The sequence below is a fragment of the Trachurus trachurus genome (assembly GCF_905171665.1).
Source record: "Trachurus trachurus genome assembly, chromosome: 1".
NCBI classification, from domain to species: domain Eukaryota; kingdom Metazoa; phylum Chordata; class Actinopteri; order Carangiformes; family Carangidae; genus Trachurus; species Trachurus trachurus.
In genome coordinates, this window is record NC_139891.1 from 36154415 (window position 1) to 36209840 (window position 55426).

General features: G+C 45.3%; 3 protein-coding genes across 3 annotated transcripts; all 3 read left to right on the top strand.

The window, feature by feature from the left end:
- Window positions 1-14520: 14520 nt before the first annotated feature.
- Window positions 14521-16426, top strand: LOC310985088 (E3 ubiquitin-protein ligase TRIM21-like; the record flags this gene model as incomplete). Its single annotated transcript, XM_083970540.1, has 1 exon — window positions 14521-16426. One exon carries the CDS (start codon window positions 14521-14523, stop codon window positions 16204-16206), a length of 1686 nt encoding a protein of 561 aa, XP_083826666.1. The 3' UTR covers window positions 16207-16426.
- A 5912-nt stretch (window positions 16427-22338) lies between these two features.
- LOC310990514 (E3 ubiquitin-protein ligase TRIM21-like) lies at window positions 22339-24027 on the top strand (the record flags this gene model as incomplete). The annotated part of the gene is made up of 1 exon (XM_083977915.1): window positions 22339-24027. One exon carries the CDS (start codon window positions 22339-22341, stop codon window positions 24025-24027), a length of 1689 nt encoding a protein of 562 aa, XP_083834041.1.
- Window positions 24028-41004: 16977 nt separating this feature from the next.
- Window positions 41005-45485, top strand: LOC310990523 (E3 ubiquitin-protein ligase TRIM39-like; the record flags this gene model as incomplete). Its single annotated transcript, XM_083977925.1, has 2 exons — window positions 41005-42079; window positions 44896-45485. The coding sequence occupies 2 exons, from the start codon at window positions 41005-41007 to the stop codon at window positions 45483-45485; spliced, it is 1665 nt and encodes a 554-aa protein (XP_083834051.1).
- Between the last annotated feature and the right edge of the window lie 9941 nt (window positions 45486-55426).

The following is a 55426-nucleotide window of genomic DNA, read 5'->3' on the forward strand; positions in this document are numbered from 1 at the left end:
AATAATAACCCACTATCACATAGAGACTGTGAAGACCAGGGAAAGAACGTTTTTTTAAATGAGACTTAAAAACAGGCAGTGTGATGTCAACTACTTCTCATACAAACACAACAGCTTAAAGACAAGAATATAGAGATATAGGACACAAGATACCCCATGATTGGTGTAACTGTTGGAGACAGTATTTCATGAAGTTAATGAAGTGTTTAAAAAGATTAATAAATAGACATATAAATTCATGATAATAAGAGAGTTAAAAAGAGCTTACGTTTATAAATAAGTTGATAAAAATGATCTCAGTTGTGATATTTAAAAACCTTCCTGTGAGGACATTTTATTTTGAAAGTGTGTGGTCACATGACCCCTGGTCTTTTGTGAGGGTGAACTGTGGGATTGTGGGTCAGAAGTAAAATGCGGGACCACAGAGAATGGAGGCAGGAAGTAATGCCACTGAACACTCAGAGATAAATACACTGCGTTCAAGAGGCGCAAACGGTAATTATGGTTTGGTTTCATATGTATTTTATTTGTGGTTTTGTACAAAATGCTTTGAGCATACAGTGGACACTTCATGTGTTTGTTTACGTTGAGTTAGCATTTAGCTACAATGGACTCATATGGACTCTCTGCTTCTATTTGTAGTTTTCACGGTGTTCTATGATTTTACCAACGTCGGTGGAGAAGGAGAATAAAAGAATGAAAATCAAGACATCAGTATGAAGCGTGGCCTTTTGTTGAACCGGTGTAGCTACAGTGTCAGTTATCCAATCAGAAGAAGGAACAGAAATGACATCATGTTCTCACATCAGATCAGAGTGAGACACGATTCGATAGATCAGTGATCAATATTCACTTGTTTGTTAATCAATGACTCACCTTCACATTAAAAACACTGATGCTGATTATTGATCACTGAAGAACACGACCCCACAGAGGTCAGAGCTCTGAGCCCTGAGTCTGCTCGCTCCACAGACCAGATCCTGGTCCAGATCCAGATCCAGTTCGGACCCTGAAGCCGTTCACTGAGCATCAACTGATCCTCTACACTACAGTCATTGGACCATTAGAGAGTAAGTAGAATGACAGTGACATCACCGGGCCACCAGGTGTCAGCAGTTCTATCTATCTATCTCCTGCCAGGATGTCCGAAAAACTCTCTAAAGAGTCTCCAGCTGGTCCAGAATGCCGCAGCGAGGGTTTTGACAGGAGTTAGGAAGAGAGAGCACATCTCTCCCACTTTAGCTTCTCTCCACTGGCTTCCTGTAGGATTTAGAATAGACTTCAAAATCCTTCTGCTGACTTATAAGGCTCTTAATGATAAAGGTCCATCCTATCTGAAAGAACTAATCATTCCTTACTGTCCTACCAGAGCACTCCGCTCCCAGAACGCAGGTCTGTTAGTGACTCCCAGTATCTCTAAAAACAGACTGGGAGGTAGAGCCTTCAGTTACCGGGCTCCTTTACTGTGTAACCAGCTCTCTCCATGGGTCAAAGAGGCAGACACTCTAACTACATTTAAGTCTAGGCTTAAGACCTTCCTTTATGACAGAATTGCTTATAGTTGATAATAATCAAAACACACAGATCCACAGAACTGTGGGTTCTTTGTTAACCGAACAGAGGATGGATAAGGTTTCTGGTCTGAGATCCAGACCTGTGGGGACCATCACTCACCGTGAGGCCCGTTACTCACCGTTAACGTCCTTTTACACCGAAAGCGCAGGCGGGCGGCGGCAAACTCATTCATTGTGGATGTGCTAGGGATGCATGAAGTGAGTACCAACTCTCCCTAACAGGCTGTTAAACTGCTCCCTGCTCAGCCTGAAGCTAAAGTACACCTGGAAGCAGTCATCTTGTTGCTCCTGGTGAACATATACCCCCAAATCCTGTCTTGTTTGTTCGGTCACTGAGCAAATCGCGCCATATATGGGTGTGATGGGCGCGTGTGCCTGCGCCTGTCTGCGCCATAACGCGGTGGGCGCAACGCATACCGTGTTCAGTGTTGAAGCCCCTTTTCTCACCAGGAGGAACCACCACCTGGGGACCGTCACTCACCGCGGGGACCATCAATCACCATGGGGACCATCAATCACCATGGGCTCCATCAATCACCGTGGGGACCATCAATCACCATGGGCTCCATCAATCACCGTGGGGACCATCAATCACCATGGGCTCCATCAATCACCATGGGGACCATCAATCACCATGGGGACCGTCACTCACCGTGCGTGGGGACCATCAATCACCGTGGGGACCATCACTCACAATGGGGACCATCACTCACCCTGGGGACCATCAATCACCATGGGGACCATCACTCACCCTGGGGACCATCAATCACCGTGGGGACCATCACTCACCATGGGGACCATCACTCACCATGGGGACCATCACTCACCATGGGGACCATCACTCACCATGGGGACCGTCACTCACATCACAGTAGTGTATCTAGAACACATAGGCCTATTTCTAAAATGGTGAAGTATATACATATAAAACAGGTAACAAACGGACAGGAAAGGAGAGAGAGAGAGAGAGAGAAAAAAAATAATAATACAAGTAAGGCACCTGTTGAGATAGATCTGGTAAATCTACTACTTAGATTAAGAAAGCCAGTGAGTGGTGGTGGGGCTAAGCCATGAACAATTTTTTATACCAGATTTACGTAGTGAAATGTTACCACATTATCCCAACTTAAGAAGGAATGTTTGTCCAGGATACTGCAGTGATGATGTTGGAGGGGTTTCTTATCCACCACCTTCATAAATACCCAGAGAGAATCTGTTTTAATGTTGTCTTACAGGCCTGAGATCAGCTGGTGAGACAGTATGTGGAATGGGGCATTATCGTTACATTAAAATACAACTTTGCAGCTTCTGTGGTTAGACAGGGTCGTATATCTAAAATTTGCAAGGTTGTATTTCATTGTTTGCGTGACATTTTTTACTTTTTTTTGAGTCTAAGATGGTTCCAAGATACTTATATTCTGTCACAACTTGTAGCCTCTCACCTACCACATACATATCTGGTTCCTGTGTGTTTGATGCTCTTTTTGTAAAGAACATGCCTACTGTTTGATTTACATTTAAAAGTAGGCAAGAGTTGAGCCATTTGGATACCTGTACCACGGTTGCTGATGTTCTTACCATGAACATGGATTACAGTATTGTCTGCATACATTTGTATTTCGGACTTGGGCAGGTCATTAATAGGCTGAACAGTAGAGGCCCAATTCTGATCCCTGGGGCACCCCCACATCATATTTGAGGTCAGGTGATAACTCACTGAGCACTCTGACTGATTGGGTCCTACATTTAAGATACGAATGGATCCAATTTATGACATCAGAAGAAAAATGAATCAGATCATTTTGTGATAAGTACATCATGACTGATGGCATAAACGGCTTCTTAAGATCTAAGAACATGGCTCCAACTACCCCCTCTTTATCCATTTTTGATTTAACAGTTTCAATAAAGAAACTGGTGGCGGCTTCTGTAGCGTGATTGGCTCTAAATCCAAACTGCATAGGGTGTAGTTCTGTCAGGACCACTATGTCAAAATAATATTTATTTACTTGCACAGTTTAGTTTGGCGGTATGGTACTGTTCTGGGACCCCCTGCTCTTCCACACGCTTGCGTGGAAAGCCTGAGGCAGGAAGAGCACCTTCCTGCCCTTCACGAGCCATCATGAACGGCATAAGCAGGGAGCGCAGCAGCAAAGAAAACCCAGACAGAGCAGAGCAACCAACAAGATACAATGACAGGAGGAGCTGGGGTGGAGGTGGGTTGCAAAAAAGCCGGCAGAGGAAGCAGCAGCAGCAAGGGAGGTGATGTCGGGCTAGAGTAGTTTAAATAGCGCGCTCTGAATGCAGTTCCCCAATAGGAAGCAGCCACGGAGAGTCAGCTGAGCCATCAGCTGATCTGCACAGGTGAAGACAGTTAGGCTGTGCTGATTAAGAGCTTGACGTCATGGCCTGCCAGAACTAACGCTACGCTCAATTTCTGTCAGGACCACTATGTCAAAATAATATTTATTTACTTGCACAGTTTAGTTTGGCGGTATGGTACTGTTCTGGGACCCCCTGCTCTTCCACGCGCTTGCGTGGAAAGCCTGAGGCAGGAAGAGCACCTTCCTGCCCTTCACGAGCCATCATGAACGGCATAAGCAGGGAGCGCAGCAGCAAAGAAAACCCCCAAAACGACCACACCGGCAAATCCTGGAACCTCTGCTAAGAGATGCCAGGAAGCTATCTAGGATGGAATTAATTTTTGCCTATAAAATTTAATAGGGAATAAGCCACATGCTACCTCTTAATAATTATTATGAATAATAATAATAACAACAACATAGATGTAACCAATCACCATGAATGAATATTAAATCAATTTACAATGAGAGGCTTTTTGAGCATATAGAATGACTCTATTGCCGGGCGCAGTAGCAAAGAAAATCCCCCAAAACGACCACGCTGGCAAATCCCTGACCCTCTTGCAACAAGAGATGCCAGGCTATCTCGGGTGGAAATAATTTTTGTAAAATTTAAAATAGGGAATAAGCCACATACAATAATAATTATTATTAATAACAACAACAACAGACTATAGAATCATGCATATTATGAATGATGATCATGAATATTTATTAAGTCAATTATTTACAATGAGAGGCTCATGGCATGACCCCCTGCTCTTCCACGCGCTTGCGTGGAAAGCCTGAGGCAGGAAGAGCACCTCCCTGCCCTTCATGAGCCATCATGAACGGCATAAGCAGGGAGCGCAGCAAAGAAAACCCCCCAGAACAACCACACAGGCAAATCCCTGACCCTCTAACATAAGAGATGTCAGGAGGCCATTTAAGTTGGAAATAAATGTGGCCCCTTTAAAAGGGAAATAGACAAAGAACCCCCCAAAACCCACGAAGGGAGCTGTGTCGGTGAATAATTCCACGCAAAATATGATTCTGTATGATCGCTATGGAGGTCGAAACCCAGCGCAAATTAGGCAAGGCAAGGCAATTTTATTTGTATAGCCCGTTTTCACAAACAGTTTGTCTCAAAGGGCTCTACATGGCGTCGTAACAACATCCTCTGCCCTTAGACCCTCACATCGACTGAGGAAAAACTCCATGGAAAACCCTTTTAACAGGGAAAAATCGGAGAAACCTCAGGGTGAGCAACAGAGGAGGGATCCCTCACCCAGGACGGACAGACGTGCAATAGATGTTGATACAGACAACAGACAAATTAAGAATAAAGCAAACCGTTCCTTGTGTGACGCTCCGACCGCGTGGCAGCAACGCTGGCAAACAGAAACTCCACAGCCGTTGTCATCAATGGAACACCTGTGTGAGACGCCGTCCCCGCCTGCCAGGTGCAGCCCCGGCGGAGAGAAGGAGCCCCCCTCCCCCGCCGCCGCAGACGGCGTCCCCCGCCCCAGAGGTTCGCTGAAGCCCCACGACACGTCACCGGGCCAGCCGCCGCGGGTCCGCATCGCGAACGGGGGGAGACGACATCGGGAGCAGCGGGGCGAGCACGAACACGAGCGGCGATCCTTCCCTCATGCAGGAGCCCGTCTTGCAAAAAAGCCGGCAGAGGAAGCAGCAGCAGCAAGGGAGGTGATGTCGGGCTAGAGTAGTTTAAATAGCGCGCTCTGAATGCAGTTCCCCAATAGGAAGCAGCCACGGAGAGTCAGCTGAGCCATCAGCTGATCTGCACAGGTGAAGACAGTTAGGCTGTGCTGATTAAGAGCTTGACGTCATGGCCTGCCAGAACTAACGCTACGCTCAATTTTATATGGAAAACTGTTAAGATGGGCAATTAGTTGATCAGCTACAAATCTCTCAGCGATTTATGACACCACTGGGAGGATGCTGACAGGCCTGTAGTTGGAAACATCATTAGCATTTCCAGACCTAAAAATGGGTGTGACGGTAGGCTTCCAGGCGCTTAGGTACATAGCCTGTCTGAATCTATTAATGATCTATTAATAAGCCTATAATACATCCATATGTCAAATACTCATGAACTGAGCAGTGTGTGAGTCCAATCTGGATTCTACTTTCACTGGTCATTTAGTGAACAACAGCGACTTCTATTAATTATTAATCTGGTGATTATCACTGATGTTCCCTATAACAAATCAAGTAAAATCAGTTTATTAAAGGTCACTGAAACATTTGTAAATGGCCCAATGTATCCCTGAATGTGGTTCTTAATTTCGTTTAGTCCTATACATTTAATGTGTTATACAGACTGTAGAAAACACTCATAAAATAAATGTTTTTTCGTAATCATTTTATGTTTTAGCTTCAACGTTATATTCACAGAAAAAAACAATTTTCTTCTCTTCCTGATGAAAATATATTTCCACACTCTCTTCATCACAAAGTAAAATAACATCATTAATCACACAATAAATAAAAACACAATGTTTTTAACCAAAGTTGTTAATAATGTTGTAGTTGTTGCAATAATGATGAAATGTATTGCACCTCACATTAAAAAGCAAATCTCAAAATGCTACATAAAAAATAGTCAATAACTGTAATGTAAAAAGTAACAAGAAATTAGCTGTGATACCACACATTCACAAGTTTCAAAAAAGTTCTAGAAAAAAAACAAACCAAGCAACACAGAACCTGAGGTAATAAACAGTGACAGGAATTTGACTTGATTCCCACTTGGTGAACATCAACCTTTGCTCTATATTCACCAGATAAAACCTGCTGTTACAATAAAATCACAGACACACTGAGCTGCAGTGGGAGGAGCAGAAAACTGGAAACACTGGAACCAGAGAAACATTGAGCGTCAGCGTCCAGAAGTGAAAGTAAAGTGTGAGAGGAGGACGACTGAGCTGCAGCAGAGACGAGACAGAAAGTCAAAGTGAGTCCATCAGGTGTTTGTCAGCAACACAGCAGAGTCTCGACCAAACACTGGTGAGTACAGCTCATCATATTCACTGTGTGAGCAGCAGCTTTAACACTGAGCTTCATCTCTACTCACTCTCTTCATGTCACACTGACTCTAGTGAACTGGCTCACAACAGACCTGAGGCTGTTTGTCCACAGAGACACTATAGTCCACTTTAAACTGTCTCTGTGTCTCTGCTCAGGACTTTTACAACTCCTCACTCAGTCTCTGAGCTTCACTCTCTACTTCACCTCATTTCCTGCTTTCATGCTGTCAAGGTATCACTTCCTACTGCTGCCTTACTTCACACTTCCTGCAGCTCTTTCACAATAAAAGCCTCACACTTTTATTGTGAAGCAGCCAGAGGAAACACAGTGTCCTTGTCACTCAGCTCAGCTCTGTCAGAGGTTTTCTCTTTCAGTGACGTCATGAAAAGATTAAACATATGATTCAAAGTGACTACTAATATCATGTTAGAACAGTCTCCATATTTATTTATTTAATGATCTATTTATTTTATTATCTGATTTATGTATTATCTATTAATTATCAGAATGTTTTTCACTTCAAGCCTTCCATTCTAAAGAATCCATTGAACAGTGCCTGTGCTCTTAAACTCTTATTATAACCATAACTCCTGCACTTTATTTGTCTAATTTCTTGCACTTTTATATTTCAGTGTTTGGTTTGTTACTGTTCTCTATCAGTCTATATTCACTATGATGTGTGTTGCTGCCTTTCTTGGCCAGGTCACCCTTGTTAAAGTCCCAGTCTGTAACTTATTTGGCTTTTTATTATCAAAAATCAAATATTGCTTTCATAAATACGTATTTCACTATAGTCGAATCACACCCGCATACAAATGAAAGCTTTCTGGTACCTTAGAATGAGTTGTTACAAGTCGTTACAAATACATAAGTGGGCGATGCACCGAACCGAGGCGGCCATGTTGCATCGCCATTTTTTACGTTGAGTGGCAGCGTGACCGTAGGTAACCATGGAAACTGAGCGGAGCTGTGGGCTCGGCCTGTTAAAACTGTCACCACTGTGTAGTGTGAGGAAGGACGGAGGCAGTGATGTTGCATTCAGGTGCAGTCAGGCAGACGGCCGTCGGCAAACCAACCGGATGTCATTTTACTCCACCAGAGAAAGACGGTAAAACAATACCACATCACCATGACAACATTTTGTCACGCCTGTATTGTTTTGCCTCATGCTGGCGGACCACTGGTTTACATAGACGCTTGTTTATCCTGTTACATGCACATGTTGTCTGTCTGACGTCTGCCCGATTTCACGTGAATGCAACATCAAGAATACGTTCAGATATGCAACCGCACCGCTAGATGGGGTCATTCCTACACATTATACCTTTAAAGAGGTCTTGAGCTCAGTTGGGTCTTTTATCTGGTTAGATAAATAACCAATCAATTAAATATTTGTTTAGGTGTTCAGAAATGGCCGTATGTCCTGTTTGTCACGCCTCCTTCCACGAATTGCTACACAAGTTTACCCGAGTAAGGAAAAAGAAGGATATTCAGTGTTTGGGGCGGGACCGAGCTCGGTGTGTGTATATGTGTGTGTGTGTGTTCAGTGTGTTAGCGGGCTTGCTCGCAGGGTGTAGTGACGCGCCTAGTGCAGCATGCTAGAGAGACGTTTCATGTAGGGATGCATGTGACCCCCCTCCCTTAGTTCCTGCCGCTGACCAGTCCAGTCAGGATAAAGGAAGCCGAGTGCGTCAGTCTTCCGAGGTCAGTACATAGCCTCTCCTTCACCAAGACCCCTACCTTGCCTCCTCACGGCAACACACGGATACTGGAGCCTCACGGCCCCAGGCTAAAAGGTAGGGGATCGCAGGGCAGCAGTGGCCCTTGAACAACCTACCACTGCCCCACTGCCACGTGGGTAAACCCGGGAGGGTTCCTTGGCTAGGGGAGTAAACCCCAATGACAAATCTGCACCTGGGGGCAGGCACAGACGGTGTCCAACAGACCGGACTACCGACAACCCCCTGCAACTCCTGCCAGACGAAGGTCGTCATGGGTTTCTCATGCCACCGGAGTCCATCTGGCGGAGTGAAGATGGTGGGAGTGAGGACTGCGCACCCACACCCTCACCCTCACCCTAATCCCTACCTCGCGCTAGCTCCTTGCCCCCCACCCCCCTCCCCCCTCTCCCCTCCCCACAAAGTCCTGTGGCGATGTGGAATGGCGGCAGGCACAGGCCAAGGATGTGGCTGGGAGTGCCTAGCCAAACCATGCACACAGGCGGCGATGGAGTGATGGTCGTTGTGACTGCGGGATGGAGCAGCGCATCACCTCGGCAGCTTCCATCGCGACTGAGCAGCCCCACACTGCTCACCCCAGACAGGGGAAGGACCTAGAAAAGGTGGTTCAAAAATTGTCTGCTCCCCAACCTCCGGACGGTCAACCGCAACCATCGGAGCACCCCCCCCCCTGCGGTCGAAAAACAAAACACAGAAAAGCAAACTTATGCATCGCTACATGGAATGTCCGCACACTGCTGGACTCGGCCTTAACACCTGACAGACCCCACCGCAGGACAGCGCTTGTGGCCTTGGAGCTTGCCAGATATAATATCGACATCGCAGCACTCAGTGAGACCAGACTGCACGGAGAGGACTCCCTGACTGAAGTTGGTGCAGGTTACACCTTCTTCTGGAAAGGGGTCCCCGAAGGCACTCGCCGCATCCACGGAGTTGGTTTTGCTGTGAAGACCAAGCTGCTGCAGCGCATCCCAGAATCCCCTAGTGGCGTAAGTGAAAGAGTGATGACATGGCGCATTCCCCTTACAAAGGGACGTTTCGCCACCCTCATCAGTGCTTATGCACCAACCCTTGACGCCGAGAACAACATCAAAGAGGATTTCTACCGGATGCTTGACCACATCATTCAGAAAACTCCAACCACGAACAAGCTCATACTCATGGGAGACTTCAATGCTCGAGTGGGCACAGACCATCTTGTATGGAACCGGGTCATCGGTCAGCACGGAGTGGGGAAAATGAACTCCAACGGGCTACGGCTCCTCTCCCTCTGTGCAGAACATCACCTGGTCATCACTAACACCACTTTCCAGATGAAGAACTGGCTCAAAACCACCTGGCAGCACCCCCGCTCGAAGCATTGGCATCTCCTGGACTACGTGATTGTCCGCCAACAGGACAGACGGGATGTTACCATCACCCGAGCCATGCGTGGAGCAGAATGTTGGACCGATCACCTCATGGTCAGATCCAAGCTCCTCATGTATATCCAACCACGCTGTCCGAAGAAAGCCTCAATCAGAAAACTCAACTGTGCAGCCCTCAACAGCTCCACCACCAGAGACAACCTTCGACGGCTCCTTGCAGCAAACCTTGACCAGATCCCGGAGGCTTCCACTGACTGGCCATCTTTGCGTCATGCCATCTACAGCACGGCCTCAGTGGCAGTAGGTCCCTCAAGGAAACGTCACCAGGACTGGTTTGACTGCAACTCAGCCAAAATACAGTCACTTCTTCAGTCAAAACATCAAGCTCACAAAGCTCTCCTGTCCTGCCCTGGATCTGCCACTCTGAAAGCCTCCTTCACCACAGCAAGAGCCGAGGCCCAGCGTGAGCTTCGGGTCATGGAGGACACCTGGTGGGTGACGAAGGCCCAGGAGATCCAGACCCTGGCAGACCACAACAACACCCAGGGCTTCTACGACGCCATTAAATCGCTGTACGGCCCCAGAAAGCAGGCAATTGCCCCTGTCCGTTCTGCCGACGGATCCACTCTCCTCAAGGACCACCACGAGATCCTTGGCCGCTGGGCACAACACTTCAAGACCCTACTCAACAACACCAACCCCACCGACCCTCTCATCCTGGACAAACTCCCTGACCTGCCACCAGTCACGCACCTCGACTCCCCGCCACAATACCAAGAAATCCGCCAGGCCATTAGCAGCCTGAAAAACAACAAAAGTGCAGGACCCGACGGCATCCCACCTGAGATCTTCAAACACGGAGGATATCTCCTAACCCGCCGCCTACACCTCCTGATCCAGCACACCTGGGAACACGAGACCCTCCCACAGGACTGGAAGGACGCCAACATCGCTGTCATCTACAAGCGCAAAGGCGACAGAGCTGTCTGTGGGAACAGCCGTGGAATCTCCCTCCTCTCCATCGCAGGGAAAGTCCTAGCTAAGGCTATGCTCAACAGGCGAGAGGGGTCTGGCTGCAGACCTCCACTGTCAGGACGCTTCCTTGCAGACCTCCACTGTGAGGCCACCTCCACTGTGGGGACGGAAGTGATTTGAAGCTTTTCAAAATAAAAGCGAATAAACCAGAAGCATGTATTTGTGAAGTTTTTTTTTTTATTTAAACATGAAGAATAGGAAAAAGTGGTCAATAATGGCAGGGTTTCCTCTACATGTAATTGATCGTGGCCCACCGCCACGGCAAAATAAAAGCCGCCACACCTTCAGAATGATGATTTTTTTATTTTTTTTTTATGTTAAAACAATTTATAAAACGGAAAGGTGAAATCCGGCGATCTGATTGGTTGTTAGCCGTGGTATATTGAGCATATACCACGGCTACTATTCTAAAACCTTATCACAGCATAGGCTATCACTCATGCTATCACTCATGTATGTCATGTCATGTATCCATGACAACGGACTGTTGCAGTCCGTAGCAAAAGACAGCTGATGTTTTTACGATGTTAAAAAAATGGACTAAAGTAGTGTAATTCACATGTTTAAGGTTAACTTTCACCTGCGGGGAGGGTTAACAACGGTAGAGGGGACTGAGCAGTGACTTTCACCTGAAAAAATGCGGAGGAAAAGACGAGATGCAGAGCTAATTTGAAGCTAACGTCTGGAGAGGTGGGACTATTTTTTCACAGTGAGGCTATTTTATTGGATAATATGTATTTCTGGTTAAATAAAACTACATGAAATTGATTGCGTATCCCTCTTTTATATTGCCTTTATTCGTAACCGTTTTATAAAAGCAATATATCACTCCAGTCCGTGGTATATGCTCCACCACGGACTGGAGTGATATATTGCTTAAGTAAAGGAGGGTTTCCACAACCAGTTACCATTTCCTACTTTGCACCCCTTCCCACTACACAGTTACAACTTTCGACTCATGCTTTTAAATCACAGCTGAATTCTTTATTTCCTCCTCATTAAAAACGAAACTTATCAACGAGCGCATCCAGCGTTATATCATTAATTAACGACTCTGTGGAGGCCGGGGGACAAGCGCTTCGCCCCTCAGCTGTGTGTGTTCATCTCTCGCGCTCTGTTTAGATTAGCGAGTATACCAGCAGGGACCTATATATTTTTTCCCACATACTTTATGGGGCTTAATAATGTAAATATGATTTATGTGTTCAATCAACTTCCGTCCCCACAGTGGAGGTGGCCTCACAGTGGAGGTCTGCAAGGAAGCGTCCTGACAGTGGAGGTCTGCAGCCAGACCCTCTTGCAACAGGCTGGTGGAGCACATCTCAGAAACTGCTCTTCCGGAGACACAATGTGGCTTCCGGAAGACCAGATCCACCACCGATATGGTCTTCGTCCTGAGACAGCTAATGGAGAAGAGCAGAGAGCAGCGCAAAGACCTTTACATAGCCTTCATTGACCTCAGCAAAGCTTTTGATACCGTCGACCGTGAGCTGCTCTGGCAACTGCTTTCCAAATTTGGGGTACCACCCAAGTTCCTCTCCATCCTGCAGCAACTGCACAACGGGATGCATGCCAGAGTCCTCACCGGAACCTGGAGACAGTGTCAACCTAGAATACCGTCTGGACGGTAACCTCTTCAACATCCGACGCCTCCAGGCTCACACGAAGACCAAGACCAATAAAATCCACGAGCTGCAGTACGCTGACGACTGTGCAGTCCTAGCACACAGCCCAGAGACCATGCAGCAGGATCTCAACACCCTCTCCTCCCTGTACCAATCCTTTGGACTTCAGGTCAACACTCAAAAAACCGAAGTCATGACCCAACTCTCTACCCAACCTGCCTCCCCCCCGTGCTTTCATTTAAATGGAATCCCACTTAAAACTGTCGACCACTTCACCTATCTCGGCTCCACACTATCCCAACACTGCAGCCTTGACACCGAAATACACACCCGCATCAATAAAGCCTCATCAGCCTTTGGACGCCTGCGCAACAGAGTTTTTGAAAACCGGAACCTGAAGGTCAGCACCAAGGTCGCCGTCTACCACGCAGTCTGTGTTTCAACCCTACTCTATGGGGCAGAAACATGGACTCCATATAGACGGCACATCAAAAACCTGGAGGGCTTCCACATCCGCTGCCTTCAGAAGATCCTTGGTCTGTCGTGGGAAGACCGCACTCCCTACACTGAAATCCTGAACGGCACCAATTCCATCTGTATGGACGCAGCCGTTGCCAAAAGACACCTACGGTGGATAGGACACACCATCCGAATGCCTGACCACCGCCTGCCCCACCAAGTCCTCTATGGCCAACTAAGTGCTGCAAAGCGAGCCCCTGGCGGACAAAAGAGACGCTACAAGGACTACACAAAAGACCTGCTAAAGCGCAGCACCATCAACCCCACGCAGCTTAAATCTCTGGCACTTGATCGACCAGCCTGGCAGGCCGCCTGTGCCAGAGCAACCTCGTCCATACATGACGGCAACCAGCAGAGGAGGACCAAGAGACGAGCCCAGCGACACCAAAGGGCAGCCGGCATCCAACCTGCATCCGGGCTCCCCTGCCCAGATTGCGGACGGATGATCGGCTCACGGATCGGCCTCGTCAGCCACCTGAAGTGGCACCAGCAACAACATCGCTAACCCCCCTCCCCCACCACCCCTCCCCACCCCAAGAAGCAAGCGTCATCATCGTACACGATGGACAGCTAAGAGAAGTGTGTGTGCGAGTCTTATAATAGATCCATGGTGAGAGTGTGTTTAGCTAATGTAGCTAACTGTTAGCTAGTAGACTTGCGACATTATAGCTTGCTAACTTTGCTAGCTAGGCTAAGTGATGGAGCGCAGGGATCTGGAGGTGGAGAGTTTGTTTCGGTGGTGGTGGACGAGTCTCCTCGTTTTTCTCAGACGTTTGATTGACGGATCCTAATAGCCTATCACTGGTAGATGAATCATGAGCAAAGTGACGCATAATTTGTGCGCCTGCATTATCCAATGTGAAAAAAAACTACCACACTTTCATCCCGGATTTACTCTAAAATAGAATTTTGCACAAAGTTTGGGCTACATCGTCTGATAGATGAGTTATTACACTAATGTTAAGACCCACAGTGGGCTCGAATTCAATTTTCTTTTCTGACTATCTTTAAACTGTTTAAGCCAGAGTGTCTCAAACTTCCTCCACCACGCCCCCTACAGGTGGAAAAACTTCACAGTCCTTCAGCCAATATTTCTATCAGCATTAACAATGAAACCAGAAGAACTGATGAAGAAGGATCCATGTTGAACTTTATGGAAATAAACAGGTCAACAGAACGGCCCGCCCCCCAGGTAGAGAACCACAGTCTTAAAGACACAGAACAATATTTTAAATGAATGTTTGTTTTCTCTCCCTCAGTGTGTAGACATGTCTGCTGCCAGCAACCTGAGGTCTGAAGATCAGTTCCTGTGCTCCATTTGTCTGGATGTCTTCACTGATCCAGTCAGTACACCATGTGGACACAACTACTGTCAGAGCTGCATCACTCAGCACTGGGACGTTAATGTACCATGTCAGTGTCCAATGTGTAAAGAGGTTTTCTATTCAAGACCTCAGTTGAAGATCAACACTCTGCTCTCTGAGGTTGTTGCTCAGTTCAGACGTGAAGCTCAACAGAAAACCAGCAGCAGCAGCTCAGAGCAACAAGTTTCCAAACCAGGAGAAGTTCCCTGTGACGTCTGCACTGGAACCAAACTGAAGGCCCTGAAGTCCTGCCTGGTGTGTCTGACCTCCTACTGTGAGACTCACCTGGAGCCTCATCTGACACTGTCAGGTCTGAGGAGACATCAGCTGATGGAGCCTGTGGAGAACCTGGAGGACAGGATGTGTAGGAAGCACGATAAACCTCTGGAGCTGTTCTGTCAGACCGACCAGACATGTGTCTGCATGCTCTGCTCTGTTTTAGACCACAAGACTAAGGAGTTTGTTCCTCTGAGAGAAGAATATGAAGGAAAGAAGGCAGAGCTGCAGAAGACAGAGGCTGAAACTCAGCAGATGATCCAGAAGAGACGACTGAAGATTGAGGAGATGAAACAGTCAGTGAAGACCAGTAAAGCTGCTGCAGACAGAGAGAAAGCAGAAGGTGTTGAGGTCTTCACTGCTCTGAAGGAGTCTGTTGACAGAGGCCTGAAGCAGCTCATCAGGGAGATCGAAGAGAAACAGAAAAGCTCAGAGAAACAGGCTGAAGACTTCATCACAGAGCTGGAACAGGAAATCTCTGAGCTGGAGAAGAGAAGCACTGAGGTGGAGCAGCTCTCACTCTCTGAAGACCACCTCCACCTCCTCCAAAGCTTCCCATCCCTGAAAGCTGCTCCACCCACCAAGGACTGGACAGAGGTCAGAGTCCGTCCACCATCATATGAGGGGACTGTGGTGAGAGCTGTGTCTCAGCTGCAGGAGACGCTCCGTGGACAGATGAAGGAGGTGAAGGAGGCTGAGATGAAGAGGGTCCAGCAGTTTGCAGTAGATGTGACTCTGGATCCTGATACAGCAAATCCTGAACTCATCCTGTCTGATGATGGAAAACAAGTTCATCATGGTGATGTGAAGAAGAAACTCCCAGACAACCCAGAGAGATTTGATAAATGTGCCGGTGTTTTAGGAAAACAGAGTTTCTCTTCAGGCAGATTTTACTTTGAGGTTCAGGTTAAAGGAAAAACTGACTGGACAGTGGGAGTGGCCAGAGAGTCGATAAACAGGAAGGGACAAATCACACTCAGTCCTCAGAATGGTTACTGGTCAATATGGTTGAGAAATGTAAATAAGTACACAGCTCTTGATGACCCCAGAGTTGATCTCAATCTAAGGTATGGTCCTGAGAAGGTGGGGGTGTTTGTGGATTATGAGGAGGGTCTGGTCTCCTTTTATGACGTAGATGCTGCAGCTCTCATCTACTCCTTCACTGGCTGCTGCTTCACTGACAAACTACACCCACTCTTCAGTCCTGGTCTTAATGATGGAGGTAAAAACTCTGCCCCTCTGATCATCTGTCCTGTCAATCAAACTTCTCAGATCAAAACATCTGGTTCTTTGCAGAGGTTGGTTAATTTTTAATTCAGGGAACACATGTAAATATTTAGTGTCAATACTGAACAATGTAAATCTTTATGTTTTCTACTGAGTTAACCTTCATCAGATCATCATCACACAGGAAAGTTAACTGTGTGATAACTGCTGTTTAATCACTTGTTACTTTAGTCAATTTGATTAGATCAGTGGAAACACGTAAAATGGTTTACCACTGAAATGAATCTGTAAATTTACTGAGTCTGGTTTAGGGAGTTAGAAGCAGATGCAGGTGACTCTTGTGAATATGAACACATCTTTATCAGAGACGCTGTAACTGTTGACAAAAGTTGTATATTCATCCAGACAGATTTACCTGTGTAGAAGATTATGACACATTGAGATTGTTGTGTTTAAGAGAAAAAGAAAATCATGTGAAATGTAAGTAAAAGCACAATAAAGAAACAGAGATATCCAAATAAAACCTGATTATTCCCCTAAATACTATTTCTCTATGTAATCAATAATTACTTAAAAGTAATATTTTGGATATTAACACCCACTGCACAACTGCACATTATTTAATTGGTGCCCAGTGTGAGGTAGTGTAGTGTCAGATATATTAACAGACTCACACACACTCATCCTGATTTAAATCATTAATAATCTCTGTTAACAATTTCAATAAATTGATCAAAGGAAGGAGGAAAGGGAGGAAGGAAGGAAGGGAGAGAGAAAGAAAAGAATGAAGAAAGGGAGGGAGGAAGGAAGGAAGGGGGAGGGAGAGAGGAAGGAAAAAATGAAGGAAGGAAAGGAGGAAAGAATGAATGAAGGGAGGAAGGAAAGGGAGGGAGGGAAGAAAGGAGGAATGAAGGAAGGGAGGGAGGAATGAAGGAAGGAGGGAAGGAAGGGAGAGAGGAAGGAAAGAATGAAGGAAAGAAGGAAAGGATGAAGGAAGGGAGGGAGGGAGAGAGGAAGGAAAGAGTGAAGGACGGGAGAAAGGAAATGAGGAATGAATGAATGAAGCAAGGAAGGAAGCAGTGACAGAGGTTTATATCCACCAGGAGTGTTAGTTATCCAATCAGAAGAAGGAACAGAAATTACATCATATTCTCACATCTGATCAGAGTGAAATATGATTCAATAGATCAGTGATCAATATTCACCTGCTCGTTAATCAATGATTCACCTTCACATTAAAAACACTGATGTGGATTATTGATCACTGAAGAACACGACCCCACAGAGGTCAGAGCTCTGAGTCTGTTCGCTCCACAGACCAGATCCAGATCCTGGTTGGCCCCCTTACCACCCTTACCCCTGCCGTTGAACCGGCCTGCCCTTCCTTCCCATGAACCAGTCTGCCATCCAGTCCTCCCATTAAGATGGCCTGCTCTCCCTGCCTTTCCTCCCACCAGATGTGGTGAGGGATCCCTCCTCTGTTGCTCACCCTGAGGTTTCTCCAATTTTTCCCAGTTAAAAAGGTTTACTATGGAGTTTTCCTCAGTCGATGTGAGGGTCTAAGGACAGAGGATGTTGTTACGATGCCATGTAAAGCCCTTTGAGACAAACTTTTGTAAAAACGGGCTATACAAATAAAATTGCCTTGCCTTTTGTTGATAATAATCAAAACACACAGATCCACAAAACCGTGGGTTCTTTGTAAACCGAACAGAGGATGGACAAGGTTTCTGGTCTGAGATCCGGACCCGAGGGGACCATCACTCACCGTGGGGGCCATCAATCACCGTGGGGACCATCAATCACCGTGGGGACCATCAATCACCGTGGAGACCATCAATCACTGTGGAGACCATCAATCACCATGGGGACCATCACTCACCATGGGGACCATCAATCACCGTGGAGACCATCAATCACCGTGGGGACCATCACTCACCATGGGGACCATCACTCACCGCGGGGACCGTCACTCACCAGAAGGCAAGGCAAGGCAATTTTATTTGTATAGCCCGTTTTTTACAGTTTGTCTCAAAGGGCTTTACATGGCATCGTAACAACATCCTCTGTCCTTAGACCCTCACATCGACTGAGGAAAAACTCCATGGAAAACCCTTTTAACAGGGAAAAATCAGAGAAACCTCAGGGTGAGCAACAGAGGAGGGATCCCTCACCCAGGACGGACAGACGTGCAATAGATGTTGTTACAGACAAAATTGTTTACAGTTTATGACACAGAATGTGCGAAATATGGAAATGTTAGCAAGAGTTGATGAAGGCAGCCTCTGGTGGGGGGGGGGCAGGGAGAGCTGGCCAGCTCAATGGGAGGACTGGGTGGCAGACTGGTCCATGGAAAGGGAGGGCAGACCGGTCTAAGTGCAGGGGACAGGGCGGGAAGGGGACTGTCACTTACCGGAAAGTGACTGTCACTCACCGCGGGGACCGTCACTTACCATGGGGACCGTTACTCACCAGAAGGGGACGGTCACACACAAAGGTATTGTTTATTGTATTTTATTTCATCCAGGGACAGTGCACATGAATTGGTCTTAACTGAGGGGACCGTCACTCATCGAAAAGGGACCGTCACTCACCATGGGGACTGTCACTCACCGCGGGGACGTCACTTACCATGGGACCGTTACTTACCATGGGGACCATCACTCACCAGAAGGGGACGGTCACACACAAATGTATTGTTTATTTAATTCTAATTTATCCAGGGACAGTGCACATTAATTGGCATTTCTGTAAATGCACCAGTGTTAGCCAAGTGGCTAATTTTCAACTGTGCACGATGTTAACTGCCGGCCTATAAAAACAACACAGTAGTGTATCTAGAACACATAGGCCTATTTCTAAAATGGTGAAGTATATACATATAAAACAGGTAACAAATGGACAGGAAGGGAGAGAGAGAGAGAGAGAGAGAAATAATAATACAAGCAAGGCACCTGTTGAGACAGATCTGGTAAATCTACTACAAGCCAATTTTTTATACCAGATTTACGTAGTGAAATTTTACCACATTATCCCAACTTAAGAAGGAATGTTTGTCCAGGATACTGCAGTGATGATGTCGGAGGGGTTTCTTATCCTCCACCTTCATAGCTTGCTTATACCCAGAGAGAATCTGTGTTAATGTTGTCTTACAGGCCTGAGATCAGCTGGTGAGACAGTATGTGAAATGGGTCATTATCGTTGCATTAAAATACAACTTTGCAGCTTCTGTGGTTAGACATGGTCATATATATAAAATTTGCAAGGTTGCATTTGATTGTTTGCGTGACATTTTTTACTTGTTTTTTAAATGGCCCACTGTATCCCTGAATATGGTTCTTAATTTTGTTTATTCCTATAAATTTAAGGTGTGTTATACAGACTGTAGAAAAACACTCATTAATAAATGTATTTTTCGTAATCATTCTATCTTTTAGCTTCAATGTTATATTCACATAAAAAATGAATTTTCTTCTCTCCCTGATGAAAATTAAATTATATATTTCCACATTCTCTTCATCACAAAGTAAAATAACATCATTAATCACACAAGAAATATAAACACAATGTTTTAACCAAAGTTGTTGTTATAATAATGATGAATTTTATTTATAATGCATTTCAATTAATTCAAAAGCAAATCTCAAAATATTACATAAAAATGAGTCAATAACTGTACATATGTAAAAAGCAACAAGAGATTAGCTGTGATCACACATTCACAAGTTGCAGTAAAGATCTAGAAGAAAAACAACAAACCAAGCAACACAGAACCTGAGGTATTAAACAGTGACAGGAACTTGACACCTCCCACCTGTCAAATGCACCTCCACGGCTTCACCTTTTCCCCCTGTTTACAAGATAAACTCTGCTGTTTCACAATAAAAGCACAGACACATCTAGCTGCAGTGGGAGGAACCGGAAACTGGAAACAGGAACCAGAGGAACGTTGAGCGTCAGCGTCCAGAAGTGAAAGTAAAGAGTGAGAGGAGGACGACTGAGCTGCAGCAGAGACGAGACAGAAAGTCAAAGTGAGTCCATCAGGTGTTTGTCAGCAACACAGCAGAGTCTCTACCAAACACTGGTGAGTACAGCTCATCATATTCACTGTGTGAGCAGCAGCTTTAACACTGAGCTTCATCTCTACTCACTCTCTTCATGTCACACTGACTCTAGTGAACTGGCTCACAACAGACCTGAGGCTGTTCGTCCACAGAGACACTATAGTCCACTTTAAACTGTCTCTGTGTCTCTGCTCAGGACTTTTACAACTCCTCACTCAGTCTCGGAGCTTCACTCTCTACTTCACCTCATTTCCCGCTTTCATGCTGTCAAGTTATCACTTCCTACTGCTGTTTTACTTCCTGCAGCTCTTTCACAATAAAAGCCTCACACTGTTATTGTGAAGCAGCCAGAGGAAACACAGTGTCCTTGTCACTCAGCTCAGCCCTGTCAGAGGTTTTCTCTTTCAGTGACGTCATGAAAAGATTAAACATATGATTCAAAGTGACTGTAACTAATATCATGTTAGAACAGTCTTCATATTTATTTATTTAATGATCTATTTATTTTATTATCTGATTTATTTATTATCTATTAATTATCAGAATGTATTTCACTTCAAGCCTTCCACTCTAAAGAATCCATTGAACAGTGCCCGTGCACTTAATCTCTTATTATAAGCATAACTCCTGCACTTTATTTGTCTAATTTCTTGCACTTTTATATTTCAGTGTTTGGTTTGTTATTGTTCTCTATCAGTCTATATTCACTATGATGTGTGTTGCTGCCTTTCTTGGCCAGGTCACCCTTGTTAAAGTCCCAGTGTGTAACTTATTTGGCTTTTTATTATCAAAAATCAAATATTGCTTTCATAAATACGTATTTCACTATAGTCGAATAACAGCCGCATACAAATGAAAGCTTTCTGGTTCCTTAGAATGAGTTGTTACAAGTCGTTACAAATACATAAGTGGGCGACGCACCGAACCGAGGCGGCCATGTTGCATCGTGACCGTAGGTAACCACGGAAACTCAGCGGAGCTGTGGGCTCGGCCTGTTAAAACTGTCACCACTGTGTAGTGTGAGGAAGGACGGAGGCACTGGTGTTGCATTCAGGTGCAGTCAGGCAGACGGCCGTCGGCAAACCAACCGGATGTCATTTTACTCCACCAGAGAAAGACGGTAAAACAATACCACATCACCATGACAACATGTTGTCAGACCACTTGTTTACATAGACGCTTGTTTATGCTGTTACATGCAGCGTCTGTTGTCTGTCTGACGTCTGCCCCATTTCACGTGAATGCAACATCAAGAATACGTTCAGATATGCAACCGCACCGCTAGATGGGGGGAATTCCTACACATTATACCTTTAAAGAGGTATTGAGCTCAGTTCGGTCTTTTATCTGGTTAAATGAATAACTAATCAATTAAATATTTGTTTAGGTGTACAGAAATGGCCGTTTGTCCTGTTTGTCGCGCCTCCTTCCACGAGTTGCTGCACGAGTTTAACCGAGTAAGGAAAACAAATTTAATTGGTCGTTATCGAGCGGGCAGGATATTCAATGTTTGGGGCAGGACCGAGCTCGGTGTGTGTATGTCTGTGTGTGTGTGTGTGTGTGTGTGTGTGTGCGAGTCTTATAATAGATCCATGGTGAGAGTGTGTTTAGCTAATGTAGCTAACTGTTAGGTAGTAGACTTGTTACGTTATAGCTTGCTAACTTAGCTAGTGAGGCTAAGTGATGGAGCGCAGGGATCTGGAGGAGGAGAGTTTGTGTCGGTGGTGGTGGACGAGCCTCCTCGTTTTTCTCAGACGTTTGATTGACGGATGACGGATCCAATATCACTGGCAAATGAATCGTGAGCAACGTGATGCATAATTTGTGCGCCTACATTATCCAATGTGAAAAAAAACTACCCCACTTTCATCCCGGATTTACTCGAAAATAGAATTTTGCACAAAGTTTGGGCTACATCGTCTGATAGATGAGCGATTACACTAATGTTAAGACCCACAGTGGGCTCAAATTCAATTTTCTTTTCTGAATACTTTTAAACTGTTTAAACCAGAACTTCTCAGACGTCCTCCACCACGTCCCCTACAGGTGGAAAAGCTTCACAGTCCTTCAGCCAATATTTCTATCAGTCATTAACAATGAGACACAGAACATTATTTTAAATGAATGTTTGTTTTCTCTCCCTCAGTGTGTAGACATGTCTGCTGCCAGCAACCTGAGGTCTGAAGATCAGTTCCTGTGCTCCATCTGTCTGGATGTCTTCACTGATCCAGTCACTACACCATGTGGACACAACTTCTGTCAGAGCTGCATCACTCACCACTGGGACGTTAGTGACAGGTGTCAGTGTCCAATGTGTAAAGAGGTTTTCTACTCAAGACCTCAGCTGAAGATCAACACGTTCATCTCTGAGATGGTGGCTCAGTTCAGATGTGAAGCTCAACAGAAAACCAGCAGCAGCAGCTCAGAGCAACAAGTTTCCAAACCAGGAGAAGTTCCCTGTGATGTCTGCACTGGAACCAAACTGAAGGCCCTGAAGTCCTGCCTGGTGTGTCTGACCTCCTACTGTGAGACTCACCTGGAGCCTCATCTGACACTGTCAGGTCTGAGGAGACATCAGCTGATGGAGCCTGTGGAGAACCTGGAGGACTGGATGTGTAGGAAGCACGATCAACCTCTGGAGCTGTTCTGTCAGACCGACCAGACATGTGTCTGCGTGCTCTGCCCTGTTTTAGACCACAAGACTCATGAGTTTGTTCCTCTGAGAGAAGGATATGAAGGAAAGAAGGCAGAGCTGCAGAAGACAGAGGCTGAAACTCAGCAGATGATCCAGAAGAGACGACTGAAGATTGAGGAGATGAAACAGTCAGTGAAGATCAGTAAAGCTGCTGCAGACAGAGAGAAAGCAGAAGGTGTTGAGGTCTTCACTGCTCTGAAGGAGTCTGTTGACAGAGGCCTGAAGCAGCTCATCAAGGAGATTGAAGAGAAACAGAAAAGCTCAGAGAAACAGGCTGAAGACTTCATCACAGAGCTGGAACAGGAAATCTCTGAGCTGGAGAAGAGAAGCACTGAGGTGGAGCAGCTCTCACTCTCTGAAGACCACCTCCACCTCCTCCAAAGCTTCCCATCCCTGAAAGCTGCTCCACCCACCAAGGACTGGACACAGGTCAGAGTCCGTCCACCATCATATGAGGGGACTGTGGTGAGAGCTGTGTCTCAGCTGGAGGAGACGATCCGTGGACAGATGAAGGAGATGATGATGGAGGCTGAGGTGAAGAGGGTCCAGCAGTTTGCAGTGGATGTGACTCTGGATCCTGATACAGCAAATGCTCATCTCATCCTGTCTGGTGATGGAAAACAAGTTCATCATGGTGATGTGAAGAAGAATCTCCCAAACAACCCAGAGAGATTTGATGAATGTGCCTGTGTCTTAGGAAAACAGAGTTTCTCTTCAGGTAGATTTTACTTTGAGGTTCAGGTTAAAGGAAAAACTAAGTGGGATGTGGGAGTGACCAGAGAGTTGATCAACAGGAAGGGAGTCTTCAGCCTGAGTCCTGAGGATGGTTACTGGACGATATATTTGAGAAATGGAAATGAGTACAAAGCTGGTGCTCGCCCCCCAGTCCGTCTCAATCTGAGATCTGGTCCTGAGAAGGTGGGGGTGTTTGTGGATTATGAAGAGGGTCTGGTCTCTTTTTATGACGTAGATGCTGCAGCTCTCATCTATTCCTTCACTGGCTGCTGCTTCACTGACAAACTACACCCATACTTCAGTCCCTGTAATAATGATGGAGGTAAAAACTCTGTCCCTCTGATCATTTGTCCTGTCAATCAAACTGTTCAGATCAAAACAACTGGTTCTTTGCAAAACTTGGTAGATTTTTAATTCAGGGAACCAATGTAAAAAATTTAATGTCTATACTGAACAATGTGAATCTTTTTGTTTTCTACTGAGTTAACCTTCATCAGATCATCATCACACAGGAATGTTAACTGTGTGATAACTGCTGTTTAATGACTTGTTACTTCAGTCAGTTTGATTAGATTGATGGAAACAGCTGAAATGGTTTATAACACATTATTATGAAGGAGTATGGGGATTCAAACAATACCCTAAATGTGAGGCTGTGCAAAATAGAGCCATGCGGTATTTTCTTGGCGTACATGAATTCACACCGACTCCAGCTGTGATGGTAAATCGTAACAGGATTGCAACTAAAATTTTTGAGTGGGACACTCTGACTAATGTGGCATGGGACAGGGAAATATATGATATCTTGCTGAGAGCTGGATATGAAGACCGTTATTATAACAAAGAGAAAGTGGAGATTAACGTATTAAAATAAATTATTTTCCAACAAAGTAAAGATACATGGGCATTAGATATTTGGGGTAAACCAAAACTGCGTACTTACTGCGAAATAAAACAGGTATTTGGCCCAGAAAATTATGTTTTATATAATTTGTCTAAAAAGAAAAGAATGCTATGTGCTCAATTGAGAGCTGGTATTCTTAGTCTTCATATTGAGACAGGCAGATATGTTGGCAAAGCAGAAGACGATGTAATTTGTAATTTATGTGACATCCAAGAAGTGGAGAATGAAATTCATTTGGGTTCTACTGTCCTTTCTATGACTCTGTAAGACAAAACTGTTTAGTAAGGTAAATCCATATAACAAGTTTGTGTGGTTGGACAATACTGAGAAGCTAAAACATCTTTTTCAGTTAAATATATTTGCATTTTCTTTATTTCCTGAAAAGGCCTGGGTAATGAGATGAAGAGCGATATACAGATGAGTACTGAAAGTAATATTATGTGTCAAAACTGTGTGGCAGGGAACACCAACAGGAAGGACTATCTAGTCTTTTTTTCTTGTATTTGTCATTAAATTTGTCTTGTAATCCCATATGGGATGGACCAGTGGTGGCATGACACGAAAATAAAAATTCATTCATTCATTCATTCATTCATGGAGGTTGTTGTGTGAGAAATCAAAAAAAGCATAAAAAATGTAAGTACATAAATGCACAACAAAGAAACAGAAATATCCAAATAAAACCTGGTTATTCTCCTAAATCCTATTTCTCTATGTAATCATTAATTACTTCATATTAATATTTTGGATATTAACACCCACTGCACAACTGCACATTGTTTAATTATTCATTAAATATTCACCCGCTCATTAATCAATGATTTACCTTCACATCAAAAACACTGATGCTGATTATTTATCACTGAAGAACACGACCCCACAGAGGCCAGAGGTCAGAGCTCTGAGTCTGCTCACTCCACAGACCGATCCAGATCCAGATCCTGGTTCAGATCCAGATCCAGTTCTGACCCAGAAGCCGTTCACTGAGCATCAACTGATCGTCTACAGTCATTGGATCAATAGAGACTCAGTAGAATGACAGTGGTGATGTTACAGGTGCAATGACATCACCTGGCCACCAGGTGTCAGCAGATCACAGTCTGACACTGATCACAGAGGAGAGGGGGCGACTGGGGCTTTTATTTTTAAGTGACCGTAATTTCATAGTAAAGTTTTCATTTCAGTATATGCTCAGAAATAAGAAAAAATAATATAGAAAAATACAGGCTAGGTGACTAGGACTGTCTTCTTCCACCTGTGCAGTATCACTAAGATTAGGAATATCCTTTCCTAGAGTGATCCTGGAAACTGGTGCATGCATTATCACTTCTAGGCTGGACTACTGCAACTCTCTCCTGTCAGGATGTCTGAAAAACTCTCTAAAGAGTCTCCAGCTGGTCCAGAACGCTGCAGCGAGGGTTTTGACAGGAGTTAGGAAGAGAGCTTCTCTCCACTGGCTTCCTGTAGGATTTAGAATAGACTTCAAAATCCTTCTGCTGACTTATAAGGCTCTTAATAGCCGTGTTTCCACTGCAGGAGTTCCTGGTAAAGGGAGGGGGTAGGAACTTCTACAGGAACCGTCCTCTCACTCGGCCCTCTCGGTGGCCGTGTTTCCACTGCAGAGTCGGACCCCGCGGTCGCCGAGTCGAGTTTCGATCGCCGCTTAATCGCTGTGCGACAGTTTCGACCGTGACGTCACCCAGGCAGGTCACAAGTACATGCACAAAAATCATAACAACAACGGAGAAGGATGGAAGGAGCTGAGGCGGTAGGCGCGTTTCTGGTTTGTGTGTTTGTGCACATGGCGGTTGATTGTAATCCTACTTGAGTTTTTTTTTTTTTTTTACTTTTCACGGCATTGTTTTGCGGCGTGATGGATCCCCAGTGTGTCGAGGTGCGCTGATATTTTAATTTCGCCCCGATGACTCAAACCCCCTCTGAATCTCCTCGGTGCCATAGACTGCATCAATGTCTGCACCTCACCGTGTACATCTTCCTGCTGTTTTCTTGTTGTTTACAGCGGTGTCTGCTAGGCTAATGCTCCCCTTCTGCTCCCCCTTTTAAAAATGCCGGTTGTTTTGGTGCTTTCTGGTGGCGTCAGAGCCTGCTCTAGCTTTAGCCAATCAGTGCCGCGTTAACCTCGAGCCCCACCCAGGAGCTATTCAGGGCCGAACGGAGTACCTACCCTGGAGTAGGTACTCCGTTGGCCCCCGTAAAAGTTCCTGTAAATGGCCCTGTGGGGGAGGTTCCTGCAGTGGAAACACGCACCAACGGGGCTGGCCCCATAAAATTACCCCGAAGTTCCTGCAATGGAAACACGGCTAATGATAAAGCTCCATCCTATCTGAAAGAACTAATCATTCCTTACTGTCCTACCAGAGCACTCCGCTCCCAGAATGCAGGTCTGTTAGTGACTCCCAGTATCTCTAAAAACAGACTGGGAGGTAGAGCCTTCAGTTACCGGGCTCCTTTACTGTGGAACTAGGGGGACTGTCACTCACAAGGGGGACCGTCACTCACCAGGGGACCCCCACTCACGAGGGGGACCGTGACTCACAAGAGGGACCATCACTCACTAGGGGACCGTCACTCACCATGGGGACCGCCACTCACTAGGGGGACCATCACTCACCATGGGGACCATCATTCACCTTGGGGACCATCACTCACTAGGGGACTGTTACTCACTAGGGGACCGTCACTCACTAGGGTGACCATCACTCACTAGGGGACCGTCACTCACCATGGGGACCGTCACTCACCAAGGGGACCGTCACTCACCTTGGGGAACGTCACTCACCATGGGGACCGTCACTCACCTTGGGGACCGTCACTCACTAGGGGACCGTCACTCACTAGGGTGACCATCACTCACTAGGGTGACCATCACTCACTAGGGGACCATCACTCACTAGGGGACCGTCACTCACCATGGGGACCATCACTCACCGTGGGGATCATCACTCACCATGGGGACCATCACTCACCACGCGGACCATCACTCACCAGGGGGACCGTCACTCACAAGGGGGACCATCACTCAAGATGGGGCCGTCACTCACTAGGGGACCATCACTCACCGTGGGGATCATCACTCAAGATGGGGCCGTCACTCACCATGGGGACCGTTACTCACTAGAGGACCGTCACTCACTAGGGGACCGTCACTCACCATGGGGACCGTCCATTTCATTTTCATTTATTGTTTATTTGTGACGGGACTTTGCATATTAATGAACATTATAAAAAATGTAAATACACCAGATTTAGCTCAGGGCTAATTTCCATCCGTAGTCCCGCGGCACACATAACGACAATTATACAAAACATCAATAACAACATTTATAACATTTAGTATGGTACGAGTACCATATCACAATATCACAATACTATTACACAAATCACATTACAAATTTAAACCTTAGCTGCAGTGGAAAGAGCAGCATTGTAATAATAGGTTCGGGAGCTGTTAGGAACCATTAAAGTGCATCTGTTATAAAGTGCTATTATTGCTTACAAAAAGTGCTATAATAAAGTGCTGGATTTTAAAGTGCCAGAGGTAAAGTGCCTACAGTTTTGGTAAGAAGAGAAAAGAAATATATTAAAAAAAAACAGAAGAAACAAGTATACAAGGCACACACGCCCACACGTACTCACACAAAAACAAGCATGCCCTTAATGTTGGCAGGCTTGGTTGTTGGTAAGCCATATTTTCAGCTGTTTTTTGAATGCTACATATGTTGATATTTCCCTTATGGCCAGAGGTAGCGTATTCCACATTGAGCAACCATGGACTGATAAAACCTTCTGTGCGAATGCTGTTCTCCTAAACTGAACCTCACAGTCACCTCTGGTGGTAGCTCTCGTTGTTGTTGCGCTATTTTTCTTTTTAATAAAATGGCCTAGTGGTGGAGGTGCCAACCCATTTAATGACCTGTGAATGAGACAGGAACTTTTGAGTAGTTGGAAGTTCTCGAATGTCAAGAACTGATATTTTTTCAAAATTGGGCAGAGGTGGAAAGACTGGGGCTTTTGATCAAACACCTTGATTGCTTTTTTATATAGCTGTTTAATAGGTTTGAGAGTGGTGACTCCAGCAAACATCCAGGTTGTGAAGCAATATTCAATATGTGACAGGATCAAGCAGTGTAGGTAGGCTTTTGCCGCCTCCGTTGTAATAAAAGGTCTGATTTGTTTAAAATTTTGTATATTAAATTTTAAAGTGTTGGTTATTTTTTTGGAGTGTTTCTTAAAGGTGAGGTTGGAGTCCAGTAACACCCCAAGGTACTTAAAATGGGTTACTGACTCCAATTTTACTCCGTTCAAGACAACCACTTTTTCAGACATTGGTGGCTCAGTGTGTTTTGTACCATTTCTGTCAGGACCACTATGTCAAAATAATATTTATTTACTTGCACAGTTTAGTTTGGCGGTATGGTACTGTTCTGGGACCCCCTGCTCTTCCACGCGCTTGCGTGGAAAGCCTGAGGCAGGAAGAGCACCTTCCTGCCCTTCACGAGCCATCATGAACGGCATAAGCAGGGAGCGCAGCAGCAAAGAAAACCCAGACAGAGCAGAGCAACCAACAAGATACAATGACAGGAGGAGCTGGGGTGGAGGTGGGTTGCAAAAAAGCCGGCAGAGGAAGCAGCAGCAGCAAGGGAGGTGATGTCGGGCTAGAGTAGTTTAAATAGCGCGCTCTGAATGCAGTTCCCCAATAGGAAGCAGCCACGGACAGTCAGCTGAGCCATCAGCTGATCTGCACAGGTGAAGACAGTTAGGCTGTGCTGATTAAGAGCTTGACGTCATGGCCTGCCAGAACTAACGCTACGCTCAATTTTTGGTGAACAGCATGTGCACAGTTTTTTTTGTATTTAACATTAAACACGAATTACATAACCAGTCTTGAACCCTAGTCAAAGCATCAGTTAAGTTTTTTGCCGTTGTCTTTGCATCCTTTCCCTGAGTATAAATCACAGTGTCGTCAGCATACATCAAGACTCTAACATCTGGACAAATATCAGGAAGATCATTGATGTACATGGAGAATAGCAAAGGTCCCAAGATTGATCCTTGTGGGACTCCAACATGACAAGCTTGGTGGTGAGACATGACATTGTCAATCTTGACTTGCTGCGATCTATCTGACAGATAGGATTTAAACCATGATATAGCTTCATCAGAAAGATTAAAATGAGTGAGCTTGTTTAAAAGAATTTGATGGTTGACAGTATCAAATGCTTTTTTGAGATCTAAAAACACTGCACCTACACAGGGGTTCTTATCCAGTAACCCTTTAACATTCTCAATAAAAAAACAGTTTGCCGTCTCGGTGGAGTGATTGGACCGGAAACCAAATTGCATGCTGTGAAGTGGGGTAAATCCTTTATCAAGGTGTTTAATAAGTTGGGCTGCTACCCATTTCTCAGCAACTTTTGAGACGATAGGCAGGATGCTAATGGGCCGGTAGTTGGCTACCTGTGTTTTTGATCCAGATTTAAAAACAGGTATCACCGATGCCTTCTTCCAGGAAGACGGAACTTTTTTCTGATTGAGTGACTGGTTAACCATGAGAGAGATGGGCCTAGCTAGGACATCTATATGTGTCTTGATGAAGTTAGTGTCGACACCATGAATATCCTTAGCTTTAGAGTTTTTAAGAGCTGCAATAATCTTTTTTACCTCCATCTCGGTTATGTTTTCAAGATGGAAAACAGGGTGACTTTCATTAATCTGGCGGGGTTGAATTGTGGACGGGGTAAAGAGCCTTGTGATATCAGTTACACTATCTATAAAATAATTATTAAAAATATTAGCTATCATACCAGAATCCTTTACCAAGTCATTGTTCACTTCTAGTTCAAGTGCTTTGGTCTCTTGTTTATTCTTGCCTAGTAATTTGTTCAATATTTGCCATGTTTTCTTCCCATTGCCTTTAGCACTTTCTATGATGGAAACAAAGAAATTCGCTTTGGCTTTCCTCATCATTTGCACAGCTTTGTTGCGAGCATGGGTAAATTTCAATCTATCTGTGGTCAGACCAGTTTTCAGATGCTGCTTAAGTAGCACATCTCTATTTTTAAGTAGATTTCTACAGTTCTGATCTAGCCAAGGTAGATTTTTACCCTTTTTTGCTCTGTGGCCTCCCTTGCGGGCAAAGGCTGACATAATCTCTTTTAGTTTGTTAATAAAGGAATTACTGTTTGTGTCTATGTTTATTGAGGATAGTGTTTCCTCCCAGTCTATTCTGGTCAGAGCTTCCTTGAGGTGAGGTGCCTGACTCCTAGGTACAACATTTGTAATGGATGAGGTAGGTGCCCTGTGCGTCTTAAGCCTCTGCTTTGTGAGCTTTCTAGAAAAAAGGGTTATATTATGGTCAGATATACCGTTCAAAAAATTAAATGTCTTGGCTATCCTCTCAGGCTTATTAGTAAACAGGAGATCTATTCTCGTTTGGGAACTTTTCGTTATTCTCGTCGGCTGCTCAATTAGTTGTTCTAGATTGTGTTTGTCCATTATAACCTTGAGGTTTTTTCTTCCTTTTTTATCATCCCAGTTTATATTAAAATCACCTATGAGAATAATCTCTTTGTTTTTATCACAGTGATTCAGCATGTGTTTAAACTGAGTGAAGAAATCAGCGTTAGCGGATGGTGGTCGGTAAAGGCAGATAAGAGTGAATGACATTTCATTCGACAGCGTGATTTCCACACCAACACAATCGAACTTACTATCATTAGCCCATTCTAGCTGTTTACAGGTCAGGTTGTCTCTGACATAGAGCAAGACGCCCCCTCCTTTACCTTTTTCTCTGTCCTTTCTATACACATGATATCCTGGCATAGATATCAGAGCTTCTGCAGATGTTGGTTTTAACCAGGTTTCGGATATACCGAGACAGTCCAGATTCGAGTCGCATAGGAGATGTTCCATTTGTTCCCGCTTATTACCAATACTTCTTGCGTTTAAGTGACCACATAACAAACCCCTTGGTTTACAACGAGGGTCCCAGGTTAATCTGGATTGATTCAGAGTTTTAAATAGCTTGGTGCTACAATGTTTTTTAAGAACAGGGTTTCTGAGTTTTACCTTTGGATGCTTGGTTATGCTCAAGGCAAGAGTAGGGGGACTGATGTGAGTTGGTGTGGCAGACTCCGATGGTGCAGGGTCGTTGGTGCTGGTGGCCTTGGCCTCCAGCTGCTGGGTAGTTAGCCCTGGGCGCGGCCCCGCTGGATGAACCGCTGCTGCTCCATCGGTGCTCGGTTGCAGCTCGCGAGCTGCCGCCGGGGAGCCGGTGAAGGGGTGGAAGATGTCGCTGCTAGCTGCCAGCTGCTGGGTTGTTAACCCTGGGCGCAGCCCCGCTGGATGAGCCGCTGCTGCTCCATCGGTGCTCGGTTGCAGCCCAAGAGCTGCCGCCGGGGAGCCGGTGAAGGGGTGGAAGATGTCGAAGATGTCGCTGCTAGCTGCCAGCTGCTGGGTTGTTAACCCTGGGCGCAGCCCCGCTGGATGAGCCGCTGCTGCTCCATCGGTGCTCGGTTGCAGCTCGCGAGCTGCCGCCGGGGAGCCGGTGAAGGGGTGGAAGATGTCGCTGCTAGCTGCCAGCTGCTGGGTTGTTAACCCTGGGCGCAGCCCCGCTGGATGAGCCGCTGCTGCTCCATCGGTGCTCGGTTGCAGCCCAAGAGCTGCCGCCGGGGAGCCGGTGAAGGGGTGGAAGATGTCGAAGATGTCGCTGCTAGCTGCCAGCTGCTGGGTAGTTAGCCCTGGGCGCAGCCCCGCTGGATGAGCCGCTGCTGCTCCATCGGTGCTCGGTTGCAGCTCGCGAGCTGCCGCCGGGGAGTCGGTGAAGAGGTGGAGGATGTCGCTGCTAGCTGCCAGCTGCTGGGTTGTTAACCCTGGGCGCAGCCCCGCTGGATGAGCCGCTGCTGCTCCATCGGTGCTCGGTTGCAGTCCAAGAGCTGCCGCCGGGGAGCCGGTGAAGGGGTGGAAGATGTCGCTGCTAGCTGCCAGCTGCTGGGTTGTTAACCCTGGGCGCAGCCCCGCTGGATGAGCCGCTGCTGCTCCATCGGTGCTCGGTTGCAGTCCAAGAGCTGCCGCCGGGGAGCTGGTGAAGGGGTGGAAGATGTCGCTGCTAGCTGCCAGCTGCTGGGTTGTTAACCCTGGGCGCAGCCCCGCTGGATGAGCCGCTGCTGCTCCATCGGTGCTCGGTTGCAGCTCGCGAGCTGCCGCCGGGGAGCCGGTGAAGGGGTGGAAGATGTCGCTGCTAGCTGCCAGCTGCTGGGTTGTTAGCCCTGGGCGCAGCCCCGCTGGATGAGCCGCTGCTGCTCCATCGGTGCTCGGTTGCAGTTCACGAGCTGCCGCCGGGGAGCCGGTGAAGAGGTGGAGGATGTCGCTGCTAGCTGCCAGCTGCTGGGTTGTTAGCCCTGGACGCAGCCCCGCTGGGAGAGCCGCTACAGCAACGGTGGTGCCTTGGTGCCCCAGGTGAGAGGCAGTCAGGGATGGGATGACGGTGCCGGGGTGGTGGACGCCGGCGGGCCATGGCGGCGGCCTCACAGCTGCTGGACCACTCGTCGTCGGCGCGACCCCGCTGGAGGCCGACGCTGGGACCGGCTCCCCGGTCCACGTCGGCGTTGACGTTGTCGTTGCTCCCGGTGCTAGTCCGCCAGCTAGCGAAGTTGGTGCTGGGCTCCAGGCCGTCGCTAGTGGCAGCCTCACTGCTGCTAGGCTAGGAGCCGTCGGCGCGACCCCGCTAGAGGCCACCACTAGTACCGGCTCCCCGGTCCGGCTTAGGGCTCCGGCGGCTGGATAGGTGGGTGCCAGGGCCAATTCGAGGAACCGTCGAAACTCCGGTGGAGGCAGGTGAAGTAAGTCCACCAGGGCTTTGGCATATGGTTGCTTTAGCTGCGTTGACGCACTCAGCCCTGTATGAGCTAGATGGAAGGCTAGAATCGCTAGCACGCTACTAGCCTCACTGGTATGGGGAGCTAGCTGTAGTTGTGTAGATGTTGTTGTTGGGCTAGTCTTGCTAGCGTTGTCGGCCAACGACCAGGGATGTGGACCTGGGTTTAGTTCAATGTCCCCGGCCAACAGCAGCATCACGGCTAGTTGAACAAGTCCATGGTTAGTTGAGTGACCCTTGCCTTTATCAGGCGAGGACGAAGTGCTGGCGTTGCCGTTGGTCAGCAGTTTCGAGTAGAGCAGGTGTTGGCTTCTTGCTGCAGGACTGTATACACAGTCCACTGCCCCCGCTGATAGTGCTGCATGCCGTATTTGTAGAAACACCAAAGTTGCGATTATTGCTGCAATCACCAACCACCCAATCGACTGAATTGTAGCGGTGGCCCTTGTTGACTTCTTTTTTTTCGGTTTAAGCGACAAACACTCGGTGTGCTGTGCCAGCCGTCGCAACCGTGGCAGCTTTGTGGCGGCCATCTTGCGATCTCACCGTCGTTTGATGAGGGAAAACCACAATCACTCACAAGGGGGACCATCACTCAAGATGGGGCCGTCACTCACCAGGGGGACCATCACTCACCGTGGGGATCATCACTCACCATGGGGACCATCACTCACTAGGGGATCATCACTCACCATGGGGACCGTCACTCACTAGGGGACCGTCACTCACCATGGGGACCATCACTCACTAGGGGATCATCACTCACCATGGGGACCGTCACTCACTAGGGGACCGTCACTCACCATGGGGACCGTCACTCACTAGGGGACCATCACTCAGTAGGGGACCATCACTCACCTTGGGGACCATCACTCACCATGGGGACCGTCACTCACCGTGGGGACCGTCACTCACCATGGGGACCGTCACTCACTAGGGGACCGTCACTCACCATGGGGACCGTCACTCACTAGGGGACCATCACTCAGTAGGGGACCATCACTCACCGTGGGGACCGTCACTCACTAGGGGACCGTCACTCACTAGGGGACCGTCACTCACTAGGGGACCGTTACTCACTAGGGTGACCATCACTCACCGTGGGGACCGTCACTCACCATGGGGACCGTCACTCACCAGGGGGACCGTCACTCACTAGGGGACCATCATTCACCTTGGGGACCATCACTCACTAGGGGACTGTTACTCACTAGGGGACCGTCACTCACTAGGGTGACCATCACTCACTAGGGGACCATCACTCACTAGGGGACCGTCACTCACCGTGGGGACCGTCACTCACCATGGGGACCGTCACTCACTAGGGGACCGTCACTCACTAGGGGACCGTCACTCACTAGGGGACCGTCACTCACCAGGGGGACCGTCACTCACTAGGGGACCGTCACTCACCGTGGGGACCGTCACTCACCATGGGGACCGTCACTCACCAGGGGGACCGTCACTCACTAGGGGACCGTCACTCACCAGGGGGACCGTCACTTACTAGGGGACCGTCACTCACCATGGGGACCGTCACTCACCAGGGGGACCGCCACTCACCAGGGGAACCGTCACTCACTAGAAGGGGACCGTCACTCACCAGGGGGACCGTCACTCACTAGGGGGACCATCACTCACTAGGGGACCGTCACTCTCTAGGGGACCGTCACTCACTAGGGGGCCATCACTCACTAGGGGGACCATCACTCACCAGGGGGACCATCACTCACTAGGGGACCATCACTCACTAGGGGGACCATCACTCACTAGGGGACCGTCACTCTCTAGGGGACCGTCACTCACTAGGGGGACCGTCACTCACCAGGGGGACCATCACTCACTAGGGGGACCATCACTCACCAGGGGGACCATTACTCACCAGGGGGACCATCACTCACTAGAAGGGGACCGTCAATCACTAGAAGGGGACCATCACTCACTAGGGGGACTGTCACTCACTAGGGGACCATCACTCACTAGGGTGACCGTCACTAGGGGACCATCACTCACCATGGGGACCATCAATTACTATGGGCACCATCATTCACCGTGGGGACCATCAATCACCATGGGGACCATCATTCACCGTGGAGACCGTCACTCACTGGAAGGCGACCGTCACTCACCAGAAGGTGCTGTCACACCGCGGGGACCGTCACGTACCATGGGGACCGTCACTCACCAGAAGGGGACGGTCACACACAAAGGTATTGTTGATTTTATTTTACTTTATTTTATCCAGGGACAGTGCACATTAATTGGCATTACTATAAATGCACCAGTGTTAGCCAAGTGGCTAATTTTCAACTGTGCACGATGTTAATTGCCAGCCTATGAAACAACACAGTCATGTATCTAGAACACATAGGCATATTCTAAAATGGTGAAGTATATATATATAAAACAGGTAACAAATGGACAGGAAGGGAGAGAGAGAGAAAAAACAACAACAATTCAAGTAAGGCACCTGTTGAGACAGATCTGGTAAATCTACTACTTTGATTAAGAAAGCCAGTGAGTGGTGGTGGGGCTAAGCCATGAACAATTTTTCATACCAGATTTACGTAGTGAAATTTTACCACATTATCCCAACTTAAGAAGGAATGTTTGTCCAGGATACTGCAGTGATTATGTCAGAGGGGTTTCTTATCCACCACCTTCATAGCTTGCTTATACCCAGAGAGAATCGGTGTTAATGTTGTCTTACAGGCCTGAGATTAGCTGGTGAGACAGTATGTAAAATGGGTCATTATCGTTGCATTAAAATACAACTTTGCAGCTTCTGTAGTTAGACATGGTCATATATCTAAAATTTGCAAGGTTGTATTTGATTGTTTGCGTGACATTTTTTACTTTTTTTTTTAAATGTAAGGTTTGAGTCTAAGATGGTTCCAAGATACTTATATTCTGTCACAACTTGTAGCCTTTCACCTACCAAATACATGTCTGGTCCCTGTGTGTTTGATGCTCTTTTTGTAAAGAACATGCCTACTGTTTGATTTACATTTAAATGTAGGCAAGAGTTGAGCCATTTGGATACCTGTACCACGGTTGCTGATGTTCTTACCATGAACATAGATTACAGTATTGTCTGCATACATTTGTATTTCGGACTTGGGCAGGTCATTAATAGGCTGAACAGTAGAGGCCCAATTCTGATCCCTGGGGCACCCCCACATCATATTTCAGGTGATAACTCACTGAGCACTGACTTATTGGGTCCTACCTTTAAGATACGAATGGATCCAATTTATGACATCAGAAGAAAAATGAAACCGATCATTTTGCGATAAGTATGTAATGACTGATGGTATTATGGCTTCTTAAGATCTAAGAACACGGCTCCAACTACCCCCTCTTTATCCATTTTTGATTTAACAGTTTCGATAAAGAAACTGGTGGTAGCTTTTGTGGAGTGATTGGCTCTAAATCCAAACTACATAGGTTGTAGTTTATATGGAGAATTGTTAAGATTAGGGATGGGTATTGATAAGAATTTAGCGATTCCGATTCCATTATTGATATTGCTTATCGATTCGATTCCTTATCGATTCTCTTATCGATTCTCATTGGGTGAGGGAATAAAAGAGAAATGGGTTTGTTTGCATTAATGCAGTGGTTCCCAACCTTATTTGGCTCATGACCCCTTTTGACATCACAAATTTCTGGTGACCCTCAATCAAGATGAGCAAGCTCAGATATTTGTATATGCTGCATTTTATTTGATCTTGATTTATATTCAAGAAAGTGAATGTATAAAGAATATAGTTGTTTAAGATTGTCTGTGGTGTTTTTAATCATAATTTTAAAAAGAAAAATAATTAGTTTATTTAATTTTTTTTTTAAATCAATTACTAGACATTTAAGGCGATCCCATTTGAATTCCAGGCGACCCCACATGGGGTCCCAACCCCAAGGTTGAAAACACTGCATTAATGGCTCTAACATTAAAAACGTAGACAGGACCGACCTGCCTGGACAGGTTAACACTAGACCACTGTGGCTGTGGGGCAGCTGTGCTCACATGAGCAATTTTTGCGGAGTGAGCAAGTGAGCGAGCGAAAGAGAGAGAGCGCGCGAGAGAAAAGACACAGGGCGCACCATTTCACGTGGCTACGAGCAAAACCTGAAAGGAAGTGGTTAGAATAAAGAGAGAAAAACACAAAGAATAGACATGTAGCCTGTTCAGGAGACGTTGTCCTGTCCTCACGACGTGAGGGAGGGAGGACCGGTTTAGTGATGAGGAAACGTCACTGTCAGCTGCATCTGTCAGCAGCTCCGCTCCACGCTTGCCACTAACTTTATTTTGTGAGAACAAAAGGTGACATGTGGATATAAACACTAAGCACCCTCATTTATAATGAAGATAGATTGTAACGTAACGTAGCGTAACGTAACGCCATTAATCAATTAATGCGCGAGTTGCTGAACCAAACGGAATCGATAAGGGAATCGTTAAAGCAGACACGCACACGATTCCAAGAATTGATCCAAGTTGGAACCGGTTCCGAAGAGGAACTGGTTTTCGATTCCCATCCCTAGTTAAAGGTGTACAGAAAAGAAAATTGAATTTGAGCCCACTCTGGGTCATAAAATTAGTGTAATAACTCATCTATCAGACGATGTAGGCCAAACTTTGTGCAAAATTCTATTTTTGAGTAAATCTGGGATGAAAGTATGTTTTTTTTTTTTTCGCATTGGATAATGCAGGCGCACGGATTATACGTCAGCCTGTATACGATTCACCAGCCACTGATATTGGATCCGTCATCCGTCATTCAAACGTCTGAGACACACACACACACAGAGCTCGGTCTCGCCCCAAGCTTTGAATATCCCGCCCGCTCGGTAACGACCAATCAAATTCGTTTTCCTTACTCGGGTAAACTCGTGTTGCAGCTCGTGACAACTCGGCGCGACAAACAGGACAAACAGCCATTTCTGTACACCTTTAAGATGGGCAATTAGTTGATCAGTTACAAATCTCTCAGCGATTCATAACACCACTGGGAGGATGTTGATAGGCCTGTAGTTGGAAACATCATTAGCATTTCCAGACTTAAAAATGGGTGTGACGATAGTAGGCTTCCAGGCGCTTAGGTACATAGCCTGTCTGAATCTATTAATGATCTATTAATAAGCCTATAATACATCCATGTGTCAAACACTCATGAACTGAGCAGTGTGTGAGTCCAACGTGGATTCTACATGTGAACAGCGACTTCTATTAATTATTAATCTGGTGATTATCACTGATGTTCCCTATAACAAATCAAGTAAAATCAGTTTATTAAAGGTCACTGAAACATTTGTAAATGGCCCAATGTGTCCCTGAATGTGGTTCTTAATTTCGTTTAGCCCTATAAATTTAATGTGTTATACAGACTGTAGAAAACACTCATAAAATAAATGTATTTTTCGTAATCATTTTATGTTTTAGCTTCAACGTTATATTCACAGAAAAAACTTTTTTTTTCTTTTCTTGATGAAAATGACATATATTTCAACACTCTCTTCATCACAAAGTCAAATAACTTCAATAACACAAGAAATATGTACACAATGTTTTTAACCAAAGTTGATGTTGTAATAATGATTAATTTGATTGATAATGCACTTTACATTCAAAAGCAAATCTCAAAGTACGACATAAAAATGAGTCAATGACTGTAAACATGTAAAAGCAACAAGAGATTAGCTGTGATACCACACATTCACAAGTTGCAATAACGTTCTAGAAGAAAAACAACAAACCAAGCAACACAGAACCTCAGGTATTAAACAGTGACAGGAACTTGACTCCTCCCACCTGTCAGGCGAATCTCCACCTTTGCTCCATATTCACCAGATAAACTCTGCTGTTTCACAATAAAAGCACAGACACACCTAGCTGCAGTGGGAGGAGCAGAAAACTGGAAACTCTGGAACCAGAGGAACGTTGAGCGTCAGCGTCCAGAAGTGAAAGTAAAGTGTGAGAGGAGGACGACTGAGCTGCAGCAGAGACGAGACAGAAAGTCAAAGTGAGTCCATCGGGTGTTTGTCAGCAACACAGCAGAGTCTCTACCAAACACTGGTGAGTACAGCTCATCATATTCACTGTGTGAGCAGCAGCTTTAACACTGAGCTTCATCTCTACTCACTCTCTTCATGTCACACTGACTCTAGTGAACTGGCTCACAACAGACCTGAGGCTGTTTGTCCACAGAGACACTATAGTCCACTTTAAACTGTCTCTGTGTCTCTGCTCAGGACTTTTACAACTCCTCACTCAGTCTCTGAGCTTCACTCTCTACTTCACCTCATTTCCTGCTTTCATGCTGTCAAGTTATCACTTCCTACTGCTGTTTTACTTCCTGCAGCTCTTTCACAATAAAAGCCTAATGCTTTTATTGTGAAGCAGCCAGAGGAAACACAGTGTCCTTGCCACTCAGCTCTGTCAGAGGTTTTCTCTTTCAGTGACGTCATGAAAACATTAAACACATGATTCAAAGTGACTATAACTAATATCATGTTAGAATAGTTGTCATATTTATTTATTCAATGATCTATTTATTTTATTTTCTGATTTATTTATTATACTAATTATCAGAATTTATTTCACTGGAAGCCTTCTGCTCTATTTTAAAAGACTGACAACAAGAATCCATTGAACAGTGCCTGTGTTCTTAAACTGTCATTATAACCATAACTCCGAGTTATGAATGTGGATGCAGCAGCTGCTCTGCTCTCACCCGCGAGGCTCCAGCAGCTCGGAGCCGAACAGGAAGCTCTCAGCCGACAGTCCCGCCTGGTCTTCATCTGGAGCAACACCGTGTCCTCCCCAAAGTCCTCCCGCGGTAAAATGTGATGGTCTCTGGGCCAAAGCAGACCGGCACCGACCCGTACCACAGAAGGACCTCGACCACCGGACCGCCGGTGTTCCCGACCTGCTGTGGCCGACAGACCCTCACGTTCCGCGGCGAGAGGCTGTGACACGGCACGGTGCGTCTGTGTTATTGTTGTTTAGTGGCGCCCCCCCCCCCCGCCCCCGATGGTGGTTTTGTGAATAGAACAACAATTGTTGTATATATTTATCTTACACGAGCCCTTTGATCCAGCAATGCAAGTGTCAGAAGAGCGACAGGCACAAACAGAGCACCTTTCATAAAAGACGCTCTATCTCCTTTTCTAGAAAAAAAGCAGGGATTTTGGTGAAACCCAGCCATGTTTAGCTTGAGTTTTCTCAGGAACGGAGGCACGTAGAAACAAACGGTTTGTGGCTATTTGAAGCAGAAAGTTTCACCTTTCAAATGAGCCATATGTGTTGTATGTGTTGGTGGCAATAATATAGAATATGCTGTGGCTCTACAAATATCGTCAAAAATGGTCTAAATGCCAGTACACTTGACTAAACCTTTGGAGAAGAGCACGGCACTCAATGAGTTAACAATGACACCAGAAGAACTGATGAAGAAGGATCCATGTTGAACTTTAGGGAAATAAACAGGTCAACAGGATGGCCCCCACCCCCAGGTAGAGAACCACAGTCTTAAAGACACAGAACATTATTTTACATGAATGTTTGTTTTCTCTCCCTCAGTGTGTAGACATGTCTGCTGCCAGCAACCTGAGGTCTGAAGATCAGTTCCTGTGCTCCATCTGTCTGGATGTCTTCACTGATCCAGTCACTACACCATGTGGACACAACTTCTGTCAGAGCTGCATCACTCAGCACTGGGACGTTAATGTACCATGTCAGTGTCCAATGTGTAAAGAGGTTTTCTACTCAAGACCTCAGTTGAAGATCAACACTCTGCTCTCTGAGGTTGTTGCTCAGTTCAGATGTGAAGCTCAACAGAAAACCAGCAGCAGCAGCTCAGAGCAACAAGTTTCCAAACCAGGAGAAGTTCCCTGTGACGTCTGCACTGGAACCAAACTGAAGGCCCTGAAGTCCTGCCTGGTGTGTCTGACCTCCTACTGTGAGACTCACCTGGAGCCTCATCTGACACTGTCAGGTCTGAGGAGACATCAGCTGATGGAGCCTGTGGAGAACCTGGAGGACAGGATGTGTAGGAAGCACGATAAACCTCTGGAGCTGTTCTGTCAGACCGACCAGACATGTGTCTGCGTGCTCTGCTCTGTTTTAGACCACAAGACTCATGAGTTTGTTCCTCTGAGAGAAGCATATGAAGGAAAGAAGGCAGAGCTGCAGAAGACAGAGGCTGAAACTCAGCAGATGATCCAGAAGAGACGACTGAAGATTGAGGAGATGAAACAGTCAGTGAAGATCAGTAAAGCTGCTGCAGACAGAGAGAAAGCAGAAGGTGTTGAGGTCTTCACTGCTCTGAAGGAGTCTGTTGACAGAGGCCTGAAGCAGCTCATCAAGGAGATCGAAGAGAAACAGAAAAGCTCAGAGAAACAGGCTGAAGACTTCATCACAGAGCTGGAACAGGAAATCTCTGAGCTGGAGAAGAGAAGCACTGAGGTGGAGCAGCTCTCACTCTCTGAAGACCACCTCCACCTCCTCCAAAGCTTCCCATCCCTGAAAGCTGCTCCACCCACCAAGGACTGGACACAGGTCAGAGTCCGTCCACCATATGAGGGGACTGTGGTGAGAGCTGTGTCTCAGCTGGAGGAGACGCTCCGTGGACAGATGGAGATGAAGAGGGTCCAGCAGTTTATTTGTTTGTTTATTTCACACCAGACCACAGCAACCAAACAGAACAAACTACAGACACCAACATACCAATACAACAACAGCACAGTTAGAAAACAACAGCACCTGGTGTGAAAAGGGGATGGACGAAGCATAGCTTTTAAATTTCCATCCCCCACATAAAGACACCATCGAGACATACATAACAAAAAAAACAAAACAAAAAAAACAAAAAAACACAAGCGAGCAAACAAACAAACAAAAAGCATTGAAGTAGGAGCATTGCGAGCTCCCTCAGCAGTCCTACATTTGTCCTATATTATTTATGTATTTATTTAATCAATTTAATTTAATTTAATTTAACCACCACCGTCTTCCCTACCGTACACATCAAACATCTGCTGTTTAAACTTTCTTTTAAACTCGCTCAGGCTTTTACTATTTCTAATGTTTTCAGCCAAACCATTCCACATAATTACTCCACAAACTGAGACACACATAGATTTAAGGGTTGTTCTTGTGAGCTGCTGTGCCAGTTTATGTTTCCCCCGAAGGTCATATCTCTTGGCACTTTCCCTTTCACAGAAGAGACCTTGTATAGTATCAGGTAATTGATTATGTTTGGCCATATAGGCAATTTGTACAGTTTTTAGTTTAATCAGGTCCAGGAATTTCAATACTGCTGCCCTCAAGAACAAGTCATTTGTATGATCATTGTACTTTACATTACAAACATTACGAATAGCTCTTTTCTGTAGAATAATCAATGGGTGCAAATTAGTGTTGTATGTATTGCCCCAGACCTCCACACAGTAGTTCAGATAAGGAAAAACAAAAGCATAATATAGTGAAAGTAAAGACTTATGATTTAGTATATACTTAACTCTGCGGATGACACCCACACTCCTTGCAACTTTAGAACAAACATGTTTTATCTGAGGTTTCCAGCACATTTTTTCATGAATGATCACTCCAAGAAATGTAGTTTCTTCTACTTTTTCAATTATTACATTATCAATTTTAATTTGAACTGGAACATCAGTGTTGTGTTTACCAAATAACATAATCTTTGTTTTTTTCAAATTTAGAAATAGTTTGTTCAAAGTGAACCAATTTTTCAGCTTGTTAATTTCATGTGTAGTCGTTTCCAGGAGTTGCTGTAAGTTTTCACCGGAGCAAATAATGTTGGTGTCATCAGCAAAGAGTATCCATTTCATCACATTCGATATCAAACAAATATCATTAATGTACAGTATAAATAGGATGGGGCCTAATACCGACCCTTGAGGAACACCACAAATGATATCTCTACAGGTTGAAACATGATTATCTATTTGGACAAATTGCTGTCTCTCATTCAGATAGCTTCTCAGCCATCCTAGAGTAATACCCCTTATACCATAACGCTCTAGCTTATTTAACAAAATTGTATGATCTATCGTATCAAATGCCTTTTTAAGATCGATAAAGATACCGACTACAAATTTCCTTTTATCAATACAGTTTGTTATTTCTTCAACCAAGTCTATCAACGCCAAAGCAGTTGATCTCTTTTTCCTAAATCCATATTGGCAGTCTGAAAATAAATTATGTTTCTCAATAAATACATTCAACCTATTAACAAAAAGCTTTTCTATAATTTTTGAAAACTGTGAAAGGAGTGAAATGGGCCTGTAGTTTGTAAAAAGATGTTTGTCACCTGTTTTAAATAATGGGATTACCTTAGCAGTTTTCATTTTACTTGGGAAAACTCCTGTTTGGAAGGACAAATTACAAATATATGTGAATGGTTTAATCATTCCAGCCATGACCTTTTTGATTATTGTCATATCAAAATCATTAAAATCTGTGGATGTCTTATTATGACAATTATTTAGTATGCCAATTATTTCATTTTCATCTGTTGGTTTGAGAAACATTGTATGTGGATTTCGCTCCACTAATTCCCCTGGTGACCCAGAATTTTCCATTCCACTCTCGATGATTTTTTTAGAGAGCTGGGGCCCAACATCCACAAAAAAATTGTTAAAACCTTCCACCACTTCCTCCATATTTGTAATTGATTTATTATTTTCCATAAAGTAATCTGGGTAAAAGTTCTCATTTTTCCTACTGATAATGTTGTTAAGTACTTTCCATATGTCCTTCAAATTATTTTTCTTACTTTCAATTAAATTTGCATAATAGTCCTTCCTGCAGAACCTCATAATAGTAGTCAACTTATTTTTATATTTTTTATATTTCAGTTCTGCCTCCTTGGTTCTACATTTAATGAATTGCCTATATAAATGATTTTTCTTTTTACAGGCATTTTTCAGTCCTTTTGTTAACCATGGGCTGTTTGTACTTTTATTTTTCAGATTGACCTTTTTAAGTGGACAATTCTTATCATACATTTGTGTAACTATTTCTAAAAAATGATCATAAGCTATATCTACATCGTTTTCTTTCAAAACTGGATCCCAGTTTTGAGCTAATAGGTCAGCTTTGAATGCATCAACTGATTCTTCTGTTCTTATTCGTTTATATTTGATATTTAATTTATCTTTCCATAATCTATAGTTACAATCATACACCATAAAAACTGGTAGATGGTCACTTGTATCATTATACAAAAGCCCACTGACTATATTATTATATGTAATGTTGGTGAAAATATTATCAATCAAGGTGGCACTTTGCAGGGTTATCCTACTAGGTCTTGTAATTGCTGGAAACAAACTCATAGAGAACATTGTGTCAATGAAATTCTCTGTTGGTTTGTGTTTCCTGGCATTTAAAAGATCTATATTATAATCCCCACATATAAGTAAATCTTTCTGGGTGCTTGAAGAAAGTTTGCAGTGGATGTGACTCTGGATCCTGATACAGCACATCCTAGACTCATCCTGTCTGGTGATGGAAAACAAGTTCATCATGGTGATGAAGAGAAGAAACTCCCAGACAACCCAGAGAGATTTACATGTTATACGGACATCTTTGGAAAACAGAGTTTCTCTTCAGGCAGATTTTACTTTGAGGTTCAGGTTAAAGGAAAAACTAAATGGGATGTGGGAGTGGCCAGAGAGTCGATCAACAGGAAGGGAAAAATCAAACTGAGACCTCAGAATGGTTACTGGACGATAGGTTTGAGAAATGGAAATGAGTACTCAGCTGGTGCTGGCCCCCCAGTCCGTCTCCATCTGAGGTGTGGTCTTGAGAAGGTGGGGGTGTTTGTGGACTATGAGGAGGGTCTGGTCTCCTTTTATGACGTAGATGCTGCAGCTCTCATCTACTCCTTCACTGGCTGCTGCTTCACTGACAAACTACACCCATACTTCGGTCCTTGTCTTAATGATGGAGGCAAAAACTCTGCCCCTCTGATCATCTGTCCTGTCAGTCAAACTGTTCAGATCAAAACAACCCGTTATTTGCAGGACTTGATGAATTTTTAATCAGGGAGCAAATGTAAATATTTTAGTTTTCTAAACCTTCATCAGATCATCATCACACAGGAAACTTACCTGTGTTATAACTGATGTGTAATCACTTGTTACTTTAGTCGATTTGATTAGATCAGTGGAAACAGGTAAAATGGTTTACCACTGAAATGTATCTGTAAATTAACTGAGTCTGGTTTAGGGAGTTAGAAGCAGATTCAGGTGTTTATTAATGTAACTGTTGATCACTATGACTCTTGTGAATATGAACACATCTTTATCAGAGACGCTGTAACTGTTAACAGATTTACCTGTGCAAAACATTATAACACATTATTATGAAGGAGTATGCGGATTCCACAATACTCTAAATGTGAGGCTGTGCAAAATAGAGCCATGCAGCATTTTCTTGGCGTACAAAAACTCACACCGACTCCAGCTGTGATGGGAGATATGGGCTGGGAACTCAATGAGGTAGGTTGGAGTGATGGTGCGTTTATGGAATAGGATACTAGGATTAAATCTTAACAGGATTACGGGAAAAATCTTTGAGTGGGACACTCTGACCAATGTGGCATGGGACAGGGACATATATGACATCTTGCTGAGAGCTGGATATGAAGACCGTTATTATAACAAAGAGAAAGTGGAGATTAACGTATTAAAATAAATTATTTTCCAACAAAGTAAAGATAGATGGGCATTAGATATTTTGGGTAAACCAAAGCTGCGTACTTACTGTGAAATAAAACAGGTATTTGGCCCAGAAAATTATGTTTTGTATAATTTGTCTAAAAAGAAAGAATGCTGTGTGCTCAATTGAGAGCTGGTATTCTTAGTCTTCATATTGAGACGGGCAGATATGTTGGCAAAGCAGAAGGTGATAGAATTTGTAATTTATGTGACATCCAAGAAGTGGAGAATGAAATTCATTTGGGTTCTACTGTCCTTTTTATGACTCTGTTTAGTAAGGTAAATCCAAATAACAAGTTTGTGTGGTTGGACGATGCTGAGAAGCAAAAACATCTTTTTCAGTTAAATATATTTGCATTTTCTTTATTTCCTGAAAAGGCCTGGGTAATGAGACGAAGAGCGATATACAGATGAGTACTGAAAGAAAAAATATTATGTGTCACACCTGTCTGGCAGGTAACACCAACAGGAAGGACTATCTAGTCTTTTTTTCTTGTATTTGTCATTAAATTTGTCTTGTAATCCCATATGGGATGGACCACAGTGGTGGCATGACACGAAAATAAAAATTCATTCATTGAGGTTGTTGTGTGAGAAATCAAAAAAAGCATAAAAAATGTAAGTACATAAACGCACAACAAAGAAACAGAAATATCCAAATAAAACCTGATTATTCTCCTAAATCCTATTTCTCTATGTAATCATTAATTACTTAATATTCATATTTTGGATATTAACACCCACTGCACAACTACACATTATTTAATTATTCATTAAATATTCACCCGCTCATTAATCAATGATTAATGAGCTCTCACAGTTCATCTCCATGCCTACACAGACCACCTTTCAGACTACAAAAACACCCTCAATACTGCCCGGTCCACCTACTACTCACAGCTCATCCACTCTGGCTCCAACAACCCCAAGACAACACCTTCTCCTCCATCACAGTTGATAAATGCAACTCCTTCCTGTCATTCTTTCATTCTTTCAGTACTTTTCAGCCTTCCTAGAAATTAACTTGAGTAAAAGTATTTGTCTTGTAAATGTATTCAATTAAGAGTAATAAGTACCAAAGAAATCTAATACTCAAGTAAAGTACAAATCATCTGGATATGTACTTAAGTACAGTACTCAAGTAAATTTACTCCGTTACTGTCCACCACTGCCTACTCCCCATTGGTTCCATCATCCGCCGTCATGGTCTCCGTTTCCACTGCTACGCCGACGACATCCAAATCTACATTTCTACAAAATCCATCACCCCTGCCACCCACTCCACCCTCACCAACTGTCTGACAGAACTAAAATCATGGCTGCAAACTAACTTCCTTCAACTGAACTGTGACAAATCTGAAATCATACTCATCGGCCCAAAATCCCTCGCCACATCGACCCAGAATTTCTCTGTCACCCTCCCCGTTCATCCGTAACCTTGGTTATCATCTTCGACAATAACCTCTCATTTGAACATCACGTCAGCCGCCTCACCCAAACTGCTTTCTTTCACCTCAAGAACATCGCTCGCCTTCGTCCATTACTCTCCTTCTCTGCCGCCGAAACTCTCATCCATGCATTCATCACTTCACGACTCGACTACTGCAATAGCATCCTCTATGGCTCATCATCCAAGGTTCTCAACAAACTTCAGTACATTCAAAACTCAGCTGCCTGCCTTCTCACCCACCCTCTCCTCTCCTCTCCTCTCCTCTCCTCTCCTCTCCTCTCCTCTCCTCTCCTCTCCTCTCCTCTCCTCTCCTCTCCTCTCCTCTCCTCTCCCCTCCCCTCCCCTCCTCTCCTCTCCTCTCCACTCCTCTCCCCACCTCTCCCCTCCCCTCCTCTCCTCTCCTCTCCTCTCCTCTCCTCTCCTCTCCTCTCCACTCCTCTCCCCACCTCTCCTCTCCTCTCCTCTCCTCTCCTCTCCTCTCCTCTCCTCTCCTCTCCTCTCCTCTCCTCTCCTCTCCTCTCCTCTCCTCTCCACTCCTCTCCCCACCCCTCCTCTCCCCTCCTCTCCTCTCCCCTCCCCTCCTCTCCTCTCCTCTCCTCTCCTCTCCTCTCCCCTCCCCTCCCCTCCCCTCCTCTCCTCTCCTCTCCTCTCCTCTCCTCTTCTCTCCTCTCCCCTCCCCTCCCCTCCCCTCCTCTCCTCTCCCCTCCCCTCCTCTCCTCTCCTCTCCTCTCCCCTCCCCTCCTCTCCCCTCCTCTCCTCTCCCCTCCCCTCCTCTCCTCTCCTCTCCTCTCCCCTCCCCTCCCCTCCTCTCCTCTCCTCTCCTCTCCTCTCCTCTCCTCTCCTCTCCTCTCCTCTCCCCTCCTCTCCTCTCCCCTCCCCTCCTCTCCTCTCCACTCCTCTCCCCACCTCTCCTCTCCTCTCCTCTCCTCTCCTCTCCTCTCCTCTCCTCTCCTCTCCTCTCCTCTCCTCTCCTCTCCCCTCCTCTCCTCTCCCCTCCCCTCCTCTCCTCTCCACTCCTCTCCCCACCTCTCCTCTCCTCTCCTCTCCTCTCCTCTCCTCTCCTCTCCTCTCCTCTCCTCTCCTCTCCTCTCCACTCCTCTCCCCACCCCTCCTCTCCTCTCCCCACCCCTCCTCTCCCCTCCTCTCCTCTCCCCTCCCCTCCTCTCCTCTCCTCTCCTCTCCCCTCCCCTCCCCTCCCCTCCTCTCCTCTCCTCTCCTCTCCTCTCCTCTCCTCTCCTCTCCTCTCCTCTCCTCTCCCCTCCCCTCCCCTCCCCTCCTCTCCTCTCCTCCTCTCCTCTCCTCTCCTCAGTATATTTTTGAACTGTCATTTTCTGTTGTAATTTGTAGTTTGGCCTTGGTGTCTCGCACTCTCTCTGTGTTTCCGCAGATCCACCGGAGCTCCATCTCTCTGCACCAGCCTGCACCAGCCGCCGCCTGCATCTCCCCCCCCCTCTCCCACCCTTTCCCCTGCTGTTAGACCGGCCTCCCCTCCCTTCCCATGGACCAGTCTGCCACCCCGTCCTCCCATCGAGCTGGTCAGATCTCCCTGCTGTTTTCTTGTCTGTAACAACATCTATTGCACGTCTGTCCGTCCTGGGTGAGGGATCCCTCCTCTGTTGCTCACCCTGAGGTTTCTCCGATTTTTCCCCTGTTAAAAGGGTTTTCCATGGAGTTTTTCCTCATCCCGAGGATGTTGTTACGATGCCATGTGAAGCCCTTTGAGACAAACTGTTTGTAAAAACGGGCTATACAAATAAAATTGCCTTGCCTTGCCTTGCCTCCTTCTGGAGTGCCCTCCCCCAACACATCCGTGACTGTTCTGACCCATCCACCTTCAAATCATTACTCAAGACCCACCTTTTTAAATCTGCTTTTAACCTGCAACAATAGCTTTCTTTCTCTGTGCCACCCATCAGCTTTCCTAATCACAAACACACATAGTTATTGCACATCGTTTGTCCTTCTATGTACTTTTAATTTATCTCTCTTTCTTCCTCTCTGCACTGAGCACTTATGTATTTTTTTTTTTTGTATTTTATTTCCTCTGTATTTGGTTTTATGTAAAGCATCTTTGAGAGCTGTAAAAGCGCTATATAAATAAAATGTATTATTATTATTATTTAGATCACCATGTTTTAATCAATATGTGTATTAATATTTATGATATAGAATAGGATGCCATTAACTGAACATGGAGGTGTACTCTGTTTTAAAAAAAAAACTGTTGATAGTTGAACCATTGCCTAGAAAACCTATCAATGGTAGGCTAGTCTGCTGTTGGTTTCAGCTATAATTAAGCGTAGCGTTAGTTCTGGCAGGCCATGACGTCAAGCTCTTAATCAGCACAGCGTAACTGTCATCACCTGTGCAGATCAGCTGATGGCTCAGCTGACTCCCCATGGCTGCTTCCTATTGGGGAACTGCATTCAGGGCGCGCTATTTAAACTGCTCTAGTCCGACGTCACCTCCCTTGCTGCTGCTGCTTCCTCTGCCGGCTTTTTTGCAACCCACCTCCACCCCAGCTCCTCCTGTCATTGTCATGTTGGTTGCTCTGCTCTGTCTGGGTTTTCTTTGCTGCTGCGCTCCCTGCTTATGCCGTTCATGATGGCTCGTGAAGGGCAGGAAGGTGCTCTTCCTGCCTCAGGCTTTCCACACAAGCGTGTGGAAGAGCAGGGGGTCCCAGAACAGTACCATACCGCCAAATTAAACTTGTGCAAGTAAATAAATATTATTTTGATATAGTGGTCCTGACAGAACTGATGTTACTTGTAAGCCCAGTAACTAGTGATTTACAAACATTAAATGTGGAACTACAGCTTGTTACTTATCAATTTGAGAGTCCCTGACATTAAACACAAGTTGTTAAACTGTCAAACACAAAATTCTGACGGTGAATCTGTTTACACTGGTGAAAGAGATGTTTACCCTAGATTAAAGATTAAACACTTGTTTTTATCAGTTCCTCAATTCTCATGTGTCTCTGAGGGCCTCCTCTGTACTCTCTAAGGCGAGAGCATGGCTGTAGGTCACACATGTGTGAACCTCATGAATATTCATAATGTTAACAGGAAGTTATTTATCTTTTAACAGCTGGACTTCTGTCCCCTGAGCACAGTCGGTCATCACCCTCCTCCCTTGTCAGATGAAAACAGGTTTTACATCAAATGTATGTTTCTTTCATGCAACTGTCCAGCAGCTGATGTGTTTTATTGTATCTGAAGTCACACAGAGAGATGAGAGGAGCAGTGATGAGTATAACAGCAGCATCAAGTGGATTTGTCGTCGTCCTTCTTCTCACTGTACCAGGTACTGTACATCTATATTTACTTTGAAGGACATTTAGGCCCCGTCCAGACGAAGCCGTTTTTTTCGAATCCGGATAAATACTTTATCGGATTGGCCTCGCGTCCACACGGATCCGGCGTTTTCAGGGGGTGAAAACGGTATTTTTTGAAAACGGGTCCCAGAGTGGGAAAATTTGAAAACGCCGCCCCAGCGTTTCCGTCTGGACGGCCAATACGGATTTTTTCAGAAACGATGATGTCATGCCCCCCGCCGCTCTACCTGTAACCTGAGACACACACACACACACACACACACACACCGCTGCAGCAGCTGCTGCACATTGACAGTGTAATCCCATGTTTGAGTTTGATACAGCGGGGAACTTCTTCTTCTATTGAATTACAGCGGGGACTTCCCGTCTTCTTCAGCTGTCTTAAGTGTTTATGTGTGGCAGGCAGCGCTGCAGCGACACACACACTCCACACACACTCCACACACACGCCTGCAGTATGTAGGTACTACAGCGTTTTGGGTCGTTTTCACTGGATCAGTGTGGACGCAGATATTTCTGAAAACGATGCCGTGTTTACGGAGATTTTTTTCAAAATGATTAAGAAAAAGATCGGATTCAGTGAAGCCGCGTTTCCGTGTGGATGGGGCCTTAGTTAACATACTCAGACTGAGATGAAACAGGTTTGGGTCAATAAATAGAAAACATTATTCGCCTTTATAAGTTTAGTGGTTGATACAAACTCATATGATGTAAATCGTTAAAACACATGTGAGTCTTTGTTGTTCTGTGTTCTGTGTGCACAGTGAGGTTGGTGCTGTCTCAATTCACTGTATGAATAAAGCTGTATCAAATCAAATCATAGGGACCAGTGCCCGGTCAAAAAAGAGTGAAAAAGAACAATCATTGGAGTTTAACAAACGTCTATTGCTCAGGCATACTTTCACCTAGAGACTTCATTTGAACTTTAAACAATAGACACAAGTGTTGTGTATTGTCGTAGTTCTCCACGTTTTGATAGGTCATATAGTTTTTGATCAATCCCTGATCAATGACCATGATCATTTTTGGAGAAATTATGAGATTATAATGGGTGTGTATTGCACGGAATGTTCGTGTCAGAGTGCGTGACATCATCGGTTAGAGTGGGAGAATGCCCAAAAAAACTCCAGATTTTTTCTTTTTCCACACTCGGCCCGGCCACAATTTACACTCTACACACATGTTTTTTTCAGAAAATTGTAGACAAACTTGTTCTGTCTCTCACCATGTGCTCAAAATATCAGAGAGACTGAATTTACAGAATAGCCTCAAAGTGCGGCCACGTCTGTCTCTGCTCCTCATCGACTCCAATACAAATATTTTCTGAGAGAAGCAGAACGGCCTGATGTTTTAAAACTGCCAGCGTCTCCAAAATATTTACTGTAGAAACACCAAATTGTACCAAATCTTTCAGGAAGTCCTTAGAGCAACGTTGATCTGTGTTTTGTTCTGATAGGAGTTACCGTTTTGTCACAGTAAGCCTAAATGCAAGACCGGTGCAGAGGCAGAAAATCACTCTTTTTCTCCACGTTTCTATCTGTCTCAGCCTGGGGGGCCCCTATCGTCATTGGCAACTACCTCAAGTTGCCGTGGTAACGTCTGAGCCTCAGGCCAGAGCTCGTTAACTTCATAAACAATCCACCTGGCGCTCGTTTTAAATGTTTATAAACACAGACACACAGCTAAATCAGACTGACACAGGATGCAGCTCATAGTGGACTGGACTTGGTTATTTGTCTAGGAAAAATAGCCAGACAAATAATCAAGTCCATTTGCTTTTGATTCATTTCTAACTTCCACCATAACACAGTTAATCTTTTCCCCAAAGCCTGTGAATATTCTCATTTGTCCAGGTCATCGTTATCCCCAAAGAAATTTAAGAGCAGGAAGAAGAGAAATATATGCAAACTAACGTGATAAACATGTCAAAGTCCAATGTTTGATGTCAACAGTATATAAGGCACGGTTAAGGAGATTGAAACCAGTCGTGTCCTGTAGAGTGCTTGGGTCATGTCTGTGTCTTTTCTTGGGTCTGTTAAGTGAATAAAACTCTACTGCATCGAATTCTAACTCTTCAGTGCTTGATTTGAAGACTCTAGTTTATTCTATATTGGTGTTTTAAAATACTGTTACGTAACAACCCAGTCCGGGTTTGACCCGCCCTCCCATAAAGGAGAAAACAAGGAAACAAGAAACAAGGACATTGCACACACACTAATATATGGCATCGTTCATTGAGGCTGCATTAATATTTAGAGGTCCAGTAGGTTTCTGTTTGGACTTTTCTTTTTGTGTGACTCACTGTGGCTTCATACAGCAACAACACTATTCACAATGTGTTTTAGTCATGTAGCAGGTTTACATGTTGAATTCGCTCCATAAAACTTCAGTGTTGTTCTGAGTCTGACTGTGGTTTCTGCTGTGCTCTGTGTTACAGTGATACAGGGTCAGGATGATGACTTGGGAGTGACTTACACTGACACTCACATCTGTGCCTCTAAAGGATCAACAGTGGAAATGAGCTGCACATACAGGCACCCATCAAGCCATGCAGTTAAGAAAACATACTGGTTCAATACCGGAGGTAATGATGGTCTGGATCTGACAACAGACCCAGACTACACAGGTCGTGTGGAGGATCACTGTGATGAGAGGAAACGCTGCACTCTGACAATCAGAGACCTGAGAGAGTGCGACTCAGTTCTTTACAAATTCAGATTTATAACCAACCTTAATCGATATACAGAGCGACCTGGAGTGACTTTGTCTGTCACAGGTAACGTTTTCACTGGAATATTTATCAGGTTGATTCAAGTCATTGACGACTGAGAATCTTTATTTGTCTGTGTGTTTGTACTTTTCTAGTTTAGTTCATGTCTGTTCTTTCTTTACATGTCCAGACCTCCAGGTGCTGGTGGAAAGATCATCAGACCAGGTAGAGCTGAAGTGTCACAGCAGTTGTAAAGCAGCTGATGGTCCTTCATTTGTCTGGTACGAGAACGAACTGAAGATGGAGGAGGAAACATTTTCCATCACAGTCTCTTTTAATGATACCAACAGATATTCCTGTGCTCTTAAAGGACATGAGGATCACTGCTCTCCTCCAGTGTGTGAGTTTACTCCACAGTTTCACTAATACAATGTCAAACTAAAACCTTCCACTGCACAGTTTATGTATCATACTGGATCAACTACATCATATTCAGACAGTTAAAGTTGACTTCTCCTCATGTTTCCTCCTCCAGATGCTCCAAAGCTTCCCTCTGTGTCAGTGAGTCCCTCTGCTGAGATAGTGGAGGGCAGTTCAGTCAATCTGACCTGTAGCAGTGATTCTAACCCAGCAGCTAATTACACCTAGCCTGACTCTCGCCAGACCCTTGTAGTTCCGCAAAGCTACGCTGAGCTCCACACAAGGGTCTGGGACTGCTCCATAGGCGATTCATTTCAGAAGGCGGGGCCTTGTAAAAAAATCTTGTATGTGATTGGATAAACCACTTGTCCGTTATCTTGAATGACGTGCTACTTCAGCCACTCACTGCGAGCCGCCATTGTTGTTTGACTCAAACAGTCGCTTCAGCGCTACGTCACACCTCAGAAAGTCCCGCCCGGCGATCCTGATTGGTTCATTATTTTTTGCTCCGGGGAAGAAGTTTGCATTGGCCTCGAGTCCAGACCCTTGTGTGAAGCTGAGCGTAGCGCCTCTGGTGGAGCTTTGCGGAACTACAAGGGTCTGGCGAGAGCCAGGCTAAATTACACCTGGTACAAGGAAACATGGGAACATCTCAGTGACCAACCACAGTTTGTCTTCAGCTCCATCCAGCCCTCTGACTCTGGAGAGTATAAGTGTGACGCTAAGAATGGGATGGGATCTATATCAGCATGTTTCTCTGTTGATGTCAAATGTGAGAGTTTATTTTAAACCTACATGGAGCTGAATAGTAACCAATGTTTTCTTTTGCATCTAAACACAGAACTATGAATTGTTTCTCATTCAAATGCAACATGTAGCTCTGCAGTTAAACTGTGTTGTTGATGTTTGTTGTTCCAGATCCTCCAAAGCTTCCCTCTGTGTCAGTGAATCCCTCTGCTGAGATAGTGGAGGGCATTTCAGTCAATCTGACCTGTAGCAGTGATGCTAACCCAGCAGCTAATTACACCTGGTACAAGGAGAAACAAACTCAGCTTCAAGGAGCAGAAGGAGTTTATCAGTTCTCCTCCATCAGCTCTGAGGACAGAGGGACCTACCACTGCAGGTCTGAGAATCAATATGGACGGAACGACTCTGCGTCTCTAATTATAGACGTCCTGTGTAAGTAGAATACACACCTTGAATTTTAAGTTGTACATAACATTTTTAATATTACTTCTTCACGTTTCCTCCTCCAGATGCTCCAAAGCTTCCCTTTGTGTCAGTGAGTTCCTCTGCTGAGATAGTGGAGGGCAATTCAGTGACTCTGAACTGTAGCAGTGATGCTA